Here is a 50,528-nt window from a genome sequence, read left to right as displayed (position 1 = left end):
TTCGATCCTTTTTACCAACCATTAAGACAAATTCTTTCAAATTTACAGCTGAGAGGTTCCAATTAAAACCCATTATTACTTCAGGTGAACCAGCAATTTCTAAAGTAAGCTTCTATTATCTTCTACATTATATTCCATTTCATACCTTGGGAGTTTTAATTTGTATTTTTATGACTGTGGAGCATAAAGGGTGTCTGTCAATTGTTCATTGAGAACTCCTTGTAAAGCATGTTTAGAATGCAGTGAGATATATTAATAGTATTTCCTCCCACAATATGTTAAAATTTGTATCTTTCTGATTCTCTTTCATTTATGTTGTCTCATGTCTCTGTGATAATTCTTTTTCTTTGTTGATGAGCCTAAGGGATTTGTGGAAACATCAAATCTTGTCACCTGCCAGCTCATCTCAGCACCTCAATAGTCTGGGATGTAGTCTAAGTCTGAAAAAGTGCCTTCTCTTTGGCATGAAAACCTGAATATTTATCCTCTCTCATTTTTGTGTAGCCAGTTCCTGCTCTGTGGCAATGCCTTTCCATCCTGTTCTCACAGACTGTGCTAGGCACGCTCATGGGTTTACACGCCACTGTGCAATCCAAGTACAGCCCTCCATAGACCAAAGCACACATTTCCCCTTGGTGCCAGCAACTCAAGCCACACTAACACTACCTTGCAAGAGTGCCTTATGAATGTGGAAAGCAGAAGCAGGCAAGCACCAATACAGGGGATGGCAACAGCAGCAATGAATGTTCTATGTCACAACTGCAAGAGCTGGCACCAGGCATGAAACCAACACTTGGGCTGAGTCTGACCAAGGCACCCCAGCCAGGAAGATTCACCTTCACACTCAGCTTTACTGGGCTCAGCAACTGCAGCAAGGGTCAACTGGGCAGCTGTCATCTGTCATTGCACAAACTACAAAGTGCTGTATTTTAGGCCAGCCCTAAAGCACATTTTCCATATAAAGAAAAAACTCCAGAAATAATTTTAATACAAAATGTTTTTATTGTTTTTGAAAACATTTAAAAAACAATTTTTGAGCACTTTCAATAAAAAAAATAACTGAAATGCTACTGCAATATTCAACTACTGTAGTTTCAGCAGTACAACAGACAACAAAACACTGGGGAAGAGGGGAGAAACTGGATTTCCTGCACTAAATGAAAATGTGGAACAGGGATTTTTCTTTCCTTATGGTGCAGTAAATAAAGCACAGTATAGTACAAGACTATTATATGATCCTCAGATGCACTGCACAAGAAACGCTTTCCTTCTTTTCAGTTCGGAAGTCAGTGCTTATTGCAATTATTTGCAAATTATTTACTTCATGAATTCTTATCATGATAAAATGATGCAAAAATGTTTTTCAACACCAGAACAATAAAAAATAATCCAAGAAAGGAACATATTCAACAATAACTAAGCTGAATTAGTTAACATAAAAAAGTAAATAACTTGTGAATAACTATGCTCACCTGGTTAACACTGAACCAGCTTCAATACAGCAAAAGAATAAAAAAAATAAAAGTGGTTACAGGAATATATCTAGTACTGTACAAGATTAAGTCATTAACACTCATGCACGTTTTGTGATCATGTATTAACATGGTGAAGCAAACTAAACTTAATTTTTCCTGCTGCAATATTCTCATGTAAGAGAATCAAAAATAGAAATATCTCATTGAGATCAATGCACATTGCTACATAAGACAATTTCACCTGTCACTTGTAATGACATTTTGCCTTTTAATAATGAAACACATTAAAAAGTTTTTTTTTTTTTCATTTTGCCTTTTTTTTAAATCTGTGGGCCGTATTTGTTGCATTTATCCTAAGGAATGTGCCTGCCACAGGTTCAACAGAATTTTAGTGCAATATATGAACCCAGAAAGTTTGCTGGACTAACCAAGCAATCAAATTTAAAGTGTTTGCTGCAATACTGTACACAGGGTACAAATTCACTAGTTTGTATACTTTAGCAAAAACTGCTATCAAAATAATTTATTTCTTATGTTAGTAGGAAGCCAATAATGTAAACAAGGGGTCAGAACTGTCTCAAATTCAAAGTTTTGGAGTATCTGACAAAGACAGGCTTCCATTTGTTAGGATCACAGAATTTTCCTTTGGGTATTGCATACTTTGGTGTGCAGTAGTGCTCTGTCTCAATGTATCATAAAGAACTAACTAGCACTAAGTAGAGGGACCTAACATTAATTATAACACCAACACACAAACATCTCTAGAATGATACATACCAATGTACAAAGCTGTGCCTGTGCCTTGGATTTTACTTGAAATAATTCTTATCAAATTTAATACTTTTAATTTTAAACATATATTTGCTTTAAACCCACTGATTATAGAATATTTCTGCTAATTAAATCACATGTTAGGCCCAATGTAATGCTTACGTTTAAAAGAGAATTTTAAACGCACTTTTAAAAACCTTTGGTGATGGCTGCATAATTTAGAATGCATCAACTTTAAATCTACTTTTGCTTTTGTGAGAAATCTTAAAAAATCTAGCAGTTAGGCTGAACCTCCCTTGCCCCAGGCAGCCCTCAGTGTCTGAGGCCCGAGGTGAGGCCAGCCCACCGCGGGGCCCGGCTGCTGCAGCTGCCACCGAGTCACAGCATCACACAAGAGCCGAGCTGGAAGGACCCTCCCCTCATCGAAGCAGGTTCCACCTATTGACAATAGTGCTGGCACCTCACACACGCTCAGGAACAGAAACAGAAGGTGCTGAGTGTCTCTCAGACCCATCCTCCTACCAGGGTGAGGGGATGTTCAACACATCCTCTCAAAAGGCCATGGGCAAGTACAGAATTCAAGCCCTGCCTTCAGCAACTTCGGTCTACAAGAAAAATGGTTCAAGTTTTACTGACACACACCTGGGAGGACAACAAGCAGAAAGTTACAATGCAGCTTTTACTCTCCTCCCCATCACCTTGGAGGAGTCACTTGGTCTTAAAGCAAATCAACATCCTTGTGCTTCAAGGAGGGATCAGAACTCCCCAGGTTCGCTCCTGATGAAGTGGCAAAACTTCTGATGCAAGCACAGAGAAATCGGGCCCCCACAAGGTGCTATTGCTTGGCACACCTGCTTGTCCTTCCAGAAGCCATAAACTGGTGATGAACTGGGGCAAGGGCAAGAGAAGCCATGATATACCAGCACCTCCAGTGCCAATGCAGCAGCACAAGTTGAATCAGCACTGCCAAAAAAATTGACCAGTACTGGGATCTCAAGTCATTTACAAAAACTGAAGAAATAGAAGACCACCAAGTCACTTAAAGAAAAACACTAATCACATGAAAAATCTGAGCATCTTTCCCTTAGAGAAATCTAGGGGGGTTTTACTGAACCTCCCCCTTTGTAAATTTATGACCACTCATCAAAGAAATGCAAAAGAAGAAAATTTTTCCTGCTCTATTTTCTGCTTTGTGTCAGGTCACAGGAAAAGTAATCCATTTCATACTAGGCTTAAGGGATAGTATTGTAGCATACTCAGTGCACTACTTCTTTTGTAAAAATCTGCCTCTGCAAGTCCTCTTTCTAGTATCAAGGCATAGCTGGGTAAATACCTCTCCCTTTTGACCATTAGAGATCCAGGTATGCCATGCTGATAAAATAAAAGGTCTTTTTGGTTTGAGTGAACCAGTGAGACAGGAGTCTAATTCTCATTTTCCAGAGGGGCAGCATTTTTTTCCTTAAAAAAACCAAAAAACAGATTCATCAACCCTGTCAAATCACTTTTGAAAACTGAATTCAGGCTTCTAAAACAGTAAGTACTTTCAAAAGAAGTTTTACCAGAAGAATGATCAAATGTCTTACTGTTTATCTTTAAAGTGCCTGGCAGTATTATGGCTCTATATGAAATATTTTTAGATTAACCACATTTTCTAATATTTTAATAATCTTTTGTTTGAGAGAAAGAGGGGGAGCAAGAAAGACAGAAAGGCTCAACCTACTGAAATAGAAAAAAATACCATCTTCCTATATCCTCTACTAGGTTGGGAAAGAGCAAACTTAAAAAAAAGGAGCTTTTAGAAACAGTATTTTAATGAGCTCCAGCAGCTCTCTATTAAAAAAAAAAGGAAAAAAGAGGGAAAATATCATGTTCCTTCTCTAGCATTGATACACAGTCCCTATCACTTTAAAATATGGGGGTTATGCCTAGATTAAATCTCAGTGCTCAAAATCTTTTTGCATTAATTTTACCTAATACAAAAACATTGACATGAGAACTAAAATATCAAGTATGTCATGAATATTAATGGATAAAATAACTACATAGATTTATTTCTCTTAAATAATAAAATTTAGTGCATCTTTTTCCTTGATCATTCCTGTTGGCTTTTCCCATCTCTGTGTTTTACTGGAGATGCCAATGGCACCAGTGCGACAGAGATTTCCCCAGGTTCACCATCGAGCAGTGCTCCAGGCAGCTACACAATGATCAGGCATCTGCTGTCACCTGGTCCACTTGCACCCACTCCACACCACATTACCTACCTGCAGGCACCCTGCATTTCACACCTGGATGGCAAAGGTCAGTAAAGATCACCTACTAAGAAGTAACAACCAATATTAAGTATGGAAAGCCTACAAACAAGCTTGAATTAAAACCCTCCCAAAGCATCAACCATAGCTGTCATCACTGGCTGCCATTAACCACTTCTTTATTTGCTAAAACAAGAAATGTTGAATGGGAAACACTCCAAAATTCAAATTTTAATACTGGCTCTTTGATAGCCCATCACCTTCAGAGATTTGTTTAAAATTGGTAAGACTGCCTTTTCCTTACTGAAGAATGAGCAACAGGTACAGCAAACTTTTTTTAAAAATGCCACAATACATAGCAAGTGTTTCTGCTGCGGGAGGCACTTCCATTAAGACAAATACAATACGTCTGTCTTTTAGATACAGTGTGCTACATACATATTATAAAACAAGATTAACCCAACATTTCAACAGCAGGATGATCCTTACTCTCCATCCACTCAAAACCTGATGCAGTCATTGAGTTAATGGATTCATTGCAGATTTGTTGAAACAAGGGGTCATTTTTTAATTCCTCCAGTGTAGCATCATCATCTTGTCCCTGCTGACGACCTGGATCAAACAGTAGATTTGTGTCTAAAGTGTTCAGATCGTTAATGCTGCCTGAGAGCTCGGAAGACAACCTGATGTCGCTGGGAAAGACAGATGCAACGTTATTGAGATCTGATGCCACCTGATTCACCAGCTGCTGGTTTGTTGGCAGACTGTCCTCCCCTAAAAGGTCTTTTACAGTGCTGCTAAAATCTAATTGCTGCTCTCCGATGTCTGATTGTGCTTGGTTATCTCCAGAAGAAAAACTGATCTGATCGGTGCTGCTATTTTTTGTGAGGTAATTTGGTGTTTGGAATTCATAAACTGAAGTGCTGGAATTGATCATACTTTGTGGGTTGGCACTAGGAAAAGCACTGGATGTCTCCAAAATCTGAGTGAGATTCATCCTGGCTGTGTAATTTGAGGGCATGTTGTTCATTCCCAAACCTCTCACTGCATCATCACTATCAGAATCAAGTTTGTTTAACAACACACTGGTTATTTTTTTAGTGTTTGTTTGTTTCTGAAGAGACGGGAAGGCCGTCTGCATCATCACAGTCAACGGGACTGACTGGCTTCTCTGTGCTATGTTATTGGCACTGGTGTCTGCATGGACATTAGCAAATACATTGTGAACTTCGGGAGTCACCGGACTTCCAAAAGGCGTCACATTAGAACGTGGTATATTTGACACAGGGTAAACAGTGCTTCCACTGAGATTACGCTGGCGATGGACAGCGGGGCTCACGCTCCGGCATCTCAGACTGTTGTTGAGAGATGAACCAGTTCCTTTGTTGTCCAAAGGAGCAGGAACAGCAAAGCCCTCCTGCTTGGTAGTGCTACTGACAGGGGCTGCCTGGTGCTGCACAGGTGAAACAGGAGTCACGCGACCGAAGTGAGGGTCGTGGTGGCGTGGCTGAGACTGGTATGACTGGCCAGGAACTGCAAAAGCGTGAGGTTTCCTGAAGCGATCTTCCACCAGCTCCTGGTAGCTTGTGAGGATGCCATGGTTGGCAACCGAGGAATTACCAACCCCACTGTAGCCGTTGTTCATCCACTCCAGCTTGGTTTTGTCAGGATGGGTAGCCATAGGCCGCTGCATTGGCTTCACAGGGCTACTTGATATGATGCTGGCATCGTGGTAAGCCATGCTAGAGCTGATGGGAGTAAATGCAAACGGGTTTCGGCATTCCACAGGACTCGGAGGGACGCTGCTGCTGCAGTTGGAATGGGGTGTGCCAATGGGCGTGTGCCGGCTGCTGCCGAGGGCACTGTCTACGGGCGTCGTCTGAGCCAGCCTTGAACAAGGGCTCTCTCGAGACATGTTCTGAGATCCAGCAATCATTTCAGAGGTGGGTGTTGGAGTCGGGGTGGGAGTGGGAGTTGGGGTGGGAGTGGGGGTGGGAGTGTGAATTGGAGTGCTGTTGTTATGGATCGAATGGTAAAAGTGCGTGCTGCTTGGATGAGATGATACGGGAGCTCCTTGAGCTGCAGCCTGACTCTGAAGCGCCATTCCTAGACAACCACTGTAAGGATGGGAATTATTCATGGACATTTGCTCCTCCATGAGCACCAGCTCCTCCACAATGCTGTCCTGGGTAAGGTCGTCATCAAACGAAAAGAAGTTTTCATTTGACTGAGGGACTGTATGCTCAAACTCTTTCAGCTCAGACTGCAGAGGTAACTGATTTGAAGACTGTGCTTGTATTTGATCCAAGGAGTCCTGGATCTGGCTCTGTAACTGCTGGCTGTACACATCCTGCTGCATACCTTCGCAGTGCACCGGCTCCCACGCCGACTCCTGCAAGTCACTAGAGCCAGAGTGCCCAGCAATACTCATAACACTGATATCTTGCTGCTGATCACAATTCACAGATGCAAAATCAGAGGTTTTGGTGATATGGTGCCATGTATTTGGGTTAAAGCTGCCATCAGATTTTGAATCATTTTCTATGATAAACAAGTTTCCTTCCAATTTTACTTTTATATCTGGAGATGATGCTGATGCAAGCTGCTGTTCTAAAGCAGGATCACAGGTATTTAAATTGGTGCTCAAAGAAAGGTCTGTTGCTAAGTTTGCAGCAGCTGTAGGAGGTACAGGTACTGTCACGGGTACCTTGATGGGAACTTGAGCAAGCGTTGCTGTGTTGTCACTGTTAGCTATTGATCCAACCTTCAGAGCCTTCTTAACATTGTTCGCTTTTTGACCCTCCACGGCATTGCCAGTTGCAAACTGCTCCACTAGTGGTTTCTTTACAGGTGGTAACTGGGAATCCTGAAGTGTGGAAGGTTGTCTCTTTCTCGGACTTTTAGTGCATGTTTTGTCTTTAATCATAGACTCACCAGTAGGAGGTGAATTGATGCTGGTGCTGGACAAGTTTTGACTGGCAACTGTGAGCTTAAGAGTACTTTGATTATTGCCTGCTGAAGAAACTGGTGTGATTTCATCAGACTGTGTCTTGTATTTGGTCCCTGCTTCTTCAGCTTCCTGATCACAGCCCTTACCTGGTTTTAGCTCCATGACATCATCCGTTGAAACCTTCAAGGCTGCAACCTCAAAATTAATTAGCTGTGCAGGAGGCAGGTCAGGGGTTGCCTTTATGGATTTAGACACGTCAGAACTCTCTTGGCCCTGTGCAGAGTTCTCATCCAGCAATGCTTCTGGTTCTGTTTTGATCTTGACCGCAGGTGCAGCTGCAGCAGTGCTAGGCTTGGATCCTGGAGACTGAAGTGAAACAACAGATCCATTTTTAATCTGTGGACCAGTCCTCCCTTCTTCCACTGCTCCTGCACTAGTGCTAACCGAAGGCGTCTGTTTGACGGGCACACTGCTGCTGCTCGGGGCGAGAGATATTGCTGTCATTTTTACCACGTTTAAGGAATTCACGTGTGGAGCTGGCACAACAGTCTTGATTGGGCTACTGGTAAATAGCACCGTGGTGGGAGAGCGGATGGTGAGAGCACTGGTGTTTGCTGGCTTGGGCAAGATCTGCGGGTAGCGATGCCGGGCAGAGCGGTCACCAACGGGGCTAGCGGGAACGTTCTGGGGAGTCTTTGGTGGCTGCTTGACTGATTGCATGTGCTGAGTGACCACCTGAACGTTGAGCGGCAGGACCTTGCTGTCCGACGATCCCATAGGACTTGGAGAAGTCACCAACTGCCTGGTTCTTGGCACCTGTAAAGAGAGAAAAAGTGTGGTAACAAAGCCAGAGGTCCCCAAGCCCACACATGACCTCAGCCCCAAGCACTTCAAAAGTGAAAGACAATATAGCTCAATACACCAAAGCCAGTGAATATCAGTTTGAAACAAAATAAGCTCTTCTACTTGTCCAAGACAATTTCTATTTCTCTGCCTAAGGATTGGTAGACAGACATATGCCTCCTACTTTTAAGGCATGAGGCACTGGTGTATACACTAGTCTGCTCTTCTGCTAATGAAAGGGTCATTCTCATACAATCCCTCACCACCTGGGAAAAAAAGATTGACATACAAAGGCTAAAGAGGAGAGGATGTGTTCAAAATACTGCTCATTGTTAACGTTTCAAAATTGAGTTAAATACAAACTCACTATCAGGCAGAAAAACTGGCTTACCTATCAAAATGAACAGCACAGTGAACATCTTAACACCAAATAACGTTCTTGTACTCCCTAGCCCAATTTTATAAGGCTGAAAGACAAAAATATTCTGTACTACAGACATTCATTTAAAATAAAATTGTACCTGTCACTAAATGCACTGGGCCAATGAAAAGCAATTTAGATTTTATATTAGGGCCTCAGTGACCCACACAACTGGTGTCAGCTCTCTCATGTGGTTAAACTTCATGTCAAGGCTCACTTTAATGACTTCAAAGATGAACTTGGCCTATGTTACAGGATCAGAAATCTGCTGCCTCTGTATCAACCCTGTAACTAACGTGCTATAACACAACACAGACAGAAAAGCATCAAGGCACTCCAGCCTTTGAATGGAAACTGTTCTAATCCACTGACACCCCTGCTTGGTTACTGGCAATGTACAACCTTTCATAGGGTGGATTCTCTAGAGAATTGCTGGAGAGCATTACCGGTATGGGGCTGGGGACAGCAGCCACAACAATGCCAATAGGTGGCGGGGACAGGATGGCAGGACTCCCGTTAGATATACTGGTCACACCGTTGGTGGCAGCGCCTTCTGTTTTCTTTACTGGAGACTCTCCTGGCAAAGGAGACTGCAGTTTCTGTTCCTGCTGCTTCTTCTGGATCTTACGCTGCAGCTGCTGCTTAGCATCAACAGGAGATGGCAGAGTTTTCACTTGGGGTTGAAAAGAATTACTTTCAGCAGTAGGTATAAAAGCTGAGGGCTGGGGGATCCCTTTTATTCCTGAAAACAAAAGAAGAACTAATTACAACCAAACATTACCCTGTCTGCTGTGGTGCCACTTCTACACCTAACAGAGAATATCTGGCAGGCATCTCCAAAACCATTCTGGGAACACCTCCTCCATGAGCTGCTCCCATCCACTTCATGCTTCAATCTATTCAGCTTCAGTTTATTCCCACATTTGTGACAAAATCTCTGTCTTTTAGACAAGCTGGGCATTAGCTGCTAAAATACTCAGTATGGGCCTCTTGTTTCTAATAATGTGAAATGGCACCTTGTGTGTCAGCACAATCTCAGCCCGGCGCTCTTCACTGAACTGGCAGCAGAGGGCGGCGGGCACGCTTCAGATGAGCTTTACAATCCAGCACCTGCCGTGGTTTTGTTACCTGCTCTAAGGCAGCTTGAAATGAAAAATGCTTCCAGAAAGCTGCGGGTCTGTGTCACAGGGGAGCAGTTTGGAGTATGTGACATTATCTAATGGCCAAGGCATTAAATACAGTGCATCTAATATCAGAATGGATCCAAACCTCTGTGTGATCAGGGATAATGGGGGAAAACTGCAAAAGGACAAGTGTTCAGGAAAAAAAAAAAGAAAAAAAGAAGAAAAAATTCAAAAAACAATGGAAATTAGAATGGGAGAGCATTTTTTCCTGGAGAAATTACTTTATTGGTTACAAAGCAGGCAAGTGCCGCTTCCATGGAGAAAACAGACTTGGTGTCCTCTGTGCAGCTAGCACTAATTTCCCTTACAAAATCACATCATATTTATGATCTTCTGTTTATTAACAGTTAAGAAGATTAGCATGCTCTTTAGAGACCAAATAACCTTGCTGAATTACCCCTTCAGAAATGGTTTAACATTGTTCCATTTACACTTTGAGGTTACAGAGTTTTAAAATTACTCCTAATTATAAATTAATCAACACTATCTTACTACATTACTAGTTTTACTGATGCAAATTTTACAATACTAAACCCAAGTATTTGGTTTTGTTGGCCAGCACATGCTTTGGAACTGTGATTCTGCATGCATTCTGCATGTACCACGAGTGGTTGAATGTCACAACATGTCTGCACTTCCACAATGTCTTCTTCACAGAGCAGTGAAATGCCCAAATATATTGCAACTACTGGCACACAATTATTCTATATGGGCAAGTAATATTGATAAGGAAAAAACCCTCAAACTTTTCTTTGAGAGTAAAAGTTGTTTTTCTCTCAGTTAATGCACAGAAACACTGTAGGTCCCTGCAAGAGGAATGGAATTATTTTTGTCATCCTAGGAAGAACCTCTTCCAAAATGACCATCCAAGCCATAGAGGCATGCACTGGAGGTAACTGCCCCTTTTCCTTGAAGGAAGTGAGGAGGGGAAGCTCCATGAGTGGAAGAGCTGTCCATACACTGAGTGTCCCTTCCAGCAGCATGGCAGGCAGGACCAATGCAGCCAAGGTGGTAGGTCACAGTGGAGCACACAAGCAGCAAATGCCACCTGTGAGGTCCAAGCTGGAACAAAGGAAAGAGAGCTGGAAGGAAAAAGAACATGATCCAGAAGGGGATCACTTGAACACTTTCCATTTAAAACTGTCTCAAGAGGTTGGCCTTGATCTGAAGACTATTTAGCTTGATAGGCCTAGTCAGAACTTCTCAGAGGCAAGTCTAGGGGCATGTTGTGCACCTGCATCTCCCTTCTCATCCTTCATTTTTGTAATTTACTTTATTCACAGTCACCAAAACACACTAAATGATTAAGTGACTGATTTTGAGCATGTAGAAGGAAACAAACCACACCAAAAAACCTGCTCTTGACAGAAAACTGTTTCCAAACTAGGGCAAGTTAGCAGACAGAAACACAGCTACACCAGCAGTCTATCTACAAACCAGCACTGTAGCAGCACCAAACTCCTGTTCCAGCCAAGTATGTGAGTTCAGCACAATTACTCACACACCCTGAAGTGCTTCAGAAGACCAGGATCCTCACCAAAGGAATGGGAGGATCACCACCTAAACCTGAGACCAGTGCTGATTTTCAGATCTTTACTCAGACTACTAGCAAGAACAGTAATTTTCAGCAATGTGACTAAAATCACATAAATGAATGCTGAATGCTCAGAGTCAGTGGTAAACTTTGCCCTGAAGAGCAGAGAAGTGCTTTCTCAAACCAAGCTGTCACTACTCTCCGCAGGAAGATCCCCCATTTCACCATTCAGCATTATCTCATTACCTGCTGGTGCCCCTGCCATTACTGTTAAAGCTGCCATGGACTTGGTACCAATATAGTGACTTTTGACAAGGAAACGAGCCAGTTCCAGCACGGTATCAAAGGGCTGGCTCAGCACCTTCTGGGCCCACTCACAAACGAGGCGGCAGGCTGCAGACACCACCTCCTCATCGGCACTCTGCAGCTGCCCCGACGGCTCTGCTCCATCCAACTGCACCAAACAAACACAGGAGGAAAGGTTACTTACATGAACAAGGGTCATTAAGGCATGAAAACAAAAATAGAAAGCAAATTATTGTCCGAATCACACCAGAAGTTGGAGTAGTGTGTTCACAGTTTTACATGAAATTATGAGAATGAGATCACAACATCAGTATCTTTCAAAATTAAATGTCTTAACAATAATCTGTGGGTTGTTCCCAAAGGCATTATATAGAATTGACATTTCTGGAAGAAAACCACAGACAGAATCCTAATATTTGGAGCACCAACAATTAATTTCCCCTGTATTCAGGGTCTTGTCAATTCAGTAGTCACTATTACCCAGGAACTGCTTCTTTCATTGGGGATATCTCTTCCCTAGCACTGACTTAAAAAAATACAGTAAAAGCAAAACAGAATCAGAGTTTAAAATATGTATATGGTGGATAGGAACACTGTAGATGTCTACCTCACCTCCTAAATTAGTTTAAGAGTATTGCAATTCATCATGAACTTTACAGAATAAAAATTAAACAATGATTCAAAAATAATAAGAATCATAAAGAATATAAGAATCATACAGAAAAATCTTAAAAGCTGCATAGACCTTCACTGTTTTGAAAAGTTCTGACAGAAAAACAGCATAATAAATGCTAACTTGCAGAAATATATATGAATAAGCAAATATATAGCATACCCCATCTCCAGTTTTATGAAAGTCAAGGTTGGGCAGTGTTGGCATATGCACAAAAGCCTTCTTCCTCAGTCCACTGTAGCAATATGTGAGCAACAATTAAGGTCTACATTGTCTGCTTGTTAGCTGGGGGATAGGGGAGAAGAGCAGTAATTCCTCTGATAACCCTCAGAAGCTTCAAAAGCAAACTCAACACAGAACTAAGAATTCCTCTCATTAGCATGATCTCACAGCCAGTCAGAATCAGAAGTCCATCAATGGCTGCATTCTTGGCCAGGTCACTGGGTTTCTCAATCCATGCAGAGATGCTGGGTATGATTAATTTCATCTGATGACTTAGAACAGGCACTGAACCATTCCAGGCAGCTTCAGTAAGCTACTCAATATTCAAATCATTAACATAAATTTTGACTAAACTCTCTTTCTAAAATAAGATGGAAGAATTAATTAAAAAAAGAAAAAAAGTTAATCACTATTAAAAAAATGCATTCTCGAACTTAGATTCTGCTTTGTTTCCTTCTCCTGAAGGACTTCCTCAAACTGAAGTTTCCCAGGACAAGATAAAGTGCCCAATGAGTGCATTTCTTCCTAGGATTTCACACTATTTTTGAGGCACTCTCTCCTCATATAAAGACCCAGACTTTTTCTTACACCGATCTCATCAAATCGGTACACAAAAATATGCTCCCTTTATTATCTATACTCACTTGTTTATAGGTCTAAAAATCAAATCAGCGTTTTTTTTTTTCCTCTCCACAGCATCAGTCTGGGAGTTCACACACAGCGTCTTTTCTCCATGACACACAAATCCTTTCCAGGATCACTAGTTTTTCACATTCTGTAAACATGTCTGGATTCTTTCCTAGGCCATGTAGTTTGCAATTGCTTGCATTAACCTGAATGGAGCATAATTACAGTAAAAGAAACCTAAGGAGCCTGGGAATTATGGTAGGTGTGAGACAAGGTCACATTTTAATCATTCTGAATTAGAAACATTGGAAATAGAACTTAAAGAGATCCCCTGGGTCAAGCTACAATTACATGAGCTCTTCCTTAACACTTCTCCAGCTCTATCCAAACATGAGCACTAAGTTTCAGATTTCACTGCTAGATAATCCAACATTGTATTTTATGAAACAGTTTAACTGACACAAAACTTCTCCATTCACTACAGCATGGAAGGTTTTTCCCCCTCAATGGAAGACAAGCAATTCTGGGCTGCCTGCTAGCACTTAATTCTCTAAGTGCATGCTTCAAGTGAGACCTGGCAAAGGCCACTATCACAGCACATCCATATCATTACTGTTACTTCTTTTGAGTGGGTTTTAATTAGGGCCTCAATGCCTTTTAACCTTTTCATGCTCTCCCTCCCCCACTTACTGCAGGGGCTTTGCCCACCCAGCACGTCAGGATGCAGCGAGAGCCAGCCCTGGGAATGCAGCAGGTAGGACATTATTTCACCACGGCTTCTAAGGGCTCTCATGGGAAGATTCAATTCTCAGCACAAAAAAAGAAAAAATTCTGACTGATGAAAAAACTGGTTAGAAAATCACTAACAGTTTTGATTCCTTTATTCCAGTATCTCTCTTTGCACTAAATTATAGAACTTTTTTGATGCCTTGCTGCTGTGACAACTGAGTGTCAGAACCTAAATTTAAATACTTGTTTCCAAAGTTATATCTTGCAACCTAACACTACTGCAACTAATAATTTTTAAAGAACGTTGGAAAAGTGTCGGCATTTTTTATTCAACATTACTTCTACATTTAGCTGGTAGTTAAGCCACAACGACAGATGTTCTCCAGGCAAGAGCAGAACAAGTTACTGAGAAGCGTTCTAGCAAAGGATATTTTGATTTGCCTCTTGTGCCTAGACGACGGGCCTTCATATTTGGAAAGACATTTTTCATGATCTTCCCAAAGTCAGCAGCACTTAATGGGTGGTAGCCAAGATTGTCACAATAGCTCCTGCAACAAAGAGAAAGAAAGCGTGAATGGAATTGTAGTTAATGCAAGAGGCCAGCCTACATGCTAGACTCCGAAGGTTTTCAAAAGAAAACACTTATCCTCGTCCATATTTAGAACCACATTTAACATTAATGAAGCTATCCACAACGAACTGAATGCATTAAAAATGTATAAACAGAGCTATTAATATCATAGTTTTTGCCTTGTTCTCTACTGAGTTCAAAGACAAGTCATGTGGAGACATAACAAGCAGTGGCACTATCTAGAGCACAGCTGAGATTTACTCCACGTCTCAGTCTGAAGCATATGTTTCAATTCACATATTTCAGGACATAATAAAGCAGAGTCCCTGTTCTAGCCAGAAGCACAGCTTGAGTGTGGTAAGACTTGCAGGAATATTTGAAAAGCAGTAGGTAAGAGATATGTCAGTGTCCAGAAAAGATTTTGCATATACAACTTCTATTTAATAGACCTCAACAGAACTAAACTGAAAAGATGCCTTCCCAGGGACCCAGCTTTATAGGTGTAACATAAGCACATACTGAGGACCCAGTCCTCCCATCACTGTGGCTCTACTGAACTATGAGAGCTGCTTGATTATAGACAACCCTATTTAACAGTCCTAAATCAACAGAGATTCAAACTGCTGCAAATGAGGATCATCATGCAGCTCAGTATACAACCTGATGATACAGGGGAATAAAGAAACAAAATGTAATTATTTTGCCATCTTTACTTGTTCTACTAAAATGGGCACTGTTACTGGTCTTCAGTTCTCAAAAACAGCAAGAGGAATTCTGTTTCGGCATATGTGACATTTAAAAAATAAGTTCTTGAGAACAAGAATTGTTGATTTTGCTGCAAAAGATGAATGTTCTGGAAAATCAGAAACATAAAGCAAAGGAGGAAACCAGGACCTGCTCTGGAAGTGAGTAAGGCTGCACGAAGACAGCAACTCCCTGCGCTGTTGCACAAATGTGCTGTGGCCTAAAATGCACCAGTATAAAACCTTCTCAGTGAGATTGCCAACAGCCACAGCATCAACAGGAGATAGCAATGCCCTCCTTTCCCCTGAGAAGTCCTATCAGCAATACACAAAACCAACCTGCCTCCGAAAAGGTGTATATGATCAGCGGGGTTACCAGCAAGAGTGCAGAGAACAATGACTTCCCATCCCACAGTTGCCTCCAATCAGGTACACACACAAACCAACCCCAGAAAGTCAGGCAGATGCAAAGCAAAAGCAGCAGTCTGAAACAGATGCTTCACCCCCAGCATTACCTAGTAACAGTCTGCATCCAGGTGGGCCAGTCAAAATGTCTTCTCTTCAAGTTGTAGCTCTGTAGAAAGCTTTATGTATTTCTTGAGATACTTCCTCTACCTTTACTTTCTCGGTTAAAATATTGGTTACTACAGAGCAAGTATCTGCTGCTTTTACCCTGGCTGTATGTTGGTATCCTCCACTTGGAGAGCACCACCACAGATTTAAAGATTTTCATGAAGATAAACAGCAACATTTACACTCTTAGGTGCTGACACTCCCCTGCAGAGCCTCCCCACCACACTCAAACCAGGAGACAATGCCTACAACTGGTACACAGGCATCAGTCTAGTTTCTGTGTGGAACATCAAGAAACTTTATATCCTATTTATATACCAACACATTTCATTTCAACATATGTCACTCACAGAGGCTGGTTTCTAGATATGTCCCTTTGAAGTTATTACAAAGGAATTCTTTGCTGCCTCACTGTACCCTCACAGGAATCAGACATTGCTCCATGTTTAATAAATAGATCTATGTGTGCTTTTTGTCCTTGGCATCTTGCCAGGCCTCCATGGATTCAAACTTCAGTCTGAAAATTCCTGAATGGAGGATCTTTTTGTTTACTGATGCTGATTACAAGACTTTAAATCTCAAATACCATTCAAAGGAGGGCTCTCCAAATTTCTCTGCCATAGACAGCAGTATCTTTGATTGAAACTCAACAATGTCAGCAAAATCAAGTAAAAAAATCCAAAAAGACAAGCTAGCAAGGATTAGGTAGCAAGCCAGTAGGTCCCTAGGATCGGGGACCTACTATTAACTTCAAAGTTAAAATTATTTCCCCCTTAAGAGAAACTAAATAAATTAAAAGGGAATAAAATTAGCCATTCCTCGTGTCTAGCACATCGGCTGTAAGACAATCACTTCCTAGCAGCAAGAACTATCAGTATTATCATGGAATTTCAGCCCTCAGACAGATCATCCTCCATGGCCCTTCCCCCTCCTGGCTTGGCGGAGAACCCTCCATGTCCATCTGTGGTCTCTCATTGACTTGACAGGACATAGCAGGAGTCTCTCCCCCGAAGCTCTTCTCTCTGCTCCCTGCACTCCTGGCACATGGCTGAGCCCAGGAGCTGTTTTGCTCTTTGAAGGGTGGGTGGGAGACAGAGGGGGGAGGGAAGGTCTGGGCAGACAGGAATGACAACGGACACGCGGTTGCTTTGTTCCTTTGTACAGAACTCCCCTACATGACAAGCAGAAAAGGCTTTTTTTTTGGGTAAAATCTTCAAATCTTGAATTTACTCCAGACATAAAATACACTGAATTAAAACACACAAAAAAATTAACCAAAAAGCTGATGAAGAGAGGCTATGCAGCCCAGCTTACACAGCTTCCAGGGCAGAAAAAAACCAGCATGAACAGCAAATGATAAAGAACCCATCGAATGAAACCAAACAGAGTTCTTGGTTTATCCAACCCCCAAAACAACTGGTCTCCAAAAATGGGTTAGAATCAAGAACCTCAGAAAGAGGTAGGCTCTCATTAGGCTGACAAATAATGCTGGCACATAAATGAGTCCTTATAATCAGGTAGGATGGAAACCAGATGTCTGAAAACCGCTAGAGAAATGGAACTGCAGGTCAGGCTCCCAGGAGCAGCAGCAGAGGTAAGAAACAACTGTTTTAAGCGGAGTTTGATTGGCTTTCAAAGGAATTCTGTGGGTAGTTGCTTATGACAAGGAACTAGACTTTGCAACACAATAGGTCTCATCCTATTCCTATCAGGGAATTTTGTATAAAAACCCTGGCTAAGCACTACCCAAGAAGATTGGTAGGTACCTTGTGTCCTTTATGTGTTCAACAGACATGGCATACCTACACCTACTGCCCTCTTCTGTGTTAGCTTCTGAATCTTCTTCTAACTTGTTGGTTAATATTCTTAACACTTAGTGCATATAATCTATGCATCAGGTGGCAACCAGTGGCCTAGCAGCCAGTAAAGCAAGGATTAATGATTTACAGACTAAAGGAAAGAGATACAGGATGACTCAAAGACCTCCTAATCCATATTAAGTGTATCAAGTGAATCTTCAGGACACCAAACTTGAATATGAGTGACTTTCATCCCTTGCGTCACAGCAGTGGAACTAAGATAAGAGGACTCAAGTGTTTACTGAAGGCTCAACAAATCATTTTGTGGGCAAGTAAGGATTTTTCCTGCATAAGTACTGCAGAACTGCATTTAAATTTGAAATCTTAATTCTCTAAACTCAGCTAAATCTACACATGGCTGTGTGCAGGAGGATGTTTTCTAACAGGGACAAGATACCCAAGTAAAATTGATATACATGAAAACACTGAAAGGATCTAACGGGAAGCAGCATCCATTGACTGCACCCTGGAAAACGTGCTGGGCACCTCCCCTTGAGCTCCCACACTTTCCAACCTGTATTCCCACATAACTCCCAGAGGAAGATGGCACAAGAACTTTGAGCACCCGACAGAAACCCAGCCTCTTACAGCTCAGTGTATTCTGTCAGTACAAGCAGCATCACAGCACCAACAAGAGGTGAACCAGCTTCCATCTACCTCCTTTCTAAAATTCAGCTGCAAGCTCTCAGAGCCTTCCCAAGTGCTACTGCCTTATATTGTGATGCATTTTAAATTTATTTTATCCCTTTCAAAAGAAAGAAGAATCCACTCACTTTTATCCAGATAGAAATATGAATTCACACTTAAATTGAAGAGCAACAAAACAGAAAGAAGAATCATTGTATTGAACAAGCTCAGTGAGAAGGGGCTACTGAAATGTGGAGCTGAAAACATTATCAGCACTTGCCAAATGGTGAACTCTTGTGCAGTGCAAGCTTCTGTCTTTCCCTCTTCATAGAAAAAATATGGAAGGTGATGCAGAAGGCTGGTAGTTTTGCAAGATTTATTTTAACCAAAATTTATGGCAGGAATGAAGATGCTGGTATGATGCAGCAGTCTTCTGAAGCCTGGCACTTTTGATTCACACATGCAGAGTGCATAAGCCTGCTTATGTGAGCTCATGCAAGATCCATCTCTGCACACAGAAGATAGATATGGGAACTGGTTAATATAACAGAACTGAATTTTGTGAGGTCTTAGCACCCTTAGGTAAAGAAAAAGAACATATCAAAACTAACTCACATATTTATATGCCTGTTCCCCACATCCCACTCCAAGACTACTTCTCCTTTTGTGGGTAAGAATAGCTCATGAAAATATTCAAAGCAACTGAATGTTTTAAAAACAGAACAGAAGCTTTCAAAGGAGAACAGATTCCAAACATTTGATATTTTCCTGAATATTTGCTTACCACCCTTATTTTGTTAGGGAAAAAAAAATACAATACACAAATACTTGATGCAGCTACATACAAAGCCATCCAAATTTCACACTCCACAATCTGTAGATGATGATATTTCCGGGCATCTGCAGCTTGGCACAGCATGGAAGCCAAGCAGATTTGTTGCTGAAGCAGGCCATAAATTATTAAATAAGAAATATATTTAAGAATAAGGCTGCCATCATCTCGGCGGCGCACAGCAGCTGCCGCTGTTGCCGTGCGCGCGCGGGCGCTGCTGCGCGGGGATTGGCCGCTGCGCCGCGCGCGTGCCATTGGCTGCGCTGCCCGGCTGCGGCACCGCCCCGGCCCCGCGGAGCTCACTAATAGGTGTGCGCTTGTTTATCGGCCCCGCTGCCACCCTGCCTCTGCTCAATCACGGTAAAACACTTCAGCACACACACCTCATTAAAAGGAGGTATTTGCACAAGGCAGCCCTGCAATAACAATTACTATGGGGTGAATCCTGTAGGCACTTAGGAGGTGAAGGGATTCGGCTCCCTGCAAATTACAGTAATCGTTCAGATTATGGAAATATTCATACTAGATCATAAATCTGTTATTCATCTTCAGGCAACTGGGCTGAGGATGATTATTTCTTTCCCCCTCCCCCATGGGGTATGTTCTGTAAATGAATTCAAATCCAACTTTCATCAGACAGCTCCCTCTCCCTTGCTTCTAATCGCTTTCTCATTACACGGTAGCTTTGAGACTTGACAACACAGACTCACAGTGGCCTTGGTTACTGGTTTCATACATATTCAGATATACTGTGCCTCTGTAGAAATCAGGTTTGCTGCAGGAAGGTCCAATATTTATGCATTATTGTGGAAAGAAAGGTGTGGTGGGCAAGATCATATGTGCAAAACAGCTGCGTCTCTGGGGAACAATTCAACCCCTCACCCTTGTTAAGGCAGTCATATAGGTATGTAAACAAGCAGACCAACACACATTGTAAGATAGTAACTGATGCTTTTTACCTATGCCACTGCACAAAACAAACCCAATATTCATTTATTCACCTGATACTGATATTCACTTGTTAAGAAATACTTGTACCTTTCCTTCAGCAACTGTACACGTAATGCACAATTTAAACATCACAGTGTTATCTCCAGGGGCAGTAGTAATGAATGCAGTTTGCCACAGAGCAGCTACTGCACTCTCAGGTACAGCAGCATGGTCCATCATGTGTCCCACACAGCAGTGGGGACACGCAGAGTCTGTCACAGAGCTAGAGCAGCACACAGGCACTCACTTGTACTCATCATACACCTCCTGCTTGGGCAGGGACGTCTCGGGGTGCTCCTCCAGGGTGTTGCGTATCCAGGAGAAGGCGTGCATCTGCTGGGCACGGCTGGACGACATGGACAGCTGATCACTGCAGAGACAACCAGCAGGGCTCATCAGCACGTGGCTCTAGGGAGCACTTCAGAACTGCCTGTCTATGCAGGTGGAGAGACACCTGCACCTCAGGGATTTACCTATTCCGTGAGCCTTGGGCAGCAGTTTCTCCCTCTTTCATCCACAATTTAACTCCACACTCCAGTTCTTGACTGATACACAGCTGTGAGTACACAGTGACTCTTAAATTTATTATTCCTTACTGGCCACCTCTAAGCTTTTGCCCACTGAGTTTGCCAGCTGTCCTTTGGGAGCACCCAGTTTTCCCAGGAGATAGTCAGTGTGCTTCCTATAGGCATCTGCCTGCTATAACCATCCTGCTGGGAAAGGGTTTATTTTGTGACACTCTGATCTGCAGGCTGGTTTTCTAGAACTTCCTTGAGTCAAACGAGTGTTACCAGAAATACCATCAGTTTTTTCTTTCACCCACCATCACATTGGTGTTGCTATTTTATGACTTCATACATAAACAGTGTAGGAACAATTACACAGACTGTGAAACACTTTCTCTGATGACTCTTTCATTTCAGGATATTTATAATCACAAGCTTTTCATGCAATAAAATATTCTGAAGTTTTAAAAAAACCGAACATCTGATCTTCAGGGAAAAAAAGAGTACTTAATGTTTAATAAAGGTTCTTCTGCTACTAACATGATGTGAATGATTCCTCAGCAGTTAAGTGCCACAGGAAGTACATCAAGTTTTCAGTACTGCTCACCTTTACACTCACACACATACCTTTTGTCTCCATTGTTGGGACCCGAAGGCAGCTGAAGGTAGAGGTAGAGTTTCTCTAGGTCTGTAAACTTCTCAACTTCTTGCTAAATAAGGTGTTTTGGTTTGAAAAAAAAAAAAAAAAGCGGAGAGAGGTAGAAGAGGAAAAAGCAAGTAAGAATAGTTGAGCTTGACAGCCAAAAACTTATCTAACAGTATATTCCTAAATAATATAATTTCAAACAAGAATATATTTATGTAAAAGAACATGACTGTAAGCACTATGTGGCTAGAAATGTGATTTCCTATTTTATTTGCACATCCTCACCCACCAGAAAGCACTTGTTACAATTACAAAATTCACACACAATAAAAGCAGAATCTGGAAAAATGTTAACAATGGATTGCTTCTGTAACCAGACATGTAACATGAAAACTTGGTCTTGTCAGAGCACACAAGAAGCACCTCTGAGAAAGCAGAATCATAACCAGCTATGCTGTAACAGCACAGAATGCCAGATGTGACCCTGCAATCCACTCTATTCAGTAAGAATATCTATCCATTCATAGACTTTCATGAAGCCATTTAAAAATCTATGTACTTTTTTGTTTCCTTTGGAAATCACTTACTGAAACTGTTACTGCACACAAGCCCTTCAGTGAGCATCCATCTCAGTTATGCCAGACTCCTCCTCTAGAAATACCAGCTGAGGATCAGACATGAGGAGGAGTTTTACCTGGTGACTGCAGCCAGTGATTGCTACACAGAGATCAGCTTTTGGTCATCTGAAACCAGTGCCTGGACTAGGCAACAGAAGGAAAATCAGCTGTGATAAGCTGCTCAGGGCCTGCTCAGCAGCAATGCAAGGAAAGCCATGCAGCAGGAAGCACAGGAGGTTTCCTTTGGGAAGCTGCTACAGAAGCACTGCCTGAGCTGGTGCAGCACCAGTAGAGTTGGAGACTCACATGATCCTTTTTGAAGTCAGAGCACAGCTTCTGGATTACTGCTAATTCTCCATGCCTTTGCTGGTGTCTTACTGCCAATGTAACATCTTCCAGAAGGAAGAGAAAAGAGGAGGGCCCAGCATGCAGTGAGACCTGGCTCACTTCAGCAGTGAGCAGAATGGGGAGTGGGAAAACCAAAATCCTAAACTTCACTTCAAACTGGGGCTCCCTGCCAGACCCAGCCATGTCCAGACCAACCTTGCGGGCACAAAACTGAGAGCAGCACATGAAAGAGGAGGTTCCACTTCCTGCCCCTGACCCAGCCCCTGCACAAGGACTGGCGGGACAGGGGGAGCACAGGTTCCCAATAATCCCAGCCAGCAAACCCCACCCCAGGAGGGCTGCACACAACGGGGCCACCAGCGATGCCACAGACCTGCCCAGAGCCAAGAGAAACCCTTCCAGCAGCACACAGGTAACAGACACTGCATGTGGGGCTTTTGTAAGCTGCAGCAAACCACAACATTTGGTTGGGTTTTTTTCCTCTGACAAACTCCTGAAATTTGCTGACACAAATTTCTGTGTGGCTCTACAGCAGCTTACACAGCAGTGGTTGGTGCTCAGACCACCAAGTATCCAGAGAGGTATTTCTTAGTAATAGATGCATTTTGTCAAATTCTCTGTTCTGCCTTTCCTGTATGAATCACAGCATTTAAATTGGTGGGTCTTCCTTTAGCAAGCTCATTATTGCAAAGTCAACGTTCTCCAAAGAAAGAATTTACAGAAAATTAATCATTTTTGAGGAGACAGAAATTTAACAAGAAAAATTGTACTTCATTATTAGACATCCTCTTGTCCAAGGAACTTTAGCTCTTTTTGTTTTAAATGGCAAAAGCCCAAGCAGCACACCAAAGGGCACTGTCTGGGTGGGATTACCTTGCATGGCAAGCACTCATCCATGAGACAAAAGCATCCCAGGCAAAATAAATCCCCCCCCTCCTCTCCCCATGAGTCTGACACTGAAGTGAAAGACAAGTTCTCCCTTCCAAATCTATGCCCAAGTGCAACACAGGAGGCAAGGTTTTAGAAGAAATATTAAACCTTTCATCAAAATACGCTGCAGCAGTCTCAGTGCCCATTGCAGCTGAAGCCATTTCTGTGTCATGGTAGGAGGAAGGGGCTGTGTGGAAGGGCCCTGTCTGAGCCACTCTGCTACACAGGTCCCACTGCCAACCCCCCTAATTAAAGGAAAACAAAACAAAAAAACCCAGCAACAAAGGAAAAAATGTAACTGAGACTGTGTTAGCAGAACCTTTTCCAAAGGATGTGAGTGAGCTGGTCACTCTCCCAGGAACAAAACTGCATCCCTACATCTGAGGTGCCTGAGGATTTCAGCTGCCTCCATCCTTGGCAGAGACAGCTGCAGAGTGATGTTATCTCACTGCCTGCACCCAAACCCCACTCCTCTCCAGGCCTGGCCCTGGGCAGCACTTTCTGCACAACTCCTTCAGCTTCCAGCAACAGGAGCAGGGAAGGCCTGGAAGGCAGGACCTCCTCAGAATGGGAGAGTTAAAAGGAGTCCCAGGCAGTTCACAGAGGTAATCCTACCTGGCTGATAATTAGATAAACCTAAGCTTATTAGATGAGACTGAATCTATTTAGAGAAAATCATCTTAAAACTGAAGAAGTGGCAGCAAGGAGATGGAGTGTGACAGTCAGTGCAAGTAGATTTGGGAAAAACTGCATTTTGTTCAATTAAAATTTATTAAACAGTGTTTTGTTTAGGCTGTTTACACATTTCTGAAACCCTCAAAACTTGGTTACAGTCTTGGTAAGTGCAGTCTCTTCTTCAATCTCAGCTGACATCCATCAGTTCCCAATGCTAAAGGTCTGGTGAATCCAGTAATAACTGCAGTTGCTGTTACTGCAATTGTTCAAAGCATCGAGAATTTACAATTTTTTAATGCAGTCGGAATCACAGAATTTGGGAAGCTGGAGGAGCACTTCACCCGCTCTACTAACTGCCCAAGAAGAAAAAGGTTCATTTATTTTGTGTTATTCTTTGTGCTAGGCTGGATGCATATGGAAATAAATAAAAAGAAACAAGAACACAAAATATTCTACAAATTCCCACCCCAATCCCCAAATAGATCAACAGTGTGGAAAAAAATAGGTCATTAGAGTGGAAGAGAAAAGGAATGATGCCATTTGAGTGGCATCAAAAGGAAGAATGTGATGCTGGCACCACCTTGGACAAACTCCCCTTTGTGCAGCCTGTTAAAGCTCATGCTACTGTTGTTCTAAAAACCACAGAGCCTGAGCAATGTCTGGGGAATCCTTTTCTGCTACTTAAAAGGATCTAAGTAAAAATCCTGCTTGAAGTATCCTGACCTTGATTGACTGGTTCTATCACATCAGATGAAGATGGTCTAATTCTCCAAAGGCTATTTATAAGTCATATTTCTTGAACTTGCATTAGAAAAATGCACAAGCATGCTAAAGTGCTTGCAGGACTGAGGTGAGCACAAAGCATTGCCTCTGGTACTCTGCTCTTCACACATCACCTTTATTCCCTGCAACAGGAACCTTATAAAGCAAAGGAAGATTCAAAGAAGATGGGGAGCAGGCAGTGTTCATACTAATTTTTACAACTTGGCTTCAATTTAGTAAAAAATCTATCAAGCACTCAAAATACCTCCGTGATCTTATATTCTGAGACAGAAAAGCTAAGGACAAAGAATTAAACACCTCAAGTCACAGCTAAGCAAGGACTTTCAGTAACACAAAGGAACAGACACCTCTGCTATTTCTGTTCTGACAGTTACCAAATACAGATAGGTAACTACAGAAATGCACAAAATGAGTAGCAAACAAATTAAACCACACAGATCTGCTCCAAATGAATCTGTCCTTTTGCTGCCTAACATAGACCTAGAACAAGATTTTCACTGAAACAGATGCAACTTTCTTTATCATTTTAACAGGCATTTTGATTGAGCAAAATAAACACTTGTGAAATAAACCAGGATGACCAAAATTATGTAGGGTAGGGTTTTTTAAAATGAAAATAGCAGGTTTTGATATCTGTTTCTATTCTGGGAGACACTAACTTGCCACTGCAAGTTTCTTCAGCATAAAGAGACAAAGATTTATTCAGCATAAAATGAGGTTAAGGACTTAATCTGTGCTATAGGAAACAGAGTTTATTCATGTTTCTGCTTGAAACAGAGCACCTAGAGATTTGAACATGAATCCCCAAAATCAAAGAATATCTCTCAGGGTTCCTGACCTTGGTGGGTTGGTTCTCTCCTGGTTTTCTCTGACTGCTGATCTACTGTCAGGTCACAAATATTAGTCAAGCTTCATTTCAAAGTTGTCAAAGGGGATTACCATAGGAAAACTCCAAGCAAAAAAACGTGCTTTTTCTGGATTGTTTACCTAGTCAAGCCAAACTTTAAATAACACAGAAGAAGAACATAGTAAGAACAATCAGAAGAGCTGCTACTTCTGTAATGTACACAGTGTCATTCAAATTTGATCTATTCCGAATTTCCATAAGGAAAGCAGAATTACAGGTTATTTCTGTCCTCAAGTTTGGATAAGGGGAGCTGAAGGCCAGAGGCACTCTGCAAGGTTTATGCAAGATACTGTTTTAGAGAGCATGGACTGCTCTTAATATTTCTTTCCACATTCTGAGTATTTATAGACAACTATACTCTAATCAAAGTGAAAAAGGCTGTGCCAATGGCAATGTAACCTGCACCTACTGGCAGAAAGGCCCTAAAATTTGTCATACTTCAGCCAAACAAATATCTATTATTTAACAACCAGACTAAAAATAGCAAAGTAGTCAAGCAATCATCTCCCCATTCTAAGAATAGAGAAACAAAAAGCAAAGGTGAATTACTCTAGGTCAGTTGGTTTGTTGGAAATATCACCAAGACAGAAAATAACTAATACTAAGAACACCTTTTTAATTCTAGAAAGCAGCTAATAAATACATTTGATATGCTTTATCTGAGCAGAAGCGGGAACATATTTCACAGGCTAAACACTCCAAACAAGCCCTAAAAACACATGGCAGCTTTGTTCTGACAGTGGCCAAGCACAGCTGCCAAGGCTTCCTGGAGCTTCTGCCTGTCTCCTGATGGGCCCAAGAGACAAGTGGCACCTTTGGTGCCACAGGACTGACGGACACTGCCTCAGCACACCCCACAGCAGCTCTGCTTCCCATCAATCCAGCACTGACCTCTTTTCAGAGCACTAAGGAAAGAAATGGCCTTCTTGCTGAGTGATTATATGGAGCAAACAGTTTTAAAAAGAGGGTTCAAAAGTTCACTTCGTATGTGGCTACAAATATAACAAGTGAAATCATAAGAGAATCTACTGCTAGACATGTTTACTACAGTTAAAAAGATGTTATAATGAATTTTTAATGACTGTTTACACCACAATTCTTGCTAATTATCTTTTTTGGATTGCACAGCACACAATGATTTTCTTATGATCTCCCAGCAAGTGACAGTGTGTGGGGCTGTGAGGGGTGCAGTGTAACAAGCTGAAGGCCGGTAACTCTGGACTCCTGTTTGAGCAGCTGCAGTCCCGGTGCTTTGCACAGCCCTCTGCTGTGAGTGACTCCAGCCCAGGCTACTCCATCCCCTCTGCTCCTTCCTAGAGCTCTCCCTGCTGAGCTGTGGGAACCTGCCAGCCCAGAGCGCTTGTGTGCTGCTCTGCACATGGGGCTGTGACTGCTGCTACCAAAGGGGGCATTCAGAGCTCCACAGCCTTTCAGTCCAACGTGCTTTTAGATTCTCTCTTGCAGCTCACAGCTTTCCAAAGCACTTAAAAGCATTGAAACAATTTTGCCAGAATTCAGCTAAATTTTTGATTTCCTCAAGCTATTCTGATCTTGGATTGTTCTTTTTAAAACCTGAACAGCATTAGATCTACCTTTGCTAACCTAGAGTGGCTTTTCCACTGTTGACACAACTCCTCTGAACTCATCAGCAGGACAGACAAGGAGGCATCTGGAACAGAAAATTAGACCATCAGGACACTGCTGCTCCATTCCAGGGCAAACCATGGAGACTGCTTTGTGTCCAAGACTTCTCTGCCAATCCAATGCATGAGACCTACCCAATACCCTCCACACAAACTGATAATCCCTACTTCAGTACACAAGGTCCATAAATCTGCAGAATTTAATGCAAAAATAGTCCTAGAATAATTCAATTTTCTTAAAACAGACTGCCAAAAGTAGATGACTAGTAAGCCTCCTACTTATTTACTCCCTCTCCAATGCTACTTAGAAACACCTACCCCCAATTCCCCCAATTTTTTTCCTACAGAAATACCTGGTGTTAAAAGAGTTTTACAAATGCAGTTTTGCAATCTGTCCTTTTACCTCTGAAGACTCACATACAAAATTAAGATCTTAAGGCACCTGTCTGGTGTTCACAAATGTCTATAAGGAACAAAGGGGACAAAAATTACATTCTGCATCCCTATTTCCACTGGGTACATCCAAGAACTTTTAAACAGAGGTTAAATGGGGTCCAAAGTTTGTTTGGAACACAGTAAAGCTTTAAATCTTATACAACAATAAATTAAAATATTTTATGGCAAGACAATTCAGTAGCACCTGAATTAGCCTTTGATAATGTGACCTGGATGAGTACTCTCTGTTAGCTCAGCCATACTATTTGATAGGATCCAGATGGCTGCCTATGACACTTTTTTGTCTTGTCCACTGGTACCTCTGGATGAAGTGCTGAAGGTAGAAAGTCAGGGTAAGCAATCCCTTCCAGTTCTAAGATTTATGAACTCAAGACTGATTTAAAAAAACTTGAAACCCGCTCACTACTAAAAACAAATAAAACCTCTTTCTGAACTAGTGCTTCCCAAAAATAATCTCTTATCACTGCCTAGATCCTGTTATTTTAATGCACAGATGAAGATTTTGCAATTCAAGGGCCCTTCCCGCTCCAAAAAACGACCTCTCAGCCCTAAGCAGCACAGCAGAGCTAACAGGACCTGCAGTGTTGCACATTTCTGGGAAGGTACCTGAGATGGTAACTAATTTTGGTCACATTTAGTGGTAGTACCTTCAAATACTGCTAAGGAAAGGCTTCGTAATAGCTGTCAGTCTCCAGAGCCATCTATTTTGGTCCTGCAGCTCATTAAATATTGAAAAGCATGCTGGAGTTGTACTTACCAAAATGCAGTCCACTTTAGATTGTACAGTTTTGCTAGATGTGAGGGAAGAGAGAGAAAAAAGAAATACTGAATTAGTCTAAAATCAATGACAAAAACATTACACATTAGAATTTCTATCACTGCACTACAGGCTTTATAACTTACTTGAAATATCCTGCTAGTCTATGGAATTTTTCTGTAGAAAGTCATCCAAATTTAACTGCTTGCTAGAATTCTTGCTGCTTGTTCTTTTACATAAGAACTCCATTTTTTAAAACGAAATGCCATTGCAACTGTTATCCCAAGCAGCAGTGGATGTCACTACTTTTATTGTAGCTCTTACACAATTCAAATGCATTTGACTTGTTTATCTGTAAATACAATTAACATCCCCTTCTCCCCATGCTTCAGTAAATCCCACCACTTCAAGGCATGCATTTCTAGCTTTCCAAAGAGCTGCTACAAGGCACACAGCTGTTATTCCACTGGCAGCTCTGGAGTTTTCCAAGTTAGTCTCTCTACCTCCCAGCTGGCTTATTAAGACTGCACTGGGTGGGGACTGAATAGAAATATGCCAGGAATGACCTCAGTGCATGTGCCAAGGCGGGCAAACAGTATGGAACTTATTATACAGCCTCTAAACACACCCATGGGCAGCTCTTGTGTTTCTAAGGGTGCTGCACTCCACATGCTTCCTCTGACAGCATTAGCTGAAGGCATTGTATCACTGCTCTGGAGAGGAGCAGGAGGTTTCCCATACAGAAAACCCTAGCCTGAGCATGTACTGAACAAGCATCAATTACTTTTTTAGTTCAGAGAGCAATTATTTTCCTAGTAAAATAAAACATAATTCAATCTCCTTAAACAACACAGCATCTCATGGAAGCTATTTTACTTTTGTACAGATGCTAAAAAAGCTAGACTAAGTCAGGCAGCTGATGGACCTCCTAAAACTCTAAGTAAGAAACAAGCAAAACAAATGGCTCTGGTGTCTGGTGGTGACAGGAACCAGCATCTGCTGTTCCATCAGATGCCCAGAGGCAGGAGCTTGGTTGCCCTGCTTGTTACACCACTTCCACTTTGAAACAAGACAGTCTAAAAATCTGTTTGGTAGAGGCTGCTAACACTGATGCCTCTTCCTATACAAGAACCACTCAGGTCACAGTGACAATACAGTAAAAGCTTTCAGCAGGTAAGAACATTTAGCAAGTTCACTGAAACAGATCCATCAGCAGACATCCACTTCAGCTGACTTTGTGTAGGAGAAGCCACCAGGTGGGCAGACAGGCACACCAAGGAGATGGAGCAGAGCTGCTGGGGATTCTGAAGAACAGGGAGTGCTTAGGATGGTAAAATGGAAGCTTTCCCTTGCCTCGGGAAAGATGCTCACATGTACTGCAGCAACTGAAGAAGAGAACCTAAATGTCATCTCACTCATCAAAAATCACCATCTTACCAGGAAGTCAAAGGACACCGAGCATGGAAACCTGCTGCTGCTGCATGTTGCCAGTGCATCTGACCCAAAGCTGAGCAAATTGATGGGGACACAACTGCTCCAGCAGCACTTCTCCACCCTGGGCTCCACCAGTGCTCCAACCCTGAGCAAGGTCTCACAGTCCCTGTGCTGCTACAGACCAACAGCCTCTCCTAGAGAGCAGCAGGCAACAGGAGTCAGGCACCTGTACCCATTCCTGTACCCAAACCTCCTGTATGGCTCCACATGGCAGCTTGTGCAGAAAGGGTGCAGAGAGTGCAAGGCATGCAGGGTACAGACACAGGAAACAGCCCAAACACACCCTCTGCAGACAATACCATGCACTGGGCTCTTCAGGAGAGCACACTCCAGCCAGCACAGCTTCCCTCCTGCCAACCTGAGCATCAGCATGCCCATCTGCATTAACATCTTCTTCTTGCAAAGAGAAAGAGGCAAGTTGCCAGGAGGCAGCTGGGCAGGAGATCCCTAGAGCTGTCCTTTTATCTCCAACTATCAGTCTGAGTGAGGAAATGTAAACTCTCAAATTTAGTTCAGGCTCTTCCAGTTGTGACCTCTGCTCCTACAGCACCGATCAGCAGCGCTGAGAAGCTGCAGCAGAGGAGCAATAACAGGGCCAGGAAATACAGTTCACTGTGTTTCCTTTTTGTAAACTGGTGGCACAAAAAGGACACTCAAGTTCATGTCCTCCAATCTGCAAGCAGATGTTGTGACATTTTAAAAGGCAAAGGTCCCACTGCTTCAGCAGGGGTAAGTGTGATCCCTATTTAATAAACAATTTTTCCATCTCCTGCTCAACGCTCTTGAGTGTACTGGGAGGACATTTTTAAAATGTGTCAGTGGTAAACTGAGGTTTCTTTCTTCCTAACCAGATCACAGGTAAATGCTGCTTCATTTTATAAAGCTTGTGCCTAATGACAAAAATGCTTATTTCCCTTCTAGCAGAGGCAATCCCAGTCCAGCAGTGGCACCCCTGAGGAATGAGCCCTTTTGACTGGGACAGTACTGGGAGTGACCTTCCCATGGTCCTGAGCACTGCACAGACACACTCCATTTGGTGACACTGCAGGATACATCCCCAGCACATCAGGAGATAGAAGGACAAGTGACAAAGGTGGCAAAGGGACAGACATCCCAGTTACACCTGCCACCTTCATTTATTTTGCCCCACTTCTTCTCTAGCAGGATATACATGTTTTGAAAGCTGAAGTTTCATTTACAAGTAAGTCAGTCTGCTTCTGTCCCTGTCAAATGCATCCCTTACCTAATTACTACTGCAATTACAGTGCCTGCAACCAAAAATCTAAACAACCAGGCTGAATCTGGCCCTACACAGAGCCATTTCTAACATCTGGAAGCCATTACCCACATATTTTTGCTACCCATGAGCAGCTGCAGGAGAGCAGCAGGAATGATGTTCTTTCTAATGAAAATAACCATTTGAATCTGTTTGAAACCTAAGCCCATTGGAAACTCAGAAAGTGCACCTAAAGCCCAGAGCCAGCACTGCCCCTCCTGGAGGCTCACTGTGATTCACCCCACCCAGCAGCACAGCTGGTGTTACTCTCTCTTTCACAGCTCTTCATGATGGCAGTCTCCCTCAAGTTAAACTAATTCACTTACTTGATCCAAAAATTAATTCAGGCTACTTCATGCAGTTTTATCCAGGACAAGATTTGTGATTCTGGGGGTAGCTGTCTCTTGTGAGCAACAAGAGTTTGTGTGCTTTTACAGCTGCCTTGGATTTGCCAGCTTGTGCCCAATGACCCAACACAAGAACCACGGAGCATAAAATTTTATATCAAAACCTTGTATGTGCTCCTCTCCAATCAAAAATACAGACTATCCCAACCACCAAGGAGGCATTTATTCAGTGGGTGCCATCCTACTGATTGTTTCAAAGTTAAGGCACACAAGTGACTCAAGAGGGACCCTGTTGTACCGTCTACAGCAATGCTCCTCAAAATGTCAGCTCTGCTCTGAACACCACCAGCGCACATCAACCTGGCCATTTCTGGTCACCTACCCACCAGCCACTCAAAACATGCACCCAGCTTCTACTAATTAATAAAACAGCAGAGAAAAGGAGGTTTCTTAGGCTGTGCTTGGAGAAGCAGCACAGGGCAGCTCCCTGCAAAAGCTGCTGTGGATTCTCTCATGGAGAACCCCAGACCCTACAACTTCCCAGAACCATGTGCTGGCTGTTTTGGGTCTGTAAGGCAAAAAGCCTTACAGGAAGGGCCAAGACCTCTGAAGGATTCTTGAAGGTAAGTTTCAAAGGCTGTAGTGATTGAAGCTTCTAAAGGCTGAAGACAAACTCCTGAAATTATCTTTGGGAGAATGAGATCGGGAGAAATCAGATGAAAGTATTTCCTCAAACTGCTCTTCTATCTTCTGCCAAAGTATGCATTTCTGTTTTCCCTGACCTATTTATGTATTTCTGCTCAGAACAGCCCTGACTTGGCATGGGCAGAACGAGGAGCGTGTTCTCTTTCCAGGTGAGCAACTGAGTTAACTTTGCTCTGAGGGAGAGAGAGGGGAAAAAAGCACAAGAATAAGGCAAGGAGATGCAATTCTTTTCTCTAAGTGGCATAAAACCAGATGCTGCCAACCTTCCTCTAATTAAGCAACACTTTACTTTCAGGAAGAGGCAGCTGAATTGTACTGAGCAATATGGGACTACTGTATTAGCAGAAGTGGCAGAATTCAGTTGCTCTAAGCACGAGTAGCTCCTTAATGTTGCAAATAAGAGAAGCCATATACCCACAAGGGATAAGAGAATCCTTATGTCTGTGAGATCAGAAAAAGGGAGATGGCTGGGAGAAATAAAAGAAAGCCCTTGAATTTATCAGCCACTGCCTGGTTAACCCTGAGCCTTCCCAAAGCCTGCACAGCACTGAACTAACCCTCAGCAGCTTTGCAGCTGAGAGCTTCCAGCCCCCATGGAAGGCAGCAGCAGGACCAACACTGGGGGAGCACAGAGAACACCCCCCTGCAGCACAGCTCCTCTCCTGGGACACATGTCCCGAGCCTGACACTGCCACAGGGGCTCCTGGGCTGGGTCCCTGGCAGAGGGGGGACAGCAGCACCTCCAGGACATCGCTGCTCTGTCCATCAGGGGAGACCTCCCAGCCCCAAAATCACACAGGACATGGCTCTCACCATTCAGGCACTGGCAGAGGACTCATCCCTCAATTGGAGGAGGAAGTCAACAACAGAGCCAGTTCAAACAAACTCAGCAGACAAGTGGAGCTACAATTTGTTGTGCAGAATTTTATAATGGTTTGAGTAGGTGGTGACATGTGGGAAGCCCAGAGTGATTTTTTCATCAAAAGTTTGGTGCATTCTGCATAATTGCCACAGATACTCTGTATACCATTCAGCCCAAGACTGCAAATATTTGCATGAACTGAAACCTCCCAAAAACAGCCTCTGTATAGCTGTGTTCCCTGTGCTTGGCACTTTCTGGACAGCCTAGAGAAAACATTAATTTCTGCCAAACCATAATGCAATTGATGAAAAGAAACCACTTTCCACCACTGCTCATAACTGAACCTTACATCAGGAAGGCAGGGCTGAACTCCTGACCAGACAGCAAGGGCTCCCCTCTGCAGGGTCCCAGTTTCCAGTACTAGAGTATTAAGTTACATTATTACCCAACATGCAGGACTTACAGCAAAAAGTTGCAACTAAAATGGAAAACCCCACTGTACAGTTCCTTACCATGAGCACAGTTACCTAGTTATTCACCTCAGACTGCAAACCACCCTCTCAGCCATCTGAGAGAGAAAATGTTTACAAAGTTATAAAGTAAATGTCCTTTGGAAAAACAGAAAAACCAAAAACGCACCAGGGACTGTTCAGGCCACAGGACAGTTCTGAGTGGCTCACAGGCAGTGCACAGAACCCTGACAGTGCGTGGTGACACTGCTGCCCTGGCATTTTACTCACACCTGAAAACAAACCTTCCACAAGAGAAGAATACCCAAGACAACACTTAGGGCTGTCTGCCGAAGGAGTGTCTTGGCCACACCTCCTTTCAGAAATTACTGTGATCTGAAAAGTCTCCATTTCCCACTGCATCAGCTGTTCCCCCATACCATCTCTGCAGGTTGTTTGTCAAACTGCTTAGCAAAGGGCACAGGGGCTCTCTGCAAGGAACAGGAGCACATGAGCAGCCCTGCCAGGCTTGTGTCTCCCAGGCACAGGAGGCATTTGGGTGTTGACAGCACCCAGAACTCCTCCTCCTGTGCTGTGTCCTGCTGCCCCCTTTCCCTCTTGCAAAAACCCACTTCAGCTCCCAAGGAAAACAAGACAGAGTCCACTACAAAGTACCAACAGCGATAGTTTTGGCAAAGTCATCTTTCTGAAACCTTGTTAAAATAGGGAGGGTCATTATTAAACTGACCACATACCCTTTTGGAAAGATTCAGTCAGAATTCCACTACTCTGATGACATCAGGTGGCATTTAAAAAAAAAAATCTCTATTTACTCTGTGTGCTGTGAGGAACCACTCAATAAAAGGATTACCAAGCCCATTACAGTAAGTGGTACTATCAGAAAGGTACTATTATCACATCCTTACCACGACAAGCACTGTGTCCCAGCAGTGCCTGCAGCAATCAGCCCTTAATTCTTAATCTTACTGAATTAATGCTTCTCTTTCTTAGACTAACAGCTCTAAATATATCTTTATATAACCTTCCACTCAGAAGCACAAAGAAATGTTAAACTGAAGCCAAGGATCATCTAAGGAGAAAATTATGAAACAGCCGCCTATGTGTGCTGCTACTCAATTAACATCTTAACATATGCCATGTTACATTGTCTGGCTTGGCTCACTGTGATAAAGAAGTAAAATGGCTGTAAAAGCATTTCAATTAAATATTTAGAAAGCAGAGCTGCACGAGGTTGGAACTTGTTTGAATTAGCAAAATGACGACTATCCATACTGCTCAGCTAATGCCGTGCGAGCTGCAGCACAGGGCACCGGGAAAGGGAAGCACCCCCGGGCATGGCCCGGCACCCCAGGGCCAGGAACCCCTCCCAGGCTCACCTCGCACCCCCGGGCGGGCAGCAGCCAAAAATCAGGTGGCTTCTGATGCCACCTAGGGGCTCTGTCCCTGCCTGCACTGCTCCCTCCCCCGGGAGATCCCAGGGCCTGCCCCAGACACCAGGCACTCGCTCCAGCCTCCCACAAACACAGGCAAACAGCGGCAAAACACTTAATACAAGACAAATCAGGTCTTTCAGGATTCAAATGCAGATATATTTTTATTCCATATTAAAGCCACAACTGCATACATGTAAAGATACAACTGCATCCTAAAAGCACATGAAGTATCGCTATTTCCCTGAAGTATAAAAATAGAGGAAATGCAGAAAAGTGTCCAACTCTCAGGCCTCAAAAAGTAAACAAAGCCAGAATTCACCAGCTGGTAAATATTGTCTCTTTCGGTCTGAAAGCAGATTCCTCCTCAATCCCAGGCAAAGCACCCTTCTCAGCAAAATCAGGAGGCAGACGCTCAGCAAGCCAATAAAACAGTGCAACAAGAAGGGTGAGCTGCAACTACTTCATCCTCCCTGTAACCTAACCCACCTCCTTCCACTCACCAGAGAGAATAAGCTAAACCAGTTTTCAATCAGGCATAAGGAGCAATGCTATATCACAGTGCTGAAAAACTTAATGGTTCAGCACATCTTAAAGTTAATGCAGGTTAAAGTGTGTCAAACAGGTGACTTCAACACTTGTTACTAAAATAAATGCAGTTAAAATAGTTCATAGAGAATAAAAATTTAATGCCTTCACCATTTCTAACACTATGATCATTTTATGAGTATAAATAAAGCCAACTATACAAACAGCCGAACAAAGAAGGAAGATGAGGCTGCTAATGAAATGTCCAAGTCTCAAATGTAGCCCATTGTAATGAACTGCCAAGAAATAATTAGCCAGCAGACATCAGAATACCTTTGTCTGAAACACAGGTCTATAAACATCTCTTTCAGCTCTCTGAAGAAATCTGGTTGTATTCAATGCTAAAGGCTTGTTCCACTGTTCTTAAAATAACTGGGAAGAACAACCACACACTGCCAGGTGCTCTATTCCAACAAGACAGTCATTTAAGTTCCTGGGGTTGGGGTTTTTTTACATTTATTTAAATTCAGTATATTGCCATAAGTTACTGTAATGAACTCTGAGAAGAGACAAAGAAAATGCTTTTACACAGCTCTCACCCTGGTTCTTTCAGCACTGCTCTGAATTAAAATCAGTGCATATTGTTACATTCAGGCAGGAGATTCTGTTCCAAGGATGCAGTGCCCTCTGTACAGGATGTGGGAAGATAATATGACTTCAGAGGAGATGCTTCCTGTATTTATTACTAACAATCTACAATCTCAAAAAAGCAGAATAAAAAAAGATTATTTCAGTAGAAATCTCACCTCATGAATGTCCCACTGAAAGCATAAAGATGGAAACAGTTACCAGACCTGCAGGTTGTGGCTACAGAGCAAATCATCCATTGCAACAACTCACGTATTCCACAATGAAAACTGCTGGGTTTTGAAACTAATTATGAAAAAACAAATCAACCTTTGGTTGCTTCACAATCCAACCTATAGACAGCTAAGAGATCTGCTGCGCTGTTTTCAGCTGAGGTCATCAGAAGCCCCATCACAACGTTATCACTTAAGGCACTGGAAAGCCAACTATAAGACACTGGGATTTTCCTCCAGCCTTTGTCCCACATGGCTCCAAGAAAGGATGAGGGGTGACACTCCTCAGCAGAACTTAAAAACCAAACAGGAAATTCAGTGCATCTATAAAACACGTGCACAAAATCGTTTCTCTTCCATGCCTGCAGAGCCAGCTAGCTGAGGAGGAGGAAGGCAGCACCCTGCTGTGCATCACAGCCTGCCACAGGTCACAGACCTGGTCCTTTGCTGCCTTTCCCTTGGGAAATGGTGGCTACAGACAGCTGATGGCAAAGTAAAATAATATCCATGTGAGAAAATAGGAAGAGTTCTACACTGCTTCCATGTAACACATATCCAGAATGGACAAATCTGCACAGTGCTGTTTACTGTACGTAGCTCAGAGCTCAGCTGAACCCAGCAGAACAGCTCCAGTGTCAGCAGCTCTGCAGCAAGGCTTTCCCACCACACGTGTTTCCCAGTGCTGGCACAGGTGCCTCAATGGCAGATTTAAGCCTGCTCATAAAAACTGGGTTTCTTCTTCTTTATTTCCTTCAACGTTTTCAAGACCCACAGCTATCCTAGTTACATTCTCTTAACAGATTTGCTGCTACTGGTTGTACCTCTTTATTTCCCTACTCATTTGATACCCAGGCGCTGTCATCTGGTTTGCAGTGCCACAACCCAGTCCCATCCAAGCTCTTCTGTGGCTTTATCCTGAGGGAGCAGATGAGACCCACACAAAAGCCACCCCCAGACAGTGCACACAGCAGCCATCCCCTCCCCAAACCCTGCAGGGCCAACATCTGCAGGTGTCCCACTGCCAGCCTGGAAAGGAGCCCCAGCCTTCCCAAGGGGCTGCCATCTCGCTGCCCCCTGGGCCTGGCACACACTGGGAAGCAGAGGAGCAATCCAAGGGCTGCCCAAGGCCTTGCACAGACACTGCACTGAGGAGGCCCAGCTTATCCTGCAGGGTTCCCTGGCACACTCTTTGTCCCTCCTCCATGCCACAGACATCCTTCTCTCCCCTCCACATTGAACAGCTCCCCCCAAAGGTATCAGCCTGTCTTTTTGCAAACAAATTCAGCTTTTATCCAGCCCCTTCCTCCCAAGGCCGTTACCCTGCTTCTGCCCTGATTTCTGCACACATGCATTCCTCCTTCTCCTTGCTCCTCTCATGGCTGCCCACCACACAGCTCCTCTGCACCCTTTTTTCCACTTGAGGAACCTGTACCCAATTGCTGACTCCCATGGAATGCAATTCTTGCAACCTCTTAGGTTTCCCTGTGCTGAGTAATGCCCTGAGTATCTACATGCACTCTGCAAGCATCTGCCTACTAAAAGGGTCACTCACTTCTCTCCTGCTAGATGGGCATGGCTTCACTGCCATAGGAAAGGCAACTTCTCTCCAACCTGAGCCATGTTGCTCACTGGCACATCCCAGAACCCTCTCCTGTCCTTGACTTTACCATCAGGTGAAAATTTAGAGCTGAACACCTGCAGGATGAACATGGCACTGCTGCCTGATGGTGACCATACAGCCTCCCACCTCAGAGGACTCCCCCTTGTTCAGCTTCCCCAGGTCCTTTCAGGCCACCATCCTTCAGCCTTGCACCTGCACTGAGGCACTTGTCACTCACCTCTGCTCATCAGCTTCCACCCACTCTAGACACAGAAGCTCTCTGCAAATAAAGAGCTGCAAGTAGCCAGAAGACTCTTGCCTATCTCAAAGGTCAGTTCACTGAATGCTAAAGCAGAATAACTCATCAGCTTTCCACACTCTGTTTCTGGGGGTAGAAAAAATAATCTATGTGGCATTTTTTAAAATGGTTTTAAACACTAAACCAGGATCTTTAGTAGGAAGAGTTACAAACACATGCTACTCCAATTCTTAAGGATTTTATGAAAAGCAGTTTAAACACAACTGCACTCACTCCTAGGTGGAAATTAACTCTGTCCAACAGGTGCCTTACATGGCCCTGCAGGGCAGGACTGGCTGCTCCCACCTGGATCAGGTCTGCAGCTCTGGGGCTGCCCCCATCAGGCCAGCCCAGCTCCAGGGCAGCTCTCAGAACCTGCAGTGTGGGGCAGACCAACACCATGCACTCCACCCCACACACTGCCTCCTTCCCTGCCATCTGACCAGCACTGAATACCCCACAACTTTAGGGTTCAGTTCTCTGCCCTCAGAACAGGGAACAATGTGTGTGTGCAGCCAGTTTGTTGCCTCACCATCCTACTTCTACAGGCAATGAGGGGGACAGGACCCAATAACCCAACTTAGCCATCTTCTTCTCAAGTAAAACACCTGCTCTGCAGGCACAGCATCATCCATAAGCATTTGGATACCTATTTCAGAGGTTTTCACATTGTCATGGTTTTCTTTTGCAAATGCAGCAGAGGGCACGTGACCTGTGCTAGTAGAAAGTACTGAAGCCACAGCCACATAGGCCACTGAGTTTAGCACCCTATTCAGACAATTTACAGAACACCTGCATGGATTCATTATTCATAGCATGTATATTCTAAACATCCCAGGGAGCTGCACAGTTACACCACCACTTACTTAGTAAAGAGTCAAAACCAGAAAAGGCTGTGCTTGATTAAAACTAGATCAGATTTCAGAAAAGCTGCACTAAATTTCTGACTTTCCAAAAAATCATGACAGCACAGAATTATATTTCAGACAGTTCTACACAAGTACGCACCAGGGTAACAGTGTTGTCATTCACCTGCAGGCTACCACACATTTGCAGCATCTAACAATCCACTGAATTATGCTTCTGCAAAAGCCTCATGCTAATGGTACCCACAATAACTTGTCTGAGGGGTCCTTCCAGAAGCAGACATTGTTTGAGAGCACTGCAGAATTGATCAGTCTGGATTTTCATTCCTGTGAATCACACCATGCATAAACATTGCAGCGGGAGAGCAGATGTTCACATTACGAGAATGAAAATGTCCTTTCCTGATTAGTAACACAGTTTGATTTCAATTTGCACAGTGAACTGTATGCTGCTTTGCCACTCCTTTGCTCAGGAGCTGAACTAATCAAGGCAAAACTGTAACTCACCTTCCTGATTTTGACAAATTCCAGGAGAATACAACACACTCGAGCTATCTCCAGATCCTACACTGGGCCTCAAAGCCTACACTTAACACAGAGCTGCTGCTACTTAAGGTACTGAGCAATAACTAAAAACTTTACTAAAGTGACAAGAATCACTGTGAAGTGACAAATAACAGTTATTAGTCCTGCACTGCAAACACTCACCCACTGCAATTATTTTCCCCCTATAGAGCTGGAGCTACTCACCAGCAGCATCCTGGGGCATACATGGGTGACTGAGTGTTCACAGAGGGGCCTCCACACACAGAACCATGGCACACAGGAGCTGAACTGGGTTTTTCATTTAAGTTACAAGTGTCACCAACTTGACTGTACAAACCACAGTGATATATGAACCTGCATTCCTCCCCCCTCCAAGAGAAGGAAGCTGCTAGAAAGATGCAGTCCATGCAGATTTGTTCCATGAAAGCCAAGTGGGGACTGCCTAAACTCGCTGGTACTAAACAAAACAAAGTATTTGGTTTCATGTTTATTCTTAGCCTTACAGCTCAAGACTATTACGATTTTTTTAGCTGCTATTAGCCAAAAACTGACTACTCAGAATATATTCAGGCATGGATGTACAGGGTAATCAGACACCTGGCTTCTACTCAGAAGTAACCAACAAGGGAGAGGTGTCTAGATAACTTCACGGATCACACACTTTATTATACAGGTTACCAAATATTAAGGGTCAGCATTTTAGCTTTTTTTTGCACGACAAAATGATGCTCAAGATTAATTTTTAACTGAAGATTCACTATAAACTGCATTTAGACAAACCTTTGTCCAGTGTAATTAAACACACACAAACCACTGGTATTTCCAAACATTTTATTTGATTCAGCAAGCTATCTCCCAACAACTAACAAATTATGCTCAAAATATCCTTATCCAGGGATATCTCATGCATTTTAAAACTGTATCTACCTTTCCTATTTCACTCACTTGTTGAAAGGAATAGGTAAATACTTTTCCATCAGCTGCCATTTAATTTCTCAACTTTTTAGGAGTCAGTGACTTGAACTATACCACTGGAATCAAGCATAATGAAGGTAATGCTGTAGAGCAGGCTCCTGGAGCCAAAAGCAGGCTTAGCTCTTCAGCAAAATGTGGTTCCAGGTGCAGCTTCCAATTACTGCCAGTGAGTAACTTGACTGTCTTTTAAATATCAACTAATTAATTTAGTTTATATGGCCACTAATAGCAACTGTAAGCCCTCAAAAGGCTTAATACAGAAAGGAAATCAAATCATAAAGAAAATTGACCACATTTTTATACACCCCTAATGAAAGGAATTTTGTCACACTTTGTCAGAGCTTGGATAAAAAGTTATGTGGCACGGCCTGACTCCCGCAAAAATAGTTCAAAATTATTTTTAGCCTTTTCTTCAGACAGTCCCATCAGAGCAGAAGGAGCTGCAGCTTTCACCAAGGGCTGGCTGGCCTCACAGGTGCCTCACCCACAGCTCCCAGGTTCCACAGAAGCAGCACAAGGAGCACAGGGCAATCGGGACCTTGCAGAAAGCACCGAACCCAGCTGGGAGCGATGGTGCCAGGCACGACGAGCACAGGGTGCTCTCCTGGGCAGGGCCCCTGTGTGCTCTTCCCAGGAAACTGCTGCCCACACACCCTCAGCACACACAACAAGCTGCTGCTGCCAGGGATGTCCAGCCCTGCAGCAGACACCTGAGTTTCAATTTCAGACTGCTTCCAGACACCACATTCACACAGCATCCAGAATCCACCTGCAGAATTCTCCTCCTGATTTAACAAGCACCCAAGTCTCACAGTGCTTTCCTCCACTGAACTAGCAATAAAACTAACATGGTTCTGAAAGAAGGAGCTATCACATTTTTTCAGAGCAGATTAAAAAACAAGCTAAAATTCCATCCATAAAAAATATTAATAAATGTTAAAGCTTTTCAATTGAGAGGCCTTCCAAGAGTTACCACTTGTGGTACTACGTAACTGCCTTTCCAGTCTGTATTTGAATGTAGCAGTGGTTCTGAAGAGGAAGGGAGAAGGCACCCAGGAATATTTCCACTGAAGTCACAAAGACTACTCCAGGTATTTTCAAGCGATTTCTGAACAAGGGCAAGAAGGAGCCAAGGCAAACACAGGAGAACAAACTGCCCATCCTATTGTCCAGCACATTTTTCTTGCACACTAATTTTTGTTTGTCTAAAGGATGCTTGCGTTGATACTTACAAGGTAACCTTGTTCATACTGAGGAAAAGTTCCAACAGTTTGTACTGCTGACCACTTTAAAAACAGTACAATCCACTGCTCTATATGCAAAGCCACAAACTGTAATTTCTACTGTCCAGTGCAATCTTTTTCACCCACAGGTGTCCCAACAACCTTATAATGGCACTTAGGAATTTCTGACTGAGAAATACAGCTGGCCTGCATGCCTGTGAGGCCATCCATCAGAAAGGACAGCCATCCATCATGGACCTTGACATTTAACCACAAACTTCCTCTCGAGGAAGGTACAAATATGCCTCATTTAATAAACAAGCTCTCCCCAGGAACAAGATTTTCTTCCCAAACTTGAAGTACCTGCCAATGGGTAAGAGATAGCACTCCCAGGCAGCTCCAGGGAAAAGCTGAGCGGGACTCATGGCAGTGGAGGAACACAGGTACCCCCCGGACACACGGACACACAGACCCACGTCCTGGCCTGGCGCAGCAGGTGCTGCCCCTACAGCTGCCCACTCACACAGCCATGAGGACAATGCCACTCACCAGGTGCAGGTGCCACCAGCCAGAGCCACCCCATCCCCATCCCCATCCCTGCAGTAACACCCGGCCTCCCCACCCTCTGACAGGTACAGTGCCACCACAGCAACCACAAACAATTTAAAAGAAGCCACAAGGAAAATATTTGGGAAGTTTTGAATATTTTTTTTCACTGTCTTAATGACTAAATGTTCAACACAAAACACTGGGCAGCTTACTGAAAGCCTGTTGATGGCACAGCAGCTGATAACAAGCATCCTACTTGGTGAGAGATAATCCTTTTTCCATTAAATCAAGAAAGCATTAAAATTGAGATAGTGGCTAACTGCATTTAGAACAAAACAAAACAAACCCTCAAAATTCCCAAAGATCTAATGAAACACCACAAAACATCCCACCATTTCCAGAATTTTTAGATTTAGGGGATTCTTCTCACTGGCTTGAAAGCACCAATTTGTGCTGGCCTTTTGCTCAGGCTCTTTCTGGGTGACAGTGCACTCATTGCTTTTTCACCTATTCAATTTACCTTTTGAATCACCCGCTGACAGCTTGGTAACACACAGTCAGTCCAGCATTCTACCTGGACTGCTTCAGAGGGAGAGGAAGCTACCGCCTTGTCCTCGTCACCACAGTTTAAAAATAAAGAGCTCCTTATTTATATATAAGGTTTTGTAATATTAGATATTAGAAAGGCTTAAACCAAAAATCCAAATTTGGATCCTGATCTGAATTTTGCAGCTCTGGCCCTTCTCCAAATACTTCTGTTTGGCAAGCAGCTGAGTAGAGTAACAAGAGAAGGCAACATACATAACTTATGGGATCTGTATAAAAACATTAAGCTCAACCCCTGCTCTCAAAACTACACAAACACACAGAAAAGACTAACAAACCACCCCAAGCTCCAATTGATTAAAAGACTTATCAGTGCTTCAGTATAAGTCTGATCACCCCAACCTGAACAGTACTTGCCATCTCACTCAATTATATGACTTTTTCTGAATAATTTATACACTATCCAGAAACTTTTAGGGGGAGGTTCCAAGTATTCTTTCCAGGTAGAGATTTGGATTCCTACTTGCCAGTGGCATACAGACACATGTAAATAACACAGAACTCTCCTAAATGGCAAACAACCCAGCTACAGAGGCCTGGGAGGACAACCCTGCAATTCTGTGCTTATTAAGGACTCATTAGAACTGCTGCACTGAACCACAATGTCACACCATCTGACTTGCTTCAGTGAAGAAACTCCTGCAGTGGAAAGTAAAATGTTTATGAAACAAGGAATTGCGTATGTTTGATGCTGTGAAGTCAACAATTGCATGCACTCCAATGAATTCCAAATGAACAACAGTAAAACTTATCCAAATCTTTTATTACTTGAATAGTGCTTTCCTCCCATATAGTGTTTTAGATTCTATTGTTTCAAGAAACAAAGACAAACAAAACCCACAAACAAGAGCAAAAAATCCACTCTTCCTAAAAGCAGGTTTATAAAGACCTTTTTTCTGCAAAGCTATTCCCTCCAACTCAGAGCCAGGATATTCAATAAAACCTCAGCTCTGCTCTCCAAAGGTTACATAAAGGTCACCATTCATTTTACTCAGGTTTATTTTCTAACCTTGTAAAAACGCCTGCAGACCAAACTGGCCTCCACACCTGCTGACCTAGAATGTCCCCACAGTGGTGGCCGTGTCCCGTTTTGGGCAGTGCTCCTCCTGCCACGCCGCTGGCAGCGCTGACCGCCCGCTGCTGGCACTGGGGCTTCCCCTCAGCACAGGGATGCACTGCAGCAGGGACAGCAGAGCTCCTGAACCCTGCCCTGGGGAGCACGAATCCTTCTGGGGGCTCCCCCACATTCCCCACACACAGCAATGTGTAGTGACAGATAAAGGGTGCACCTGGCCCTTGTGCAGAGGAGTGGAAGCTCTCTGAACAACCCACACAGGCCATCTCCAGGAGAAGCCAAGGGACAAACGGTGTACAATTTATTTTGCCTAATTCATGAGTTCTGCACCACACCCTGGACTGAAATTTGTTTGCAGTCAGAGAATTCGGCACATGAAGGGATGGGATGGATTGTTTTATGGAAACATCTTTCCTAGGAGTTAGCCCTCACCTCAGAAATGCCCTTTTTTCCTCCACAATAACTACATGGGAACTTATACAGAACCAGGTGGAGTGAAATGAAACAAATTCCACTTTCTGTTCCTATCCATTTGGGGAAGCAGAGTGTGAAGGAGAATGACAAGCTGCTAAATGCTTTGCCCAAGGAGGGATGACCTTCCCTGAAATCACCAGGAACTACTCTAAAATATGGTCCACAGTTCAATTTTTTCCTATGTATTTGACTGTTTATACACCATGTCAGGAAACACATTCAGGACAGGCAAACCTTACCAACACCTGGAATCACTGGAACCAAGAAGCCACGGAAAACTGAGTCAGTGACAAGAAATCTTTGCAGTTTTACACTCCCATCATCTCTCAGCTAAGGGGCTCAAGGTACTTTTTCAAAGCAGGTAAACACACTTCTGATGTTGCATAGATTAAGTGAAGTAAGTGCAGCCTGTACACCTGTCAATGGCAATTATTTGATTTTCCTCACAGAAGTCAGTAATCTGTAACTGAAGAATGATAACCTGTGTTTCCCACCTCCAACAATGAATTAATTAGGATGAAGGAGGGAATGATGGCCACTGCATTTTGGGCTGGGGGCACAGAATAACCACAAGTACTCTGTAATCAGAGGAAATTTGGAGTTCCCCCAGTTTTGACAGGCTACTTAACAAAATAGGTTATGGTAGGGTTTTTTTCTCTTACTTCCTGTCTCCCTCTCCCAAGCTACAAGAACGAGAGAAAATGCAGATGGATTGGCTTACACATTAATCCAACCTGACTCAAGAAATACTTGTTTTAAAAAAATACATACAGACATTTCAACTGCAAAAGAAAACTACCAAAAAGGTATATCCATCTGCATTTGCTAAAAGCCTGAAACACATACCCCCCAAGTTTCCCTCTTCATTGCCAGGCTTTTTATTAAAAATATCAAGTCAATCATTATTAATTTTTATTAAAAATATCAAGTCAATCAATTTTTCTGTTGACTTAACTATACAAATAAGTAGCAATTCCTATTATGAAAAACCTCAATGGCATTTCCCAAGTTGCAGAGCATTTGCTCTGCCAACAGCTAAGTGACGAGCCACGCTTGCTGACAATGCCTAATGAGGAGTGATGGATGCAACTGCAGGAGGGAGCAGGAATGTTTTAAGTCATAAAAAAGAAAGGAGCCTTCCAAATATTAGAACCCATTGGTGTTAATCTGGTTTTCTAACACAATAACAAGAGTCCAAAAGTAACAAGGGCACAATTCACCTCCTACTCCTTCTTCAGCATGAGACAACTGGGCATTAGGACACAATTTCAGCACTGCCCAGACTCACTCATGTGGTTTTCCAATACAACTTGTAGCTAGAAGAGCTATTGGAGGACAAAAATTATGGGTCTGAAACCCACAGCCACGTCCAGGCTGAAATGGCTGCAAATGCAGTGCCTTGTGTTTGCCACTCCACACTGCCTGGTCCTCAGCTTGCTTTACACATGAGACACTGGGGCAGAGAAGGAGAGAAATTATTCTCTCAAGCAGAATTGCTATATTCAAATCCTAACAGATGCCTTTAGGACAAAAAAAGCTGAGATGCAGGCAAGGTGAAAGAAGCCGGGGCCAACCCATGCACAGATGCAAGCACCAGATTACTATTTACAAGGGTAAACAAGTGCTCATTGCAGAACCATCACCAGTTATTTGCAACAGTGAACAAGAAAACAAACCTGTCTGCTCCTTCAGTGTTCACAGCTACCGGATTTTGGATTGTTACAGTGAGCAAAGGGATTAAATTGCCTAAAACTGTTAGTCTTTTTCTTTTATGCCAGCAATGATAGACCCTCAGCTGACACCATCCTCCCTTGGCCATCTCTGCATCTCAATCCTCATGCCACGCTGCTTTTACATCCTTACTTCACTGGCTGTCTTCAGTAAGATATTCCTTGGCAAGTCAACGTGATACTGAGTAGACTCTGTCTTCACCACCATATGTTTGGGTACAGAAACATCATATACAAACAACACACATTTGGTAATACAGTACCCTCACCCAAAGAAATAAGTGAAATCCCATTAGTCTATATGCTCAGACAGCTGACTAGGGAGGTTTTCCCGCCTCGGGCTCCAACGTCTGGACAAAAAGCTATTAATAAATATGAAAGCTTTAACCAATCTAAAGAGAAATAAAAACAGGCAGATTAAGGCCCAGTGTCCAGCGAAGACCAGGGCAATTTACAAACCCGCCCATGCTGACACTAATCAGCCAGGCTGGGCTCCCAAAGACGAGTTCTCTCTGTCTAGACTTCTAATCCGTCAATGGGAAAAGACATCCAGTGTTATTTCTGCCCGCTTCACCCACACCGTAAGAACACATCCAACCGCCTCAGCACCTCACACACTCAGCAGGGAACAAAACCAGACACCACTCTGCTGCATGTGGGGCAGCCAGGACACAAATACACATAGACAGTGATGAGCTCCAATCACTGTAACCACACAGCACTTAATACCTGTCTACGATGTTGTAATGCAAATGAATACTTCCTGATTTGTTTTTAAGCACAGTTAAGTCACTCTTTTATCTTCCCCTCCTCAGCTCAAACTAGCGGTCACCTTATATGCCAAAAAACACCCCAACAAAAAAAGCCCAAACACCAACAGACTGGACACCTAAAAAAGCATATTTTTAAGTCTTCAGTATCTATACTGACCATGCCTGCAAATGTAACCAGCAGGGCTTAAACTATTGTTTCAATTTAAGGGACTCCACATGTACACAATTATTTAATATGTTTTTGTCAAACTACATTTTAATTTAATAAACAGAATAAAATAAGTGCAAGTTGAGATAATTAATAGTTCATTGTCCCACTCGTGGCCTGCATCAGTCTCTATATTTGTCTGTGAAGTGGAGGGACAAGCACAGACTTGTTTGTGATCCTCAAGTCCAGTATTTACGTAGCCGCTATATTTTGCTATACTATTTTCACTGACAATACAATCTGAAGACGGAAACCTTTTAAAAACCCAACCAACCAAACAAAACCTGTAACAAACACAACCAACTAAAAGCCTCCATCCACTATGTACAAACACGTGTAGGAAAAAAGGAGGTGGGGGGAACACAACAGAGAAGAGCACTGAGCTGGATGTGCTAAACCTGCTGGGAAGCAAAGGGGGAACTGAATGCACCAACCTGCCAGCACATGCAACTGCACGGCAAGGGAGAGGGGAGGAAGAGGAGGGAAGGAGAAAAGAGGAAGAAGCTCTCCTGTGCACATTACACCTCATTCTGCTAACAGCAGTGCACTGCCATTTCCACCCCGGCCTTCCACAACCTCTGCTGCTGTTTATCCATCACCAGCACCCACTGAACAGAGAGCAAGCCCCAGTTTGCTGCCAGTTCAGAAGGAGACTTTCCACTGTTTATTGGGGTGCACAACACCCCTGGCAGTGCTCCTCATCCCTGCTGCACCCAAACAACCACCACAGGTCCAGGAAGATGCAAATCCACATTAAACTCCAATCTCAAAGGAAGACTGCTTGATCACAACAGAGAAATGTAAGATTTAAAAACATCAAAAGAAAAGGTTTTCTTATGAAAAATAACCTTATCTTCAAATACTGCATTTCAACAGCACAACCTGCAGGGAATGGATGCTGCCTGAGAGCAGCAGGGAAGTTGAAGCCCGTGCAGAAGCAGGTAGCCAGGAGGAACACTGTGAAGGTGAGGAGCGCCTGGGAAGTACCAGGGGACAGGGCTGCAAGGTGCTGGGAAACCTCTGCCGGCCACAGGAACTTGGCACCAGGCAAGCCACTGACCCCGGGCAAAACGCTTCATTCCTTTGTACCAAACACGGGCTGTGCTATTCACCAAGTTCACCTGAATCAAACAAGAAGCTTTCATTTCAGAAGCTAACATACGTGCTGTTTTTCCTTGAAAATGAAAAGCCACAATAAAAGCAGAGGTTTTACTTAGTAGCCATTTTGTCTTCAACTTGGACATGATACCTCTTAATCTGAATGCAATGTAAACATGCTCTCCGAGGCTCATTTCCAAACAGCACGTTCATGCAAAGGGAAGCAAACACGAAAAGACCATCACTAAATACCATAATAAATTAGGAGGGTGTGAAGATTTTATGATCCAAAAAGACAGAAAATTCTGCAGATCATATTCCTTCTCTAGGTCACATTGCAGAAGACCAAAACAAAAGGTAGCATGTGTGGATGAAGAGGAATGAACTATTATTTACTGTTTAAATAAATTTAAAAAAAATAACCACCATCCTAATAATAAAAGCTATTTCAGTATACCATACAATAAAAAAATCTGAAGGCAAAATTATATTTAGATGCTCTTTATTTTCTAGAGACATCCATTCAAACCACACAATCTAACTGTAATATGACGTAATATGCAAGCTTGATCAGTATGTGTTTATTGGGATGAGTGTATGTATAAAATACACATGGTGTGTGCGTGTATATAAGGGAAAACATTACATGAGTAACCTGTATTTACAACTCCCAACTTTCAGTACTCTTTACCAGTGTCCTCAGCCAAAAGCAGCTTTTAAAAACGTACATAAAATACAAATGCTGCAGGTGACAGCCTCTTGCAGATACTAAAAAAAAATACAAAAACAAAAAATAAGAACAACAAAGTGTTCTATTTGCACCAACCTAAACTAGGTTCACCTCGTTCCCCCAATAGACATTAAAATAAAATCCTCAAATAAAATGCTGGTTTACTTAGAAATTGAATTTTTAGGGGAAAAAATCAACAAAAAATAACCTGAATTCCTATGCAGAAACTTGAAAATCATCTTAAGCTCCAGCCACAACTACATCTGAGCTGCCTGAGTGGGACCTCAGAAGAGCAGAGGTTTACGGGAGGCTGGACAATCGCACCCTTCGTGCCCAGCTCCGCATCCCCCGCTGCACCAGCGCCGTGCTGGGCGCTCATGTGCGCGCTACGAGCACGGCCGGAGCGCCGCGGGCCGCGCAAGATGCGCGGGGCTGCAGCAGCGCCTGCGGCAGGTGACCCGAGCCCACCGCCCACCGCAGCCGGGCAGCGCCGCCGCCCGCCCGCACACGGGGCTGGTCCTGCCCGTGCGGCACCGGCACCGGCCGCGGGCACGGCCCGCCCGCGACCCCCGCCCGCCAACACGCGTGTGCTCCGCGCTGCCCGCACAAAGGGGCCGCGCCCCCCCCCGCGCCCGCGCAGCCCCCCAGCCCTTCCCCCGCTGCCCCGGCCCGGGGCCCGGCCCTTACCAGATGGAGCTGCGGATCTTGTGCTGCAGCGCGCTGGCCTCGCCGCCCTGCAGCCCCGGCACCAGGGCCGGCAGGGCCCCGCCGGGCGCGGGGGTGCCGGCGAGCCGCCGCGGCGGCTGCCCCCCCTCCGGCTGCTGCTCCTCGGCCATGGGACGCGAGCGGCGCTGGCCGCACTAGGCCTCTGCCGCAGCGCTCGAGTGAGTCGCCTTCCCCCGCTGCCCGGGGGACATCACGGGCGGAACCCGTCCCGCCGCTACGCCGCAGGATGGCGAGCCCGGCCCGCGGCTCGGCGCATGGCGCCCGGCCCCCGCCGCCCCCGCGCAGGGTCGCTCCGCGCTCCCCCGCCCCGCAGCAGCACCTGGCCCAGCCCGGCCCGCCCCGCGCCGCGCCGCTCCTCGCCCCGCGGCCGCCGTGCCCGCCCGGCCGCCGAGTGCGCAGGCTCAGCGTGCCCGACACACGGGCCGCCCCGCGCCGCCGCCGCCGCCGGGGAGGGGGCCGGGGCCGCGACTGGGGCCGGGGGCGGCGAGCGCTGCCCGAGCGGGGGGGCGGCCCCTCCGTCAGCCGCGGGACCCCCGGCGCGGTGGGGCGGGGGCGGGGTGCGCCCGGAGCGGCCCGGCGGCGCCAGTAACACGTGTGTGAGTGCGTGCGTGTGTGTCCCCGTGTGTCAC

The 50,528-nt window shown here is 43.9% G+C and overlaps 1 protein-coding gene across 1 annotated transcript; it reads right to left on the bottom strand.

Annotated features, from left to right (window-relative positions):
- Positions 1 to 1,015: 1,015 nt before the first annotated feature.
- RFX7 (regulatory factor X7) lies at positions 1,016 to 50,222 on the bottom strand. Its single transcript, XM_064722452.1, has 9 exons — positions 49,861 to 50,222; positions 28,451 to 28,484; positions 21,316 to 21,398; positions 20,430 to 20,552; positions 14,419 to 14,535; positions 12,572 to 12,656; positions 11,677 to 11,884; positions 9,159 to 9,454; positions 1,016 to 8,264 (listed from the first exon to the last, which is right to left on the bottom strand). Exons 1-9 carry the CDS (start codon positions 50,007 to 50,009, stop codon positions 4,953 to 4,955), a joined length of 4,407 nt encoding a protein of 1,468 aa, XP_064578522.1. The 5' UTR covers positions 50,010 to 50,222; the 3' UTR covers positions 1,016 to 4,952.
- Between the last annotated feature and the right edge of the window lie 306 nt (positions 50,223 to 50,528).

This window comes from Zonotrichia leucophrys, chromosome 10 (genome assembly GCF_028769735.1).
Source record: "Zonotrichia leucophrys gambelii isolate GWCS_2022_RI chromosome 10, RI_Zleu_2.0, whole genome shotgun sequence".
NCBI lineage: Eukaryota > Metazoa > Chordata > Aves > Passeriformes > Passerellidae > Zonotrichia > Zonotrichia leucophrys.
Note: the sequence above shows the minus strand (reverse complement) of the source record. Positions and strands in the feature narration are given on the sequence as shown.

Bases quoted from the DNA above. Each gene is read 5' to 3' on its own strand.
- RFX7 (XM_064722452.1), bottom strand. From the start codon at position 50,009: ATGGCCGAGGAGCAGCAGCCGGAGGGGGGGCAGCCGCCGCGGCGGCTC. The intron at 21,399-28,450 runs GTAAGTACAACT...CACCTTATTTAG, and splicing joins CTAAAGTGGACTGCATTTTG to CAAGAAGTTGAGAAGTTTAC. The intron at 9,455-11,676 runs GTAATGAGATAA...TTTTGTTTTCAG, and splicing joins AATGGCAGGGGCACCAGCAG to GAATAAAAGGGATCCCCCAG.